The sequence below is a fragment of the Sciurus carolinensis genome, chromosome 17 (genome assembly GCF_902686445.1).
Source record: "Sciurus carolinensis chromosome 17, mSciCar1.2, whole genome shotgun sequence".
In the NCBI taxonomy this organism is placed as follows: Eukaryota; Metazoa; Chordata; class Mammalia; order Rodentia; family Sciuridae; genus Sciurus; species Sciurus carolinensis.
Genome location: NC_062229.1, coordinates 6173429 through 6245517, shown reverse-complemented (window position 1 = coordinate 6245517; position 72089 = coordinate 6173429). Strand labels below are relative to the sequence as shown.

The 72089-nt window shown below is 39.3% G+C and overlaps 5 pseudogenes; 3 read left to right on the top strand and 2 right to left on the bottom strand.

The window, feature by feature from the left end:
- Positions 1–9442: 9442 nt before the first annotated feature.
- Positions 9443–10359, bottom strand: LOC124969021 (olfactory receptor 7G2-like; annotated as a pseudogene).
- A 29511-nt stretch (positions 10360–39870) lies between these two features.
- Positions 39871–40851, top strand: LOC124969019 (olfactory receptor 7G3-like; annotated as a pseudogene).
- Positions 40852–43737: 2886 nt separating this feature from the next.
- Positions 43738–44509, bottom strand: LOC124969018 (olfactory receptor 7G3-like; annotated as a pseudogene).
- A 13847-nt stretch (positions 44510–58356) lies between these two features.
- On the top strand, positions 58357–59288 carry LOC124969015 (olfactory receptor 7G2-like; annotated as a pseudogene).
- Positions 59289–63650: 4362 nt separating this feature from the next.
- Positions 63651–64587, top strand: LOC124969014 (olfactory receptor 7G2-like; annotated as a pseudogene).
- Positions 64588–72089: the final 7502 nt, after the last annotated feature.

Genomic DNA, 72089 nt, shown 5'->3' with positions numbered 1-72089 from the left:
GGTAATCAGAGAAGCCATATTATAGCCATGGGATCGGAACTTTCATGGATTCTCATGGAAGGCTCTCTTAAGGCATTGTTAAGAGAAAATGGAACTCCGTTAAAGTCTAAAACTGTGTGGACATTCCTTAAAACTATAGAAGAAGCCTGTCCTTGGTTCTTAGAAGAAGGGCTCCTTACTGTCCCTCAGTGGGAGCGTTTGGGAAAGGACCTCCGTAAACAAAATGAAAAAATGCCTCTCCCTCTTGGTAATTTGCCTATATGGATATTAGTTCATTTCTGTCTGACTTCCAAAAAACCAAAATTTCAAGAACAGCTAAGAGAAGGGGAAGAGATATTAGAAACTGTAAAAGAAGAACAATCAAGTCGAGCTTCTGAAAGAGAAAGTAGATGTTCAGACTCAGAACAGGGATGTGACTCTGAAGAACAGGAACTATCTGAGACAGAGCTAGAAAAGAAGTTCTCTCAGTGGCATTTAGCCCCTACCGTGCTGCGCCATCCAGCGTATAATACAGGTCACTACTCTTTTCCAAGTTGTAGGGGCGCATGTACTAGCTGCACAGGGACAGCCCCCAGAGAGTGGGCTGATGTAGAATCTCGATCAGTGTTCCCAATATTCCCAGGTATTTGAAGATCAAAACAATCAGAGATATCATCAAATATTAGATATAAAATTAGTGAAACAGTTAAAAGTGGCAGTTATGTCCTATGCAGTACAAGCTGCATTTACCATTTCTTTATTACAGAATGTTGCAAGTCAAAATCTTACTCTGACTGATTGGGGTAATTTAGCAAAAGCATGTTTATCTGGGGGACAATATCTTATGTGGAAGGTGGCCAACCAGGAGTTATGTTCTGATACTGCCTGATGTAATGCAGTTGTGGGCAATCCTCAATGGAATCTAGACATGCTGACAGGCCAAGGACCATATGAAGGGCAAGGTAATCAGATTAATTTCCACCCCGGTGTGTATCAACAAATTAGTGCTGCTGCCACTAAAGCTTGGAAAATGCTTTCAGGTGCTGGCGATCTTCAAGGACAGGGTTATCCTTATATCTAAGGTAACCTTAGATCTTCAAGGATCTAAGGTTATCCAAGACAACAATGAACCCTATGCCAATTTTGTAGACACATTGATTCAAACAGCAGGACGTATATTTGGAGATGTAGACCAGGCTATGCCTTTAGTCAAACAGCTTGCATATGAGCAAGCAAATAAATGGTGTAAAGAAGCAATAAGACCTTGGAAAAACAAAGACCTTGGAGCCTATTTAAAGGCTTGTTGGTATATTAATGAGGCTTTTATTCAAGGTCAGGTGATGGCTGCAGTGCTTGCACAGGGTCTTAGAGGCAATGCCAACTCCCGCCCAGGCCAACAGTGTTATTGGTGTAAACAATATGGTCACATAAAAAAGGACTGCCCCCAGGGTCCTGTGCCAAAATTATGTCCTTGATGTAAAAAAGAGAAACACTGGGGAAGTGACTGTAAATCAACTAGAGACAAAGATGGTAACCCTTTACCTCCAAAAAACAGGAATCAGGGCCCCCGATCTTGGGGTCCCACAAATATACAGGGCTATCCAGTCCATACATTGGACCCATTACCCCTTGACTCCCCAACTAGACAAACAAGAGGAAGTGCAAGATTGGACCTCTGTGCCTCCACCAGGGCAGTATTAACTCCAGAGATGGGAGTACAACCAATACCAACTTCGGTTGTTGGCCCATTACCTAAAGGAACAGTGGGACTAGTTCTGTGGAGGAGTTCTTCTGCTTTAAAAGGATTAAATATTGTCCCTGGAGTTATAGACCCTGATTTTACAGGAGAAATAAAAATCCTTCTTTCTTTACCAAGAGGTGTAGCAATAATAGCTCAGGGTGATCGCGTAGCACAATTGCTGGTCTTACCCAGCTGCCATGATCAATATCCATCAAATAGTATTATTAGGGGAAATAAAGGATTAGGTTCTACTGTCCAAAATAGGGTCATGTTAACATTGGATTTAAAAGATAGACCTATGACAAAGTTAGTGATAGAAGGCAAAAGTTTTGAGGGCTCATTAGATACTGGGGCTGACAAAAGTATTATCAAAATTACAGAATGGCCCAAAGCCTGGCTGCTTCAACAGGCAGATTAGACTTTAAGGGGATTGGGTATAGCTTCCAATCATAACAAAAGTGCAGCCGTATTAAAATGGAAGGATGAAGAAGGTCACAGTGGTACCGTCAAACCTTATGTCCTTGAATATCTCCTGGTAAACTTGTGGGGGAGAGATATCATGGAACAGATGGATTTACATCTCACATCTGAGATCCCATAAAGTAATCTAAAAGCTAATCAAATGATGTTAGCCCAAGGACACATATGGGGAAAAAGTTTTGGGAAAAATATTCAAGGACCTACTTCACCCATTTTAGTTACTCCAAAAGAAGATAGAAAGGGAATGGATTTTCATTAGAGGCCACTGAAATAATTAAAATAACATGGAAATCTGATAAACCTGTCTGGGTCCTTCAATGGCCCCTCTCAAAAGACAAATTAGAAGTGGACCAACAATTGGTTAAGAACAACTACAGGCTGGACACATCAAAACATCCACCTCTCCTTTCAACACACCAATATTCATAATAAAAAAGAAATCAGGAAAATGGAGGCTATTACATGACCTAAGAGCAGTAAATTCTAAATGGAGCCCATGGAACCTATTCCATTAGGATTACCTTCTTTATCTACTATTCCAGTTAATTGGCCCTCCATTGAACTGACATAAAAGTTGCTTCTTTTCTATTCTGTTACATCGCTCAGACACCAAAAGGTTTGCATTTACTGTGTCCTCACTTAATAACAGTTCTCCTAATAAAAGATATGAATGGATAGTTTTCCCACAAGTCATGGCCAATAGCCCCACTGTGTGTCAAATATATGTAAACAAGGCCATTGAACCCATATGCCTAGCAAACCCTCAACTTATAATCTATCATTATATGGATGATATTTTGTTAGCTCATAAAAAAAACTGTCTTGGAAAATTGTTATAGTTCCTTAATAAAGTCACTAAAAAGGTGGGGCTTACATATTGCCATTGATAAGGTACAAGTGACAGACACCAAAAACTTCCTGGGATCTATCATAAATGCAATTATGGTTAAACCCACAAAAATTAGTATTCGCGCAGACCAACTTACGTCTTTGAATGACTTTCAAAAGCTATTAGGTGACATTAACTGGATTAGACCTTATCTTCACTTACCCACCTCAAGTTTGGGCCCCTTGTTTGACACTCTTAAAGGTGATCCCCTAAGTGAATGCTTACCCCTAAGGTTCGAACAGCTCTCAAGCTTGTTGAAACAGCTATGAAAAAGGTTCATCTTGATTGTATTAACCTAGCTAAGCTTTTATCATTCATTGTCTTGGCCAAAAATAAGTTACCCACAGGAGTGTTTTGGCAAAAGGGTCCTATTCTATGGGTTCACATGAATTATGCCCCTAACAAGGTCTTATCCTTGTTTACTGAATCTGTGGCAGAATTAATCCTTAGTTAAAAGTATCCCTTTCCACCTTTGGGTCACATCCCTCAGCAATAACTACTCCTTATACTACTGATCAGATACAATATCTTATTAATAATTCAAATTCATGGTCTATAGTCTTTACTATTACTTCTGCTGTGTTTGACAATCATTTGCCTTCTGATACTCTTCTCCAATTTTGGAGTCAACATCCTATAATTTTCCCCAAAGTCACTCGAAAAGAACCTATTATAGGAGCTACCCTTATATTTACTGATGGATCAAAAAATGGTACGGGTGGTATTACTGTACATAATGTTACAGAAACATTGCTGTTTAATACTCCATCTGCACAACAAACATAACTATTAGTAGCTATAGAAGTATTCAGAACCCACCATGAGCCCTTTAACCTATTCCCTGATAGCAAATATGTTGTTAATGCTATTCAAAATTTAGAATTAATTGGTCTGCTCTCCCTCACTTCCACCATCACTAAGTATTTACAATCTTTACAGAAACTTATTTGGGATAGAAAAAGCCCTTTTTTTATTGGGCATGTTCGGGCTCATACTGACCTTCCAGGTCCTCTATGTTTACACAATGATTTAACAGACATAGCCACCAGAGACCCACATATCTTTGATGCACATGAAAATGCAAAAATTTTTCATTCCAAATTTGATGTAAATGCTTCTACTCTACGTTTACACTATCAGATTACAAAGGCAACAGCTCAGGACATAGTCAAGTATTATGCTAAATGTGCTATCCCTAACCCCTCGTTAGGAGTAAATCCAAAAGGGCTTCAGCACATTTATATTTGGCAAATGGATGTAACTCATTATTCAGAATTTGGAAAACTACAATTCGTCCATGTGTCAATAGATACCTTTTCATGATTTATTATGGCCTCTGCTCACGCTGGAGAAAAAAAACCAAAGATGTAATAACACACTGTTTACATTCTTTCTCCATCCTAGTGGTCCCCAAACAAATTAAAACAGATAATGGTCCTGGATATATGTTCCAGGCCTTTAAACAATTTTGTTCCACCTTTGGTATTCAACATGTCACAGGAATTCCCTATAATCCTACTGGACAAAGCATTGTTGAGCCTGCCCATTTAACACTTAAAAACATGCTTTATAAACAAAAAGGGGAATAGGGACATCATACAGATCCCCAAAAGACAAATTATCTGTTGCCTTGTTCATTTTAAATTTTTTAAATCTCAATTCTGAGGGCCGATCGACTGCTGACTATCATTCAGAGCCCAATAAAAACATCTACCTCATGTGCTCTGGAAGGACATTCTATTGGGACAATGGAAATGCCTGGATCCAGGTATTAATCTGGACCTGAGGATCTGTTTGTGTTTTCCCACAGGACACACAATCGCCAATTTGGGTGCCTGAAAGATTGGTCAAGGCTTCCTCAATAGAAAACCAAGAACAACAAGAAGATGTGGAAGTTCCTTCAACTGCTGTTGTTAATGATCCTTGTTAATGCAGGAGCCATGCATTACCTATGGGGGATAGTAAAGGCGTGGACTTGCCCTTTGCCCCTTACTAACTCTTCCAATCTATATCCTCCTATTCTTACCACTAATTTCACATTAGGGTTACCTACTGTACCCTTTTCTCCTGACTTAGCACCTTCCCAAATGGCTCCTATCACTTAGCAGGTTATGTGGGAACCTCCCCCCAAGTTTGGGTATGCTAGACCGGTAGTCAGAGACAGGTAAGATTCATGAAGAGCTCATACCAACCTAAGACAGGTAATGAAGATATAAGCTTCATTTTCCAATGACGGGTAAGGATGTTGCTCTGTCATGGACAACCTAAGACAGGCACGGTCTTTTTATAAACAAACAGGGGAGATGTGGGCTGGCAGGGAGTCAAAGGGCATGGTTGGTATGCCTGGAGAAAAACAGGAAGCTATTACAATTGGCTACATGTATGTTGAGCTCGTGATTGCTTGACCTTTAACAGGATTGGGTGGACATATCTGATTGAAATTGCTTATGCATGAGACTGCTTATATATAGAGGGTATTATCCTAATAAAAAAAGCTCCTTCATGACAATCTGAGGTGTACATGTCTTTATGTCCTGCTGGACGGCAACAGCTTGCCAGAGGTGCTCTATGTAAAACCATTCCAGGGGCCATTGGGAAAAGTGGTCAACAGCTGGGTTTTCTGGTCTACCAAGAACCATGGGAGCCTGGCATGAAGAAGACACCCATACTATGAATCCAAGCACTAAAACTAAATGATTTACCTGAATTTTGTACTTTTAGTGAAAAATTGTGTACATGTATTCTCATTTTATGTTTTGTTATAGATTACTATTTTTATTCGCTAAATTTTATATATAAGATTCTTATCACCACAAGCTTGTTGTCACATGCCTAGAATCACACTGGCTCAGGAGGCTGAGGAAGAAAGATCACGAGTTCCAAGCCAATCTTAGCAACTTAACAAGGATCTAAGCAACTTAGGGAGACTGTTTCACTGTGGTTCAGTGATACAGTACTCTGGGTTCAATCCCCAGTGCAGAAAAAAAAAAGACTCCTACCTTTTTTCATTCACTACTTCTCATTATATTAAAATTGGCTATAATTTCATAATTACACTTTGTAAACTCTCTTCCAATTCTGTCACAATATTTCCAGTGACACTTTTCTTCATTTTGGGAGATTGTGGAATAGAATTAGAGTTCTACCTTTTTATTGAGGTGATAAATCATTCACAGTATCACCAAAAGTTTAAGTATTGTCACATATGTCAATTTCAGGAGGTTTGATTCGATCTAAACCCTCATTTAATAGAAGGAGAAGGAAGAAGGGGTTCCATGGTAGTAATAAATTGAAAACTTTGGTAAGTAAGGACTTCAAAAATTTGTGTTTATTCACTCATTTCACAATGTTAACTTATTTCTATTTAAACTCCTAATCTATAATTTTCAAAGTATAGTATTTTAAAGGGACTTCTAAAAATGATTATACAAAAATATCTCTCTTCCCCATCTCCTATTCATTAACCATCTAAACACTTGAATAATAGATAAGCTATAAGAAGACATCATAAGGGCTAAAAAATAAGAAGAATTCTTCCACATCCCACTCAGAAATGGGTAAATGTAAAAAGAAGATGAAATTTTACAGGTACCAAAAAATAAATCAGACAACATGTAAATGGGCATAAGCCCAGGGGCCTCCTGGAATTATCCCCATAATGAAGAAGAAATTGATTCATCTTCCCAGTAAATGAGGACACAGTTCCCAAAGAGGAGAGTAGTCCACAGGCAGAAGTGAGGCTTCTGTATTTGAGCAATATGAATGGACTCAAGATTTAACCACTGTCTAGATCATGGCTGTGGACACATGACGCTTTTCGGAAATTCTCCCAGGAGGAAATAACTGAGTTGACTCCTTACTTAGTGGATGTATTTATAAATTCTCCCTCCAGTACGACATGGAGTGCAGTTAACAGTATCCAGGAGCAGAGACCTGACTCATGATTAGGGAGGGCAAGGTTGAACCAGATGAGAATTCAGGCCCAAGCTCCATTGAACTGACCTCAGGAATTTGTAGGAGAAGAACTGAGGGTTGTGGGTGGAGATCCCTTCTGAGGAGTATTGGCATAAATGAAGAAAAGACAGAGAACTGAATGGGAGCATTGGATAATCAGAGGAAAGAGAGACAGAGAGAGAGAGAGAGAGAGAGAGAGAGAGAGAGACAGAGAGACAGAGAGAGAGACAGAGAGAGAGAGAGAGAGAGTGAGAGAGAGAGAAAGAGAAGGTAAAGAGAGATTTTTCCACAGGTACATTCAAGCCTAGAAGCGTAGACAAGGGTGACTGAGTTCTCTGTATGAGAGTTGTTCAAAGTTAAGTTTATATACACCTGAGCACATTTCTTTCTCATTAAAATAAATAAATAAAAGAAAATCCTCTTGGACTCATGAAGTATTTTAAAATCATTAATGATAGAACTAACCCATAAACAAATGCAACTAAACTGTTTTTTATATACATTCTTCAAACTACTCTTTAAGATACATTTACAAGAAGAAAGGGAAATATTCAACCAACACTGGTAAGAAATATCCCAATTTACTGTATAAGTCCACCATAACAAGGATGCCCAGATCAGCCAAGATAAGAACAAGACTAGAATAAACACAATTTCAGACTTTAACTAATACACTCACACACCTGTACCAAATAGTTATCCAATTTTTCAATAATATATAAAATCGTACAAAAACTGATGTCCCAAGAGTTGTATTGGTTAATGATGGAAAGTTATTTGGAAGTAAAAGAATCATCTCTTCCCCTCACATAACACACACATTCATATTCTCTCTCTCTCTCTCTCAAAACATACATCCTTGAACTTTAGGTGTTTATTTATCTCAAGCAGACAATTTTACGTTATTCCAAGTATTTCACTTCAGCAATGAATTTCAAATATATTCTGAAAGATGGAAAATAAGTAACATTTCATGCAGTCCTTGGATAACTTGACTTTTAAGTCTCTCATGTAAGAATTCATCTTATTCCAAGGTTTTCTTTATTTATAACAAAATAAAAGGAGGGGTTGAGTAAGGAATATGATGATACTAAATTTATTGTTATTTGCTGTTTGCCAAGAAGGGTGCCAAGCTTCTTCACATAATTATATACCCTGTCCTCAATTCTCAAGTGACAATCCTCAAACTTTCCACATTCCCATCACCCATGGTCTTGTTCCACATGCACAATCCTGAGTATACCCCACATAAATGAAGTACCATCTCTGAGGCCTGGAACAATGGAACTGTGTTCCAAAGAGCTCTCTGTACTTCTCATCCACAGACAAGTTTGTGAACCATCTAGATACTCCCTCTAATCTCCTCATGGTATCCCATTCGCCTTGCCAAGGGCATGACTATGGATTTGTCTGGACTATGACATGTGAAAGCATGTTTTCCAAATGACAATTGGCAAGGTCTTTTCTCTTTTGAAAAAACACCCAAGGAAAATGTACTCATCTTTCTATCTCTAGGTACCATGTTAGAATATGACACCTGCCATCAGTCCAGGTACCCAGTGACCATGAGGGGATCCAGCTCCAGAATGGTGTTCACTCATGGAATGCCAATGAACCCTACTATACTGGGCCTGCAGGTACATACCCTGAACACTAATTTATGCAAGATTGTCCTCTTAGTTCACTGAGAAATCTTGAGTGGCAACATTTTTTTTTCTTAATGGATCTAGAGTCATCCTCACTGCTGAAGTTCAAATATTTCATAATTATGTCACATCCTGGGGACAGAATGCACACTAATTTCATGAATGAGAAGCCAAGTGCAGTGGACACTGCTGCTGCTGTGCAGACAGAACATGTACCAACCACTGAATACACCCTTGCTGACATCAGGGATGACTGACAGGAAAGTATACTGCTGTGCTCTCTGGAGAAATAAATACCCCAGCCTAACAAAAGCCCTAGGGCCAAATCTCAGGATGTTATGGGACTACAAATCAGATCTTAATTGGGCATATTTTGGGAAGCCATAAATATGGCAGTATTCCTAGGCTGAGGCAGAGGCTATTCCTTCAGCTATAGTGAAATCTTTGCTTATCATCTTGTCCTAATGTGCTAATATTATTCGGAGAAATCCAACCCCCCACTAAAATCACCATAACAATCATTTGCTCAGAGTCCATTTCTATGAAAGCCAACAAAGATATCAATCCCAGAAAGGTGACATGAATTTTCAACCTTTCCCGTGCTGGAGAAGGCCCAAGTCAGGTTTCAAACCTAAGTTGGAACACCCTTAGCCTTTATGCTATCCAATCACAATAGCATAAGAACTGTGGCTTGCCCGATGTCCCTGCACATTGACTTTTACTAGAAGCCCAAGCACAAAGCAGATAACACAGTCACCAAAAAAGAGGTTTAATGATGAGATTCCTCAAGGCTTCTTTCATGTCCCTGTTTCTCAGGCTGTAGATAAAGGGGTTCAGCATTGGAGGGATCACAGTGTACATCAGTGAGGCTGCTGCAGTATTTGTGGAAGAGTCAGTAACTGCTGAACTAATGTACACCCCAAAACCTGTCCCATAGAACAAGGAGACCACTGAGAGGTGAGACCCACAGGTGGAAAAGGCTTTATGCCTTCCCCCAGCTGAGGACATTCTCAGAATAGAAGAGACTACTTTTAATAAAGAGTAAATAATCCCAAGAAGAGGAAAACCACTCAATATGCCAGACGCTAAATAGAATATGATGTTATTGGTGAGGGTAGCAGAGCAGGACACCTTGAGGACCTGATCAAGTTCACAGAAGAATTGGGGGATCTCCAGGTCTGTGCAGAAGGACAACCTCAGCACCATCAGACTGTGTAGCAGGGCATCTAAAATGCTGATGGACAAGGACAACAGGATGAGCAGGACACACAAGTGGGGGTTCATGATGACTGAGTACCTGAGTGGATGGCAGATGGCCACATAACGGTCATAAGACATTGCTGCAAGGAGAAAGTTTTCCACTCCAGCAAAAACCAGGACAAGCAGACCTGGGTGAGGCAGCCTGTGTAACTGATGGTCTTGCTCTGTCTCTGGATGTTTATCAGCATCTTGGGGACTGTGGTAGAGATGAAACTGATGTCAGTGAAGGACAGATTGCAGAGGAAGAAGTACATAGGGGTGTGGAGGTGAGGATCAGAGCTGACAGCCAGGATGATGAGCAGGTTCCCAAGCAAAGTCACCAGGTATATGGGTAGGAACAGTCCAAAGAGGACAGGCTGCAGTTCTGGATCCTCCGAGAGACCTAGGAGGAGGAATTCTTTTGTGCCCATTTAGTTTTCTGATTCCATGCTGTTGAGGAGTCTTCTGGAAAAAAAAAATCAGGAGATTCCACAGATCACAGATCCCTTATGTAGAAAGCTTTCAGAGCTGTACTGTTTCCGCAGGGTGGCTCATCTTCCCTCTCCTTCTGCCTCTCTCTCCCTTCCCATTCAGATCTTCCTGCTGTCCCCTCTCCTGCACTTTCCAATTATCCATATTTTACTTGCTGAAAACATCATCTTTTTTTACATTGCACCAGAAAATAAAGAATAAAATAGAAAATGGTACATGGCTTTTTCTATGAGAATTCTCCAAATCCAAAATAAGCAGAGGAGGAAATGGTGTTAAATCTAAATCAATGATAACAGCTTCAATCAAGTCTTCACCTCAGGCTTCAGCTCCAGGGCTTACTTTGTAAGCAAGAAAGGGTTTGGAACTGTAGGGGGAGCCTCAGTCTCCTCAATCCTACGATTGGGAAACCATTGTAAATGCCTCTGGGAACCATGCAGGGATGAGGAACAGGAACACAAAATATTTTTGAATAGGGCTTGATATATGAGGCACTTTATATTTCTATTATGATTTGTTTCTGCCATGGCCACAACCAGTCTACCCCACAGAGGACAGTATTTTAGGGACGGGATGGTGTGGCCAACATGTATGGCGATGAAAGAACAAAATACCCTCTTAAAAAAAATTAGCTCTGTTTATAATTGCCAATTTAGCTGGGCACAGTGGCACATGCCTGTAATCCCAACTGCTTGGGGGGTTGAGGCAGGAGGATCATGAGTTCAATGGCAGACTCAGCAACGTAGTAAGGCCCTAAGCAACTTAGTAAGACCCTGCTCAAAATTTTAACAATGTGGCCACGGATGTGGCTCAGTAATTGTGTAACCCTGAGTTCAATCCCCAGGACTAAAAAAAAAAAAAAAAGTAAATTTAAGGGTAGGCTCAATATACTGAAATTTCCATTGAGAATTCTCCACATGTAATAAAGCAAGAAGACTAATAACTCAATGAAAATTAATTATCACAAGATTTGTTTCTCATGAGTATGTAATAAAATATCTAGCAATATAAATAAATAAATCAGATCTAGATGTAGCAACAAAATAGGACAAGCCATCAAGAAAAATAATTTTCTTAACAAGATATCTAAAATTTAAATAATTTTCCAAATCCCATAAAACTTTTAAATTCTTACAGAATATTTCAAATATTCAAAAATCACTTATAAATAAAGACCTGAGTATCAACCTCTCACCATTAAAGTATACTGTGATTGCTTGCATTTTTATTGTTACAGAAATACAATATGACATATTGATTGTTGGGATCTTTAGTCATACTGAGATCACATGTTTTCTCTCCCCCAAGGGATCCACTCTACAGAAATTCATATTGACTACTCCCCTGCAGCTTCAATGTATTGAGTGATTCTATCTGAAAGTCATGTTCTTGTTTTATGTTCTTTTTCTACTTTTTTCTTCTTAAAATCCAAATTATTGGTACATAATAATGGGGTTGAGGAGATATTGACATGCAGGTATACAGCAATCACTGATCAAATTGAACCACCCTTTTCCATCCTCTCTCTCCACAACTTCCAAACTTCTGGAAATCACTGCTATACCCTCAGGCCAACAATTTTAACTCCACAAGGAGACAGACCACGTACACATTTAACATTTTTACTGTACATGGAATTTTATCATCAGTTCTCTAAAAATAATGTTTTATCAATTTTTAATCTTAATCTTCGTATGTTTTTCTCTAGTTCAAAAATTTTAATGTCCTCACCTGATTCCAATGTCTTATTACATCACAAATGTATATAGGCACATATTACAGATAAATATATATTGCAATCTATACAAACATATGTATATGTACATTACATACATAAGCACATACATATGTACAGGTGATATAAAAATCAAACCCGCTTACATGCATAAAAACACTCAAATGTAAATATGTGCAATGTGTAAAAGTATCAAATAACATTTGAAGAAAAATTCAGTAAACATTGTGTTTGCCTCTGCATATTAGAGAGTGAAGTTGAACATAAAGGCTACATTATATTGATATGTAGTATTTTGTTATTTTAAGAAAATAACTTTGATGGCAAAATATTATCACTGGCTAATACTGAAAGTATATGTATGTGTTATTTGTTCTAGATTTGTTCTGTTCTGCCTTTTAAATTTTTCAGTATTTCATAGATTAATGAGGAGAAATGGGTACACAGGTTTAGAGTACTGGGGCCTGCCTGTACAATATATACATTTATGCATGTATGTTTTATATGTATGTATATTTTCACATACATGTACCCTGCTCCCTCTTAGAATATTTGTCAACAGGAGACCAGGTTGGACAAAGATTTGCTCTGCAAAAGTAGTGCTATGTGCTAAGAAGAGAAAAGTAAGGAACAGTGATCCATAGACCTTTGTTCCTTTGCCAAATTAGTTAAAGACAATGTTAGAGAATTCTAGATCATTCTCAAAACTGAGCAAAAGTAGGTTGCTGTTGAGTATGCAAAACATACCTGGACTTAAGAATCAAAGTAAGGTATTAGCAGATGAGAGTTGCTAGGTGTTGGTGAATTAGAAAAAGATAAATTGGAAATGACAGATGATCGGGCAGACACGTGACAGTTGACCTAGTTCTTCCCATCTTCTTCATGTCCTCACCTCACAGCTGCCCAAAATGGACTGGCAGACAAAGACCTGTCTCTAATGGCAAAACATAAGTTGGGATACTTCAGATTACCTGGTGCCAGCACTGAGGAATGACATTCATTTCATTTCTGGATGTGAAAGAGAAAGGTAAATGGAAGAACTATTTTTAGAAAATGCAGAAATCAATGTGGCACTTGCATCTTATAGAGAAATGATATTCATGAGACCAGGGCCAGGTGAGCTGCGTACTCCCCTGGGCAAGGTGTAGAGTGGGTGTGTGATTGCAGGCAGACTGCCATCTCTGTGGCCCTTGGAGCTTCATTATCCAAAGCTCCTCATTAGCCAAACTCTTAGTCCCACGTGATTTCCGAACAGCACAATTCCTTAAGGATTCAGGCTCAGGGGCGGAGAATTTTGCATAGGCTGAGTGTCTCTCCCAGAGAGGGCAAGTGGATGTCTTCTTACCTCCCTGTTTATGCTCACATCTGCTTCAAGTACCATGTACACCCAACCCATCTTGCTACTGTTATAGGATTTTAGTTTTCTTTTTGTATTCAGGGGCAAATCTATTCTAACAACAATATCACGAAGACTCATGCCACATTTCAGACTGTAATATACTTTGTTTATATGGCTGGATATAAATATTACCTGCATAGGATACTACAATAAATGTATGCTAAAACACACACACCCTGAGGTTAATTCTATGGATGCCTCATGGAACACTGATTCCACTCATGCATTTTATATTCAACAGTTAAATATATATTCGGGATCATCAAGTGGAAAAGGTTCAGGAACATGCCTACAACCCAGCTACTCAGCAAGCTGACTCAAGAGGATTGTGAGTTCAAGATAGTCTCTGCATCTTAGGGAGATGGCAAAAGAAAACAAAATAAACACTGCTTTGCAATTAGAAGTACAAATTTCTTCTATAGAAAAAAAAGGAATAAAAGGACAAATCTAGCTGTCTAAAAGGTCAGTTCACTGATCTCATTTTACTTACAGTTTTTAACACTCTTAAATGAATGAGATTGATTTGACTTGAGTCACTTTTAACCAAAACAACATAACAAAAGTAATACAGTGTGAAAATGCAGTATAAAAATACAGAAACAGACATACTAGTTACAGTAAGGAATTTAATTATGATATTCATTTTTAAAATTTCATTGTATTTTATTTGTTCTGATTACTTGCACAGACAGTAAAATGCACTTATACATTTTGCTGTATCATATATAAATAGAGTGTAATCTCTCATTTTTCTGATTATACAGGTTGATGTTCATTTCTTAATGATCCACAACTATGTTTAGGAAATCACATAAACATAGATTGCTGAATTGAATGAAATGCATAAGTATGCAGCAAAATTTTTAGTTACTAAAATTTTCCAAATAATGCACAATATTAAAGTTTGTTCCACCTCTGTATCATATTCCTGGGTTCTTCAACACTGTTACATGAGGAAAAACAAAAGCAAAACAAATGAAAAACTGAAATAAGAATCACTAATGTTATCAAAAAAGGAAACATAAATTAAAATCTAGCAGCCATCTGCAAGAGGACAGCAATGATACCGATATAAGAATAAACAGAGAAATAAAGATGTACCTGCAGCTCCATCACAGTTAGGGTTCATTGGCCTTCCATGGGTCAGTGCCACTCTGCTGCTGGATCCCCTGGTGGTCACTGGGTGCCTGGACTGATGGCAGGTGTCATATTCCAACATGGTACCTAGAGATAGAAAGATAAGTACATTTTCCTTGGGTGTTGTTTCAAAAGAGAATATACCTTTACAAATGGTCTTTCAGAAAGCATCCTTTCACATATCATAGTCCAGAAAAATCCTTAGTTGTGCCCTGGGTAGGATGAATGGGTTACCATGAGGAGATAAGAGGGAGCATCCAGATGGTTTACAAAGTTGACTGTGCATAAGAAGCTCAGAGAGCTCATGGAAACACAGGTCACTTGTTCCAGTCCTCAGAGATGGTGCTTCATCCATTTGGGGTGTACACAGGAATGTGCATGTGGAACCATGGGTTATGGGAATGTGGATAGTTTGAGGATTGCCTCTTGAGAAGTGGGGACAAGATATAGAATTATGGGAAGAAGCTTGGCACACTTCCTGGCAAACAGCAAATATCAATAAAATTTAGTGTCATTGTATTCCATACATAGCCCCTCCTTTTATTTTATTATAAATAATGAAAACCTTGGAATAAGATGAATTCTTACATGAGAGGCTTAAAAGTCTAGTTATCCAACATGACTGCTTGAAAAATTACTTATTTTTCATCTTTCAGAAAATACATGAAACTTATTTCTGGAGGAAAATACTTGAAATAACTATAAAATTTGATACATGAGATAAATGAACCCTAAATCTCAAGCCACTGTAATTTGAGAGTAAAAGAGAGAGAGAGAGAGCAAGTGAGTTAGATTTAGGAGGAGATGAATCTTTTCCAAAAATTGGAAAACTTTTGGAACAGGTATGTGAGTGTATTAATTAAAGACTGAAATTGTGTTTATTTTTGTCTTGTACTCATCTTGTCTGATCTGGGCATCCTTGTTATGGTGGCCTTATTCAATAAATTAGGATATTCCTTACCAGTCTTTGCTGAATTTTTCCCTTTCTTCTTGAAAATGACTCTTAAAGTATGATCGGAGGAATTTCGGTAGGAAACTGTTTAGATGCATTTGTTTATGGGATAATTCTATCATCAATGAGTCCTTTTTTTATTTATTTTTATGACAATGAAATGTGCTTAGTTGTATATAAACAGCTTGGAACAACTCTCATGAAGAGAACTCAGCCACCCTTCTCTAGGTTTGAATGTAACTGGAAAATCTCTCTCTCCCTTCTCTCTCTCTCTCTCTCTCTCTCTCTCTCTCTCTCTCTCTCTCTCTCTCTCTCTCTCTCTCTCTGATTATTCAATGCTCCCATTTGGTTCTCTATTTTCTCTTCATTTTTGCCAATTATCCTCAGAAGGGATCTCCATCCACAACCCTCAGTTCTTCTCCCACAATTTCCTGAGGTCAGTCCAATGGGGCTTGGGCCTGAATTCCCATCTGTCTGGTTCACCTTTGACCTCGCCAATAACCAGTCAGGTCTCTGTTCCTGGATTCTGTTAACTGCACTCCACGTCTTATTGGAGGGAATATTTATAAACCCATCCACTAAGCAAGGTTTTAACTCAGTTATATCATCCTGGGAGTATTCCCAAACCTTCATGAGTTGTATGTCCACAGCCATGGTCTAGACAGTGCTCAGATCTTGAGTCCATACACATTGCTTAAATACAGAAGCCTCACTTCTGCTTGTGGACTACTCTCCTCTTTGGGCACTGACTCATTACCTGGGAAGAAGAATCAATTTCTTGATTGAGGCCCCTTGCCTTTTGCCCATTCCACAAGTTGTCTGATGTATTTTGTTCTGAGTGGAATTTGGAAGAGTTGGTCTCATTTTCTAACCCTTCTGATGTCTTCTTTTAACTTATCTATTATTCAGGTGTTTAGAAGATTAATGGGTAGGAGATGGGGAAGAGAGAAATGACAATTCATAATTTTTGGAAGTTCCTTTAAAATAATATATTTTGAATATTATAGATTAAGAGTTTAATAGAAAGAGTTAACAAATGGTAAAAAGAGTTAATAAAACAAATTATTCAAGTCCTTAATTATCAAAGTTTTGAGTTGATTACTACCATGGAACATCTTCTCCAACTATTAAATGACATCAAGATCTAATCAAACATGCTCAAAATGACATATCTGATACTACTTAAACTTTTGTTGATACTGTGCGTGAATTAACATCTCAATTAAAAATGGAGAACTATAATTCTATTCCACAGTCTCCTGAAATGAAGTAAAAAGCACACTGGAAATATTGTGACAGAATTGGAAGAGAGTTTACAAAGTGTGATTATGAAATTGTAGTCAATTTTAATATAATGAGAAGGGGTCAATGAAAAAAGATGGGAATCTTTCTTATTTCTGCACTAGGGATTGAACCCAGAGGTGCTTTACCACTGGGCCAAACCCTCAGCCCTTGTTATTTTCTATTATGAGACAGCATCTCCCTAAGTTGCTTAGGTCCTTGCTAAGTTCCTGAGGTTATCTTTGCAATTGTGACCCTCCTGCCTCAGCTTCCTGAGCCACTGGAATTACTGGCATGTGCCAACAAGCTTAGCAATAATAATATATATAAAAGATAGAGAATAAAAATAATAATCTACAAAAATATAAAATAAGAATATATACACATAGTTTCTCACCAAAAGTACAAAGTTCGGGCAAATCACATATTTTAGTGCTTGCATCCATGGCATGGGTATCTTCTCCATGCCAGGGTCCCTTGGTCTGTGGTAGACAAGAACATCCAGCAGTTGGCTGCTTTACCCAGAAGACCTTTGAATGGATTTACACAGAGCATCTCTGACAAGACATCTGTCTGAGCAGATTTTCATATTCTATTTCTATGCTCTGCAGAATTGTACATCTTTCTCATTAGTTTTCATCCCTTTGTAATACATAATAATTCGTTATTTTAAATGCTTCTTGATCAAATATCAATGTGGTTTGTCTCCCAAATGAACTCTAAATTTTTACAGTTGTTGAAATATTATGTGATGAAAACATTCACTGAACATATATATATATATATATATATATATATATATATAAATTCTTGTTTTATTCCATATATATATATATGGAAATGATAATCACCAAATCGAAGAGTATGGAAAACAAACATAAAGCATATGATTCAACAAACATAAATATACTTATATAGAGAGATCTTTAAATCATTGCAAGTTTATTCTATCTTAGCTCTATTGATGCTTGGGTTATAAATACCTACATGTATGCAAGTTTTATTTTCACACCTGAATTTCATTTAGGCTTCCTGTCTGATGAAATGGATGGAGACAGGTGAATTGGAAGATGAGTATTTACTAGGGAAGTTCAATGTGATTTTGGGCAAGATTCATGAAATTGAGTTGAGTAGAAGTATTGGAGAGAACTGGGTGATGTACACGTAGACTTATGGGTCAGGAGATCACCACCCAGATTTCCTCTCTTATACAGATTTGGTCTTTAAGGACATGCACTTCTGGAATCAGAATGACAGTAACAGTTCTGGTATAATGAGTAGCTGTGGATACTGAGTCCTGAGGGACACAGAGGCTGCAGGTGTCAGTTAGTGAGAGCATCAATCAGAAGCAGCAGCTGTGCCTTCTCCAAGAGATGGTCCTTCCAGAGTCCACTGAATCTGAGGTTCCTGAGAAAACGTTTCTGGTCCTGAGAATGCATTTCTCTATTCAACTTCCAGGTGACAAGCTACATCATTTCAGTGAAGCCAGTCAGACCACCCAAAGCCCCTTAGTTCATGATTTGGGCAGGACGGCATGTGTTTTGCTCTGGTTTCTTCCTAGGGAAATGGTGAGGCACCTGGGGCACTGGATGAAGAGAAGCAGATTCATGAGACTGCTCCTGACTTCCCCTTCTTGACACATTCTCTTCACACATTCCCCAACATCCAAGCAGCTCCAATTCTGCTGGGTACCTGCTCTGTCTGGACAGCTGAAGGTCCATTTCCTCCTAAAGAGAAGTATGATGGCTCCTTAGAGCTATTCTGCTAATTATGTACTGCTAACTCTTTTGGTGCTGAAGGAGTTTTGGTGACTGTCTTAGTTCTCTAGAACTTCTCAAGAAAGTGGGTCAGACTAGGAAGGTTGATAACAGAAATTCCTTCCCCCTGGTTCTGGAGGCTGGAGGTGGAGTGATGTGTGCATCCAGTGTGTTTAATCCACTTGAGGCTTCTCTCTTCACCTGGCAGATGACCCTTATCTCCCAGGGTGTTTTTGTGGTCCTTCCTCTGTGTGCATTTATGCCCTAATTGACTCTTCTCCTGGGACACCAGTCATGTTGGAATAGGTCACACTCTCATGACCACCTACTAAACAAATTAAAGAAACCATCTCCATACACAGTCATGTACTGTGGTTTTGGAATCCAATATTTTTCTGAATGAATTCTGAGGCTCCAGGGCATCCGATGGCATCCATTCCTCTCTCATTCCCCTGGCCACTTCCTGATTCATCATTCTACACTGAGACTTGTCCTGTCCAAGCATCAGGAGCTCTGAGGTCTCTGGGGAAGAAGGTGGAGGTTCCAGCAGCCTCATCATGTTTTTCTTTCTTAACTGCTAACTAGTTCAAAAAGGAGCTGCAGAGATTGTGTAGATAAGGACAGCCAAACATGACCACCTACTCCTTTCTCCAGGAGCATGGAATATTGACACCTTCTGGTCTCTGGTCTTTTTAAATGAAGCAGTAGATGGAGAAGCACATAGAGCGCATCCCCTTGGCTTCCCCTCCATTCCTGTCCTTTCCTCCCCAGTGTCTGCACCTTGATGGTTACAGCTCCACCCTGGTCTCTCTTATGTGTGGTCATATGTGAAAGGCAGTAAACTTCCTATGAATTAGTTATGTAATGTAGAACTAGATGTTTACCACTGGGAAATGAGAGTGAATTAGACTGAACCAATGATGTTCTATGTGTGTACATATGTGTCCGAATGACTCCCAGTGTTGTGTATACTTACAGTGAACCAGTAAAACTAAACAAAGATAAAACAAATGTATTAAAGAATAGTAAATCCCTCAGAAATATAATCCATGTGAGTTTAAGTGGTGAATGAAACCTGAACTGGACAATTTCAGCCATTGTATGGATCTCACCTTGAGCTCACTGTAAGTGACACAGAGAAGCTCAGATGTTTTCTCATTGTTACATCAGCTGTGATTACACACTATTTGTCTGTTCTCTCACATTTTCATGTTTCTAGGATTGCGCTGCTATAAACATTCATGTGGCTGCATTACTGTACTATGCGAACTTTAAGTCCTTTGGGTATAATCCAAGTAGTAGGATAACTGGGTCAAAAGGTGGGTTCATTCCAAGTACAAATGACCTCATTGTCATTTCTCAAAGAACATATGAAAATGAACAACTGTATGAAAAAAAATGTTCCATTTCACTGATCATCAGGGAAACACAAATCAAAACCACAGTGGTTTATGATGCCACCTTTAGAATGGCTAATATAAAAACACAAAAAGTAACAAGTGCTGGTGAAAATGCAGAGAAAAAGAAATTATTATTCATTGTTGATTGACTGTAATTTACTACATCCATTATAGAATGCAGTGTGAGACTTCCTTTAAAATCTGTAAATAGAAGGACTTCCATAGTCCAGTAATCCCACGACTTGGTACAAATCAACAGGTAATTTTATCAGTACACACAAGAGACATCATGCATCCTGTGTATTGCAGCACTCTTCACAGTAGCCAAGACAGGAAGTCAAACGAGGTGCCAGTCAATGAGTGAATGGATAAAGTAAGTCATGTACAGAATGGAGTATTATTCAGATATTGAAGAGTGGAATTCTGTAATTTGCAGCAGCATGAATGGAACCAGAAGATATTTGTTGAAAAGGAGTCAGGCACAAAAGGACAAATACCACACATTTTCACATACATGTGGGCACTAATGCTGATCTCATAGGAGAAGAGAGCAGAGTGTGGTTGCCAGAGCTTCTGAAGATGTCAGAGAGAGGGGAGAGTTAACAGATACACAGGTACAGTGGAATGGGAGAAATGACCTCTCATGTTCTATAGCAAAGTCAAAAAACCAAGGTTGACAACAACTGATAGTTATTTCAAAATGAGAACATTCTGTATGTTCCAACAAAAAGAAATGGTGAATATCTGAAAACAAAATATTTGAGGTGGTTGATATTCCAGCTAACCTGATCTCATTATGCCTTGTGTATATGGATTAAAATATCTCACTGAAGCCCATAAAAAGGTGTAATTGCTATTTGTCAAGAAAAATGATATTTGAGTAAATATTTATATCTATTTAAGTCATCAAAGCTGGAACACCTAGTTCAGCCTCTAAATCTAAGACCAAAAATGAAATGGAGTGTAAAGCATTGAAACCATTTAACAAGCATCACAGATCTGGAAGGAAAACCAAAGTAAGGCAACAAATGCAAGGTATTTAGCTCTTATTTCATCTGGTCATTTAAGGGAAACTTGATGACTGAATAGCCAGGCATTCTGTGTCACCAGGATTACAGTCACTTTGCCTCACTCTAAAACCCAAATCCAGAGAAAATGGCACATGATAGCATAGAACCTTTCCTACTGCAGAGATTCTTCAAGGCCTCCCTCATGTCCCTGTTCCTCAGGGTGTAAAGGGGTTTAGCATCTGAGGGACCAACAACTACATCACAGAATTCACTGCCATCTTCCTGTGGAGTCAGTCACTGCAGAACTAACATACACCCTGAAAGCTGTCCCATAAAACAAGGAGATAACAGAGGGGTAGAACCTACAAGTAGAAAAGTCCTTATGACTTCCTCTGGTTGATGGAATTTTAAAAACAGAGGAGACAATTTGAGTATAAGTGCAAACTATTCCAGAGCGTGGACTCCAGCAAACAGGACAAATGCAACATATCTCAGGATGTTATCGATGAGGGTGTCAGAACAGGTCAGCTTGATGACCAGAGTGAGTTCACAGAAGTGAGGGATCTCCAGTCCTGCGCAGAAAAACAGGTGCAGCATCTTCAGACTGTGCAGCGTAGCACTCACAGTACTAATGACCAGGGAAAATAAAATCATTTGACCACAGAGTCAGTCATTCATGATGACTGTGTAGATCAGAGGGTGACAGATGACCACATAGCAGTCATAGGCCATTGTTGCAGGAAGACATTTTTCAAAACCAGCAAAATCCAAAACAAAGCAGGCCTTAGGGAGACATCCTGAGTAAGTGTTTCTCTGATCTGTAATGGGGTTGCAGCTCAGTGGTACAGTGCTTACCTAGCATGCATAAGATTGGGATTCAATCCCTACCATCCTGTGCAAAAAAAAAAATGCAGCATGCAGAATTATTATATCCATGTAGAAACATGTCACTGTGAACCCCCCCATTGCAGTTTATTACTACAATTCACTAATAAAAATAATCTTAAAACAAGCAAATGAGTTCTACATAAATGATAGGGATGTTGCCCAATCAACTACTGGCAATTTCATAAGAGTCAGAGTAATTGAACATTGTTTTAGTTTTCTCTTTTTGACATTTATTGGTGCATTTTAATTATACATAATGTTAGGATTCATTGTGACATATTTTCACAGGTACATAATATATTTTGGTCAGTTTCATTCCCTCATACCTCCCCTTTTTCTCCTTCCATCACTTTCCCTTACACTATCTTCTATTCTGCTCTCCCAAAGAATATATTTTAATGATGAAAACAGAATTCAGCAAAACTATTAATGTGAGAGAACAGAAAGAAAGATATGAGTGAAGAAAATTTTGAAAATAATCTATGCTGCATTTTTGATCAATTTATTTTCATGTATATTTTCATTATATCACCACAATTTTTATACTACACAAAGGTAACGAGCATAATGTTTTAACAACAAATTGGTAATAAGACGTTTTATGTTGCATAACACCAATACATTGCTTTCTGTTCATGGAATAATAATGTCTTTTTTTCTCAGACTTCAAACAATAACAGAATCTACCACAAAATTACATATAAAGCATGTCCTTGCAACATAGGCCCCCAAAATTCAAACTTAGTAGTGTTGGAAGGACACCAATGAGCATGAAGCATGCGATGTAGTCCTCAGGAGACTCACCTCCACAGATGCTCTGTGGACAGAAAAGCTCCAATCTGAATGGAACCCTGGAATCTGGGTATGGAGTTGCTCACAGATGGTGGTGCTGAACACTTTTCTTTGTGCCCAACAACAAACCCCTGCCCCAATGACGGGCTCATACTTTCTCCTATGAGAATTCCATTGTTCACTGTCTATATGTGGTAAGATCATTCGAACTTAGGGACAGCATTAGGCCTTTTTGGAAAGTGGTAACCCTTAATCTTCCTGTTTCAATTTTCTCTAGCCCTGTTTGTGTGTTTTTTACCATCTAATAGTTCCCAAACAAAAAAGAAAACTTTCCCTATTTGAAAATGGATTAACACATAAGAAAACATTTAAAAGTTTTATATCAGAGTATGCAAAGTAATCTAGACACATTCTAGAAACCTGGTTTAATTGTGATGAACGTAACTTTCAAAGTTTTATTCTTCCAAATATTTTCCACAGGGCTTCCTTCATATATTTGTTCATCAGGCTGTAGATAAAGGGGTTCACATTTGAGGAACCACAGTGTACATCATTGAAACCACTGCAGTCTTCCAGGATGACACAGTAATGGCAGAACTAATATACACACCAAAAGCTGTCCCATAGAACAAGAAAACAACTAAGAGATGAGATCCACAGGTGGAAAAGACTTTATATTTTCTTCCATCTGACGGCAATCTCAAAAGAGAACAGACAATGAGAGAATAAGAAAAAATAATCACAAACAGAGCACTACCACCCAATATCACAGAGGAAAAGTAAATCAAAATATTATTGATGAAGGTATCAGAACAGGCAGATTTAATGACTTGAGAAAGTTCACAGAAGAAGTCAGGTATCTCCAGGTCTGTACAGAAGGACAGCTTCAGGACCATCAGAGCGTGGAGCAGGCTATTTACACCATTAATGAACAAAGAAATCAGAACTAGCAAGACACAGAAGGAAGGATTCATGATGATGGGGTACATCAGTGGGTGACAAATGACCACATAGCAGTCATAGGCCATTGCTGTGAGGAGACAATTTTCCAGAACAAGAAAAGCCATGAGAAAAAAGACCTGGGAGAGGCAACCTGTGTAGGAGATGCTCCGATTCTGTGCTTGGATGTTCACCAGCATCTTTGGGATTGTGCTTGTGCTCATACAGATGTCTGTGACAGGCAGGTTGGAGAGGAAGAAGTACATGGGAGTGTGGAGATTGGGGTCAGACCTGATGGCCAGGATGATGAGCAGGTTCCCAAGCACTGTGACCAGGTACATGGACAGGAAGAGGCTGAAGAGAAGCAGCTGCACTGCTGGATTCTCTGTCAGTTCCAGGAGCAGGAATTCAGACACAGTTGTTTGGTTTCTGGGTTTCATGCTACTGATGAATCTAATGTAAAAGAAGGGTGACATCACAATAAAAGCTAAGTCTCCTAGGTTCTGAAAAATACCCACATCCCCTGGGAATTTGTTAGAAATGCTGATACCTAGACCCTACTCCATACCTACTGACAACAAGCTCCAGGGACACAGTCCAGCAATCAGTCTTTTAACAAGCTCCCCCACATATGAACACGTATGAGAAGTTGTGCTCAAGAAAAACTCTCTTGTGTATTTTGAACCTAAGTGAATATTGAAATCCTTCCCTCTGCTTATCTCCCCTTCCTTCCAATCTCTCCCACCTTCATTCTTGGACACACTCATTCAGCCCAATTAATTCTTAGACCCACACTCTGAATGAAATCTGACTCCAGCACATGCTTCATAAATAGCCATTTCATAGCTCCAAGGTCATCAATGCTATCACAGGACCTGTCCTAAAACTTCACAGACGTGTTGCAATGATGGGAAATGGACAGACCAACATCAGCCAGCACTTCTTCAACACCTGGGTTCCTCACTGTGACATTTCTTTGAGGCATATTTTGTGTGCCTCGACACATGCATCTGTCATGTTTCCTGCCTCAGAGGGAACTTGTCAGTGGGACAAAGGAGAAAAGAGGACACAGAGACAGAACATCCCTACAATTTTAACTGCAAATTTCAAGGGCAGCATATTTCCTGTGTTCCCTTCCTCGTGGAAGACTTAGTCATGCACAGAGGAAAGGAAATCAATATTCTTGTAATTAATATTCATTTGGCATGGACTTAACACAACTGAAATTATTTAAATGATGAAAACAAATTAGATGTATGAATCAATATATGCATTGAAACGTTACAAAAGAGTAAAGATTGTATGACACACTGGGTCCTTCATGAAAAAATGTTTAAACATTTATCAAACCTCTGCAGAGATGGTTTTGTCAATTGTACTTTAGCATAACAGAAGTACAGAAAATAACAATGAATATCTAACTAACTACCAGTCAACATTATTCAGTTTACACCCTTCTCCATTTTAACTTTAGGTCTTACCATTGAAACAGATAAAACCTGTGTATGTGAAGTCATGTGATCATACAATCATATTTATTTTTTTCCCAGGATAAACGGTTATAAGTTATTTGTTACATATATGTGATTCACTCATGGTTTTATTGTATTTCCTACTATTCTTCCACAAGTAAGTGTATGGTTTTTATTTTCCAAAGGTCTATATGACAAGCATCATTTGTTCATGTCATTTTACAATTGACTTTCTTGTGTAATTTTAAAAATTAATGTTGATAATTTCAATAATTTTAACTACCAGCCTTTTCTGCTATATTATTATATCTCTATTTGTTTCTCCACTTTCTGCCTAATTGATGATATGCAGTTTTCCTTTTACCCTACCTATACACATGGATACATATAAAATATGAAACACTGCACAAGAGAAATTACTGCACTGCTCAAGCTTCTGAGAAGAAACAATGAATGCAGTAAAATATGTAATGATGCCATCAGTACATATTATTTTTAATTAAAAATATGAATCTGATAATAGTGGAATATCAACATTTGCAATTTCTGAGAAAGTGTGAAGGGCAGTATACTTCATTTTAACACTCTCTCTTTTGCTGTCACAATTAAAAATACTCTATGGTTCTACAATGTGGAACAGGTAGACAGGCAATTAGCTTCCTGAGTCTATCTATGTCTGTGCATCCTTCCCCAGAGTCATCCAGTAAATATACATGACACTCACATTTTTGTGAAAAAAAAATGTAGGAACAGGAGATAAAAAGATAAGGTGAATCTGACCAATACATCTCCCTTCTACCACCCAATAGCATAAGGAAATGCCAAAGAATGTTGTCACATTCATCCCTTTTGAAAATAGGAAGGTTTGTGCTCAAGAGGAAAATGGTTATTGTCATTTCATACACAGAAGATACCACCAGATATAGAGCTATGTTAAGCGATTTGGGTACCAAGAACTTGTCTCAAAGTTGGCAGAAAGCTAAGCACAGAGTTCCTGGGAGATCTGGTCATGACCACCCTCAGGTACTTCCCTCACATCTCCATCACCAGGATGAAAATGTACTAATCTCCTGCATCCTTCTCATAGTCTGCAGGACTTCAAATTACCTGGCTGGCACCATAGTGGAGTGATGCTGGTTATCTCCCCTGTATGTTGGATGGACAAGGTCTGTCCTCAGGAAAGCAGAAAGGCAGAGTGAGACACTGAGCTTCTGCCAGAGACATATATTCTGAGGCGATTGCCAGGTCTTGTCCCCTGACTGGTCACAGGGTACTTGCAGTTTCTGTGTCCCTGGGAACTCAATATCCAAAGCTCCTTATTAGACAAATGCATTATTTTTAATTGGATCCTATGGCACTGCAAATCCTTAAAGGCCAAGTCTCTTAAAAGACAGAATTCAGTAGGACTGAGTCCTTTGCTCTGCAAAGTCAAGTTGCTCATTCATTTCTCAACTCCTGTTTCTCTCAGACACATTTCAGAGACCACACACACATACACATACTACCCTTCACTCACTTTATCCCAGACATTATTTTACTTAATAGAAGCAACTGACTTTCTGAACCTGATTCTGGCTTTATGTATGGAATCATAGATTTTATATGTGGGTATACACAACACATCACATTTGTAAATGTAGCTAAGATAATATAAAAAATACAAACACTCAAACTTTCTCTATGAATCACTGAGTGTTTCTTGAGTCTTAATCTTCATTTTGGGTATTTAGCTCATCAGATTCTAATCTACAGTCTACCAACCATTTTTTTAGTTTATTTTTATTGGTTTTTTAAAATTTATTTTTATTTTAAATGAATGGGACATATCTTGCTTTTCTGTACATGAAGTAGAGGCATACCATTAGTGTAATCATACACTTTGGTACAGTAATAGTTTTTGATTCATTCTGTTATTTTTTCCTTCCTCCCACGCCTCCCACCCCTCTTTTCCTTCTATACAGTCCCTCCTTCCTCCATTCATGCTCCCTTCCCAGATGCCATTATCTGTCATCATCCGCTTATCAGCGAGATCATTCATCTTTTGGTTTTTTGAGTTTGACTTATCTCACTTAGCATGATATTCCCCAATTTTATCCATTTGCCTGCAAATGCCATAATTTTATTATTCTTTATAGCTGAGTAATATTCCATTGTGTGTGTGTGTGTATGTGTGTGTGTATATATTTATATATATATATACCATTAGTGTATATATATCAGAGTTTCTTTATCCATTCATCAATTGAAGGCCATCTAGGTTGGTTCCACAATCTGGCTATTGTGAATTGAGCAGCTAGGAACATTGATGTGGCATCTCTGTAGTATGCTGGTTTTAAGTCCTTTGGGTATAGGCCAAGGAGTGGGATACCTGGGTCAAATGGTGGTTCCATTCCAAGTTTTCTACGGAATCTCTGCTCTGCTTTCCAGAGTGGCTGCACTAATTTGCAGACCCACCAGCAATGTGTGAGTGTACCTTTTTCCCCACATCCTCACTAACACCTATTGTTGCTAGTATTCTTGATAATTGGCATTCTATTTGGGGTGAGATGGAATCTTAGGGTAGTTTTGACTTGCATTTCTCTTATTACTAGAGGTGTTGAACATTTTTTCATATATCTGTTGATCACTTGTAGATCATCTTCTGTGAAGTGTCTGTTCATTTCCTTAGCCTGTTTGTTGATTTAATTATTTGTATTCTTGGTGTAGAGTTTTTTGAGTTCTTCCTCCTTCTGATTCTTCATTTGAGCAGAGTAAGAAGCCAACCAAGTGCTAAGAAGAGCATTGAGGATCAGGTGTGCCAGAAAATCTGACTCACTCTTGGTTCAATTCTCAGAGCAAGTATTTATGGATGGGCTTTTAAGACAAATATCTTCCTATTGATTTTGTTAATCATACTGTTACTTTTGGAGTAATATAACACTTAAATAATACAGTGTGATCTTGAAGTTCTTTACCTCCTTGTAATTCATTTAAAAGGCTATTAAATTACTACTAATTCATATTTTCATAACTTTCTGATGCATTGGATATTTAATCTTTATGCAATTAGCGTTGTTATCTCTGGACATGTCCTTCCATGGGGACACAGTGCAGGTACACAAGCTCTTCCTGGGAGCTCCAGGTGATGGGAAGCCTAGATGAACTCCATACTTGAAAATGGTTTGCTTCCTATTCTCTCTTGTTTCAAAGATCCATTGCTTTGTGGTCCCAGGCCAACCAGAGAACTCCTTGACTCTCACCCTTTGCTCTAGAGCCTGCAGACACCTAAACTTCACACAAGACCCATCCTGGTGCTCAGTTCACCACTCAGGAGCAAGATCCTCTCCTTTTCTCTACACTGGGGTTTCTTTATATATATTTGTGAAAACATAGTTTCATCTGGGCTTGGTGGTATATGCCTGTGATCTCAGCAGTTGGGAGGTAGACAGGAGGATCACAAATGCAAAACCGGCCTCAGCTACTTAGGAAGACCCTAAGCAGCTTAGTGAGAATCTGTCTCAAAAAATAAAATAAGAGATCCAAGATGGTGGACTAGAGGGAGACTGAATTCCTTGTTGCTCCATAACTCCAATTTCAAGCAGAGGATATCTGTTTCATGGTGAGGCAGTTTTTGCTGCTAATCAATCCCCTGGTGTTTACCCCATTTGTCTACTGTGATCACCTGCAGTCTGCCAGCATATCAACGCCTGTTTTGAATGCAGATTGCTCACTGTCAAGCACCTATCATCCGCCATTTGCCTGCCTCTTGCCTGTCCATCGCCTGCCTTACATCTATTCATCACCCACTCCATCAGGTTCACCTGCCGATCATCTGAAGACAGTCAGCAAACTGATCACCAACTGCCAGTGGAGCGCCAGCTGCTTGCTCTTGCCTGAATGTTCACTGTGACAGTACCTGCAGGTTTGATTTCATGTGGCTGCCGCCTTTTTGAGACAACAGCCAGGCCCCATAGGACCCTTGGCCCAACTGAATGAACCCTGTCTCAAGGATTCCTCAGCTGAGATAATCAATCATTGCCTCCAGGGCCCTCACATCTACTGACTGCTCCATGCTGCCAGGACCCCCAGACCAACTGACTGCACCTTATCACTGGGACCACAGACCAAATGATTGCATCTGGCCTTCATGATCCCACAACCACACCAAACATACTCCAACACCAGGATCCCTGCCTGACCAACAACACCCCGCCTCCAGGACCTCCAGTCAACCACGTCCACACACCGAGCTGAAGCTGCCCATTTGCCAAAACACTTGGAAGCCAGAGCAGCCATCTTGGATAATCCTGGAAGCTGTAGATCCAATCTTTAGGTGGGGCAAATCCCATCCTGAGATGCCTGCTGGAGACCTGAAGCTCATTGTCAAGTACGTCTCATGCATCAGGCAACTGAAAACTGGGAGGTTTGAATACTATATGACTGTTATAGAATAGAATTTCTTTTTTCTCCTTATTGAACAATTTTAAGTTTTTATTTCTTTACTTTTAATGCTCTCTTTTCCTTTTGTATACATGTTCCCTCAGAGTCTCTTTCTCCCTTTTTGCATGCTTACATCCAATTTATTTTGATTATACTCTCACACTTTCTATTATCTAGAACTACTGTATATTCTATATTATTTTCTTACCTCATTAACAACTACATCCTACATCCCTCTGCATGCTCTTTGTCCTCCATTAGAAACTGCAGACCTTATTGCAAATCTTTTTGTTATACTGAACAAGATATTTGAACACATTCTCTTTATTATGACAATATTGTTAATGTCCTCATAGGGGCTATTTGGTCTAGGATTGCATAGTGTCTGAATTGGGAACTGATAATATTGAGCTCCCTTAAAGAAAATGTTTTGGAAACCTAGAGGGCCACTATAAGCCTATAGGGGGAAATTTGCAATAGCCCAGATCTGCACTGCTAGAGGGGAAGATACATGAACAACATGAAAAAAAAAAAAAGGAAAGAAAATGATCCAAACAAATCTAGATTCTATATTAATAGAATCCAAAGACAGTAGGGAAAAGAAGTGTGAGTAAAGGACTTCAGATTATACATGATTAAGATGATTTGTGAGGCAAAGCATGAGAAAGAGGGCAAATACAGGCAATGAATGATAATACCAATATGCAGTTGAAAGGGAAAATGCAGGAAGCAAAAGTTCATTTAAGCAAAGAGTTAGAGATTCTCATTAAAAAAATGGAAGTCCTTGAAATGAAGGAAACAATAAACCAAATAAAAAACTCAATGGAAAGAATCACCAAAAGACTAGACCACTTGGAAGACAGAATCTCAGACAATGAAGACAAAATATTTAATCTTGAAAGTGAAGTTCCCCGAACAGAGAAGATGGTAAGAAATCATTAACACAATCTCCAAGAACTATGGGACATCATGAAAAGACCAAATTTAAGAACTATTGGGATTGAGGAAGGCACAGAGATACAAACCAAAGGAATGAACAACCTGTTCAAGGAAATAATATCAGAAAATTTCCCAAACCTGAAGAACGAAATGGAAAATCAAATACAAGAGGCTTACAGAACACCAAATGCACAAAATCACAACAGTTCCACACCAAGGCACATTATAATGAAAATGCCTACCATTCAAAATAAAGATAGGATTTTGAAGGCTGTGAGAGAAAAGCATCAGATTACATATAGGGGGAGACCAATGCAGATAGCAGCCAACTACTCAACCCAGACTCTAAATGCTAGAAGGGCCTGGAACAACATATGTCAAGCTCTGAAAAATCATGGTTGCCAATCAAGAATCTTTTACCCAGCAAAAATAACATCAAATTTGAAAATGAAATAAAATCATCCCATGATAAACAAAAGCTAAAAGAATTTACAAACAGAAAGCCTGCACTACAGAATGTTCTCAAGAAAATATTCCATGCAGATGAAATGAAAAACAACAATGGAGGTCAGCAAAGGGAGGAACTGCCTTAGAGAAAAACCACTCCAAGGAGAAACCAAGCCAACTTTAAAACCAAAATAAGCCCAAATTACTTGGAATACAAATCATACCTCAATAGTAATCCTGAACATTAATGTTCTAAACTCATCAATCAAAAGACATAGACTTGCAGAAAGGATTATAAAGAAAGACCCAACAATGTGCTGCCTGCAAGAGACTCATCTCATAGAAAAAGACATCCACAGACTAAAGGTGAAAGGATGGGGAAAACCTACCATGCACATGGACTCATTGAAAACGCTGGAGTTTCCATCCTTATATCAGATAAAGTGGACTTCAAGCCAAAGTTAGTCAGAAGGGAAAAAGAAGGACATTTCATATTGCTTAAGGAAAACATAAATCAGGAAGACATGATGATAGTAAATACTTATGTCCCAAACAATGGTGCATCCCTGTACATCAAACAAATCCTTCTCAATTTCAGGAATCACATAGATCACAGCACAATTATTCTGGGTTACTTTAACACATTACTCTCACCTCTAGATAGATCTTCCAATAAAAAAACAAAGAAAGAAATAATAGAACTTAATAACACAATCAATACCCTAGACTTAATAGACATATATAGAATATTCCATTCATCAACATCAGATTCACTTTCTTCTCAGCAGCACATGGAACCTTCTTGAAAATAGACCATATGTTATGCCTCAAAGCAGTCCTTAGGAAATGCAAAAAAATAGAGATACTGCCTTGTGTTCATTCAGATCATAATGGACTGAGAGTAGAAATCAATGACAAAATAAAAAACAGAACTTACTCCAACACCTGGAGACTGAATAAAATGCTATTGAATGAAACATGGATAACAGAAAACATCAGGCAGGTGATAAAAAATTTCTTAGAGGTCAATGTGAACAATGATACAACATATCAAAATCTCTGGGACACTAAAAAAGCACGAGTAAGAGGAAAATTCATTGCATGGAGCACATTCAAGGGAAGAATGAAAAGTCAACAACTAAATGACCAAACATTAAAGCACAAATTCAAAGAAAAGAAGAACAGAATAACAGCAGAAGTAGTAGAAGACAGGAAATAATTAAAATCAGAGCTGAAATCAGTGAAACTGAAACAAAAGGAAAAATTCAAAAAATTGACAAAACAAAAAGTTGGTTTGAAAAAGTAAACAAAATAGACAAAACCATAGCCACACTAACAAAGAAGAGAGCGAAAACTCAAATTACTAAAATTGGTGATGAAAAATAAATATCACTACAGACACCACTGAGGTACAGAACATAATGAGAAGCTCCTTTGAAAATCAGTATTCCAACAAAATAGAAACTCACGAGAACATTGACAAATTTCTAGAGACATATGCTCCTCCCAAGCCAAATGAGGAGGACATACACAATTTAAACAGATCAATATGAAGCACTGAAATAGAAGAAGCCATTAAAAACCTACCATCCAAGTAAAGCCCAGGACCAGATGGATTCTCAGTCGAGTTCTACAAGACCTTCAAAGAAGAACTCATTCCAATACTTCTCAAAGTATTCCAAGAAATAGAAAATGAGAGAATCCCACCAAATTCATTCTATGAAGCTAATATCACCCGCATACCCAAAACAGGCAAAGACACATCATGGAAATAAATATTAGATCAATATCTTTGATGAATATAGTTGCAAAGATCCTTAACAAAATATTGGCAAACTGTATCCAAAAACATATTAAGAAAATTGTGCACCAGATCAAGTGGGGTTTATTCCTGGAATGCAAGGATGGTTTGTCATCCCTAAGCCAATAAACGTAATCTATCATGTCTTAAGGATAAGAATCGTATCATTATTTCAATTGATGCAGAAAAAGCGTTCAACAAATTACAACACCCTTTCGTGCTCAAAACACTAGAAAAATTAGGGATAGTAGGAACACATGTGAATATTGTAAAGGCTATTTATGCTAAGCCCATGACCAACCTCATTCATAATGGAGAAAAACTGAAAGCATTCCCTTTAAAAATGGGAACAACACAGGAATGTCCTCTTTCACCACTTCTATTCAATATTGTCCTCAAAAATCTAGCCAGAGCCATTAGACAGACCAAAGAAATTAAAGGGATACGAATAAGAAAAGAGGAACTTAAGCTGTCACTATTTATTGAGGACATGATTCTATACTTAGAGGATCCAAAAAACTCGTCCAGAAAATGTCTAGATCTCATGAATGAATTCAGCAAAACATCAGGCTATAATATCAACATGAATAAATCTAAAGTATTTTTATACACAAGCAATGAAACATCGGAAAGGGAAATGAGGAAAACAACTCCATTTGCAATAGCCTCAGAAAAATAAAATACTTGGGAATCAATCTAACCAAAGAGGTAAAAGATCTCTAGAATGAAAACTACAAAACATTGAAGAAAGAAATTGAGGAAGACCTTAGAAGATGGAAAGATCTCCCATGTTCTTGGACAGGCAGAATTAATATTGTCAAAATGGCCATACTACCAAAGGTGCTATACAAATTGAATGCAATTCCAATTAAAATTCCAATGATGTACCTTACAGAAATAGAGCAAGCAATCATGAAATTCATCTGGATGAATAAGAAACCCAGAATAGCTAAAGCAATCCTTAGTAGGAAGAATTGAACAGGGGTTATCGCAATACCAGAACTTCAACTATACTACAAAGCAATAGTAACAAAAACGGCATGGTATTGGTACCAAAATAGACAGGTAGATTAATGGTACAGAATAGAGGACATGGATACAAACCCAAATGAATACAATTTTCTCATACTAGACAAAGGTGCCAAAAATATGCAATGGAGGAAAGATAGCCTCTTCAACAAATGGTGCTGGGAACACTGGAAATCCATATGCACCTAAATGAAAGTAAACCCCTATCTCTCACCCTGCAAAAAATTCAACTCAAAATGGATCAAGGACCTCAGAATCAGACCAGAGATCCTTCATAATAAAGAAGAAAAAGTAGGTCTAAATCTTCAACATGTCAGCTTAGGATCACACTTCCTTAACAGAACTCCCATAGCACAAGAAACAAAAGCAAGAATTAATAACTGGGATAGATTCAAATTAGAATGCTTTCTCTCAACAACAACAAAAAAACTATCAGCAATGCAAAGAGAGAACTTACAGAGTGGGAGAAATTCTTTGCCACTCATATTTCAGATAAAGCACTAATTTCCAGAATACATAAAGAACTCAAAAAAATCTACCTGTAGAATACAAATAATACAATCAACAAACAGGCTAAGGAAATGAACAGACACTTCACAGAAGATGATCTACAAGCAATCAACAGATATATGAAAAAATATTCAACACCTCTAGTAATAAGAGAAATGCAAGTCAAAACTACCCTAAGATTCCACCTCACCCCAATTAGAATGGTGATTATCAAGAACACAAGCAGCAATATGTCTTAGTGAGAATGTGGGGAAAAAAGTACACTCATACATTGCTGGTGGGTCTGCAAATTAGTGCAGCCACTCTGGAAAGTAGTGTGTGGAAATTCCTTAGAAAACTTGAAACGGAATCACCATTTGATATTGCTGTCCCACTCCTTGGCCTATACCCAAACGACTTAAAATCAGCATATTACAGAGATACAGCCACATCAATGTTCCTAGGTGCTCAATTCCAATAGCCAAATTGCAGGACCAACCTAGATGTTCCTCAATTGATGAATGGATAAAGAAACTGTGCCATATACAATGGAATATTACTCAGTTATAATGAATGATAAAATTATGGCATTTGCAGGAAAATGGATGAAATTGGAGAATATCATGCTAAGTGAGATAAGGCAATCTCAAAAACCAAAGGACGAACGATCTTGCTGATAAGCGGATGATGACACATAATGTGGGGTGGGAGTTGGGAAAGAATGGAGGAAGGAGGGATGGTATAGAGGGAAAAAAGGAGTGGGAGGGGTGGGGGGGAAGGAAAAAATAACAGAATGAATAATCACCATTACCCTGTGTAGATTTATGATTACAAAAATTGTATGCCTTTACTTCATGTACAAACAGAAACAACATGTATCCCATTTGTTTACAATAAAAATAAATTTAAAAAAATAAAATAAAATAAAATAAAAGACTGAAAAAGGACTGGGGATTTGTCTCAGTGTTTAAATTCCCTTAGGTTCATTCCTTGGTACTACAAATGTAAAAATGTAGTTTCAATTTTTAGTTGGTTTATTTCTAGTGCTCATATTACAGATGAAGGAACAGAGGCATATACAGGTTGAATAATGTCCCCTAGGTTACTCAGCTGATATGGGTTTATAACTGTCCAAAATCCACATTGCACCCAAGCCGTATTGAATGTGTAAGCCAGCATGGTGACACAGCAGAGAACACTACTTTTGGCATTGCATGCTCATGGACTCTGATTGCAAACAGCCTGCACCTTTTCTCAGAGCCCTTTAAGTAGAGTTGGGAAGGTTTCCAGGGTTGGGGGGGGGCGTGCTTCTCCTCCACTGAATTTTTAACACTGGACCAAACCACAGCGGCTACAGTACTTTTAACCTTGTTTACTCTTGCTATGTCCATGGATGATCACCAAGAACAGCCAGTAGACTTTCAGACCGATCAGCTGACCCTTGGCTTCCACCCATCCTAATTTGTGGAGAACAACTTGAACGGTGGCAATTTTCACATTTTAAACTCTGTCCTTCTCCCCTTAATTCACAACACACTACAGTTGCTCCTGGCCCCTGCATCACATGATATTGCAATTCTTTACAAGTCCTAGAACAAATGCCCTTGACTCTGGCCTGATTGTTGGTTTTTCTGCAAATTTTCTAACACCAGGAACTTCTGGGCAATGATATCAGAACAACTGCCATGTATTGGGTCCTTGTCAATTTCAGTGCATTACACTGGGGGTTCTCAATGTGGAGTTCCTGTGCCAGCAGAAACAGCACCTGGAAACTTGTTAGAACAGAATTCCTAAAACCGCATGCCAAGCCTAGTGAAATCTTAGACTCTGGGGAAGAACCAGAGGTGTGTATTCTAACAGGGTCTTTCAGTCATTGACCTCTGCTGTGAAGTCAAGGACCACAGTGGAAGAGCAATCTCTGTCTTTCTGGAGAATTGCCAACTCAGTGCCCTCCCTCTGTTTGTTCCCTGGAGAGGAGAGCTGGAGGCTGGGTGCTGAGAGCTCTGTGAGTCTCACTGTTGTGTATCTCTGATGACTTGGGACTTATTATGTAGGGTTCCGGTCCATTTATTTATAAGAACCACTCAATGAATCACCCAGTCCTCTGTGCCTTCTGTAGCAAGCCTGGGAGGATGCTGAAGTAGAGGGACACAGCTGGTGAGTACTAAAGCCTTGGCCCTTCCTTGCCTCCATCAGAATTCAGCTTTCCCCTGTTTATTCTGAGCTTGATTTGGAGGTGTTTCTACCAAGAACAGTAGAAGCTAGGATCTGCATCTCCATGAGTGGTTTTAAATATTCCCGAATCTGCAGAATTTCCTGGGTGAGGGAGAGAGATGGGATGTGGGTGAGGGTGACCCTTCACTAAGAATTTCCTTCCCTTTCATGAGCAGTGAGAAATGAGGGGTGGGTGGTTTATCAAATCTCCACCTAAGAGAGGAGCATAAATAAAGCCAACATGAAAGCATTCCTTTGACATTTTTATTAAAATTCTTAAATTGAGGTAAAATGCACATAACACAGGTTGCCTTTGGACCATTTCTAAGTACAGTTCAGTGGCATTAGGTGCATTCACAATGGTTCTGCAGCCATCACCACCATCATCTTCAGGGCATTTTTCATCTTGCAAAATGAAGGCTCTGTAACTATAAGTACCAGCTCTTCATCTTCATCCCCCCCCCCTTCTCCTTTGTGTCTTTATGAATTTTGACAGTGTTCCTCATGGAAGTGCAATCACATATATGCCTTTTGGTGACTGACTTATTTCCCTGAGGACAAAGTCCTCATGGTCTGTGCTGGAGTTTTGTGAAGGTTTCCTTCCTTTAAAGACTAATACTTATTTCACTGTGTGCATTTACCTCAGCTTGTATACCCATCCATCTGTGTCTGGGCACTGGGTTTTCCCTCCTTCTGGCTCTGGTGAATAATGCTGCTTTCAGTGAGTGTGTGCAAACTTCTCTTTGACACCCTCCTTCAATTATTTCAAGTATATATTCAGAAAATGAAGTAGCATTGTTGGTTCATATGGTGATTATCTTTTCTATTTTCTCAGGAAACTTTTGATATTTCAACATAATTATGAAGACTGTTTTCTTATATTTTGAAATTTTCCAATTTTATAATCTCCATTCAAGTTTCCAGGGTACCTTGTGAAGGTTAATGATCCAGATAACAGCCTGCATTTCAGGCAATCCAGGGGGAGTGGGAATATCCTACACCAGGCTGCACATTTCCCCTCCCAGGATGTACTAGGAAAGTTTTCTGTTGTACTGGAATCTCCTTTGTTGTACTGACAACTGTGCTTCTACTAATAAAAATAGCAACAGTAGAAATAATTACAACTACCATCTCTACAGAGTCACTATGTTCCTAGTGCTTAGATCTTTTCTTGTTCAATGCCCACAGATCAGTGGTAATTTCAAGGACCCAGGAGAACTTTGTCCCACTTGTTTTCTGTGTCCTGTGTAGAATAATGTTCTTCCTCCCCTGCTTCACAACATCCTATGGCCTTGATGCTGTCCAGTGGCCTGAATCAGCAAGGGCTCATCCAGCATTTCCCTCCCTAACCTTGGCAGGTGTAGAGCAGAGGAAAAAGTGCTTGACCGCCTCCTCCACTCTCTCTCCACACATGCCATCCTTCCTCCATGTCAGGAGGGAGTATGTCCTTCCAAAATTCACAGACTGAGTTCAATTGACTCACTTTTTATTTTATGAAATTTTATTTAATAGACAATCCTTGTGCATGTTCATGAAGTGCATTTTGATAATATGGATCCAATGTTTAATAATCAGATTAAGGTAATCGGTATTCCCATCTCCTTAGTCACACCTCACTTCTATGGGTTGAGAACTTTTGAATTTCTCTCCTATAGTTCATTATATAATGCATGATAAATTGATGCAATCTCTGGTCGCCCTACCATTCTATAGAACACTGGAACTTACACATCCATGAAACTCTGTTCTGTACCTGCTATCTGACCTCCCTGACTCACCTGCACCTCACCTCCCCAGGCTCTGTGACCTTCTTCTACTTTTGTGCAATGAAATTATTTTTTAGTTTTCACATATGAGTGAGAGCATGCAGTGTTTGTTTTCCTGCCTGGGTTATCCCCACTCCTATCATTTGCAGGAACATATATGAGCTAGAGTTATTTAGATTAGTCAGATTGAAAACAACAGAACAGAGTACTTTCATTAATCATGGGCTTATGAACCAGCTCTCAGAATTGTTCTCTCCTGCTGAATTCTTGGCTTAACCACGATGTGGATATTACTTTCAAAGTGAGAATGTCCGAGGGTCCATCACCCCATATTTGACTATTCCAGAGGCCAGATGTTGGGGGGACATTGAAATTCCTAATGAGGATTTAGTTTACTGAGTGGGGTGGCTTGGACACAGTCCACAGCAGGTGTTGGAATTTCATGAACCTCTCTGGTTTCTCTGTAGAATGCACAGTTTTGAATGCACTCAGGAGTGTTCAGAGGGTGGGGGATAATTTCAAAACCATTGCCATAGGAACATCTCCAGAGAGCAGCAATCAAGAAAAAAACTGACACAAGGTTATGTCCCATAAATACACACCATGTGTGTGTTTCCAGATATGGTCCTCCTATCCAGCTCCAAACTTCCAGCAGCAAAAGCAACATGTCATTATAGAAGAATTAAAAGAGCTCTTCAAACCCAACACCGCTTATCCTTCTCTTTATAATTTTCATTTGTTATAATTGGTTGTGCATGAAAGTAGAATGCATTAATACATTTTGATAGATCATACATAAATAGAGTGTAATCTCTCATTTTTCTGATTATACATATTGTAGGATTACATTGGTCATGCAGTCACACATGTACATGAGGTACTAATTATCTTGTTCTAAGGACCAGACAGAAATTGTATCATGGGTGTGACATATTTACAAAGGACAGAATGTAGGGAGTCATTCAAGCTTTTTAATGATGTCCCTAACTATAGGAACAAATGACAAATTGTAGTGCCCAATAAGCAATTCTCAGGCCTAAAGCAATTCCTTCCAATCCCACAGATTCCAATAAAGTGCCTCTGTACAATTGTAAAATACTCTATGTAAAAAAGGTAAAGGAAAAATGAATCATGTCACCTCTCATACTAATGCAGTAGGGGAAGTGAAAGGACAATTATCAAGAATAACTAAATTTGTGATGATGTACAGATTCAGAGAAATAGTGAGAACTGTACCATTAAGTTTCTCTGATAAAACAGTGTTGCCTAACAAGGTGTGTTAAGAAATTATTAGAATTTAAGTCTAGATTCAAAAAGAGCATTCAGGATTCATAGTTACTAAAAATAAATTAGCACGTATATTCATTTTGTTTTCTAGCATTAGAAAATAGCAGATGTTATATTTTGTGTATTAAAATACATAAAATTCTACCAGAACTAGTGGGTAAGGAATGAAATGGGTAGGAGAATTTAAAGGGAATGGTTGTCTAAGTATTCCAGAATTGAAGTCCTGGACCAAAGTCTTGTATCTATTGGTCCATATTCCATTCTCTCCATTTCCCTATCTTTTAGGAGATTCCTCAAAACATGAAATCTGAAAATAAAACAACACCTGTAGCAGAATTCCATCTCCTGGGACTCTTGGAAGACCCTGAGCTGCAACCTATTATCTTTGGCCTGTTCCTGTCCATGTACCTGGTCACAGTGCTTGGGAACCTGCTCATCATACTGGCTGTCAGCTCTGACTCCCACCTCCACACCCCCATGTACTTCTTTCTCTCCAACCTGTCCTTAACTGACATCTGTAGCACCTCCACTATTGTCCCTAAGATGCTGCTCAACATCCAGACAGAAAGCAAAGCCATCATTTATGCAGGCTGCCTTGCTCAGGTTTGTTTTTTCTTGGATTTTCTATGTATGGACAATTTACTGCTGACCATGATGACCTATGATCGCTATGTGGCCATCTGCCACCCCTGCATTACACGGTCATCATGAACCCCCATCTCTGTGTCCTGCTGGTTCTGATCTGTGTGATCATCAGCATTGTGGATGCCCTGCTGCACACTCTGATGCTGCTGCGTCTGTCTTCTGCAAACACCTGGAGATCCCTCACTTCTTCTGTGACCTTGCTCAGATCCTCAAGATGGCCTGTTCTGATACCTTCATCAATAATATCATGGTTTTTTAACAACCTTTCTGTTAGGTATTGGTCCTGTGTCTGGCATAATTTTCTCTTACACTCAAATTGTCTCCTCCATCCTGAGAATCCCATCAACTGGTGGAAAGTACAAAGCTTTTTCTACCTGTGGGTCTCACCTGTCAGTGGTTTCCTTGTTCTATGAGACAGCTATTGGGGTTTATCTTAGTTCTGCAGTTACTGATTCTCCAAGGAAGGCTATAGTGGCCTCAGTGATGTATGCACTTGTCACCCCCATGCTGAACCCCTTCATCTACAGCCTGAAGAACAAGGACATGAAGGGGACCTTGAGAAAACTCACCATGGGGACATGTTTTTTTTTTTTTCATGTGTTTGTCAACTGCCTTGCCTGTGAGCTCCTAGGCTGAGTCAAAGTGAGTCAGGTGTCCCAGAAATAGTAGCATCCCTTGAGATTGAAGTACTATAATCTTAGTTGTTGATGAGATTCTCAGGGTCTCTCCCCAACCACAGAGGGCAAATGTCCTCCACGCAGCGCATGTTAGTTCTGAATGTTGAGCTGATCAGAGTTCATGGTGGGTGCCCTTCCCTGCCCTGTCACACCCTCTCACTCAGTCCCACTCACCTCCAATGCCAGGGCCATCACTAAGTCAGGGCGCCTTCCCAGGGACTCCACAAGGACAAACCACAGGAGGGATATACAATCGAGGAGTCACTGAAGCAGCAAGCTCCAGGCCCCCTGGGGAGACTGGCCTGGTAGCTGCTCTCCTTCCCTCCATGCCTGGTTCTCTTACAGCTGCTGCAGGTCATCGTCACCCCAGGGAAAGGAGTTCCTTCAGGGTGTGGCAGGGGCATGGGGGAGGTGACTCAGGCACCAGGATGGCAGACTCTGCCCTCCCTCTAGTGGAAGTGCTCCCTGAGGAGGACAGCCCTGCTGGCAGGCAGCTGAGGCCACTGTGTTCCTATATCCACACCCTTGTAATATTTAAACGATTCTTCCTGTCAGGCCTCCTACTCATTGTTTTCTTCACCCACTAATTCTTGTTTTAGTAATTTTTCTTGTTGCATTATAACTATACGTAATGGTCGTGTTCATTCCACACAAGCATGGAATTTTTGTCCTTCAGTCCCCATGACTTCTAACTTCCCTCCCTTCCTCTCCCCTGTTTCCTTTCCTCTATTCTACTGACTTTTCTTCTGGGTACTTATAGCTTTTTATTGAGTGCATTATTTATGTCAATCTAGGTGAAATTCACTTTGCTGTTGCACATGTGTTCACAGGAGAATTTCCTCAGTTCCCTTCCACCATTCCTTTCTTTTCCCAGCCCTTCTCCCTCCTTCTCAATCCCTTTCTTCTGTTCTACTGATCTCTCTTCTGTATTCCTGCCACCCACTAGTTCTTGAGGGAATGTATACCTTACGATTCATAAAATAAAATGTATGCATCTTTCTACAACTAGAACACAAAAAATGAAATTATGTGATATGTCATGGCTTAGGTAGCTTGTCAATAGCCTTAATGCTTTTGCTACATCTACCATTAAATTTTATGGTATCCACAGTATCCAACCTGGTTTGATGACTTCACTTCACTCAGTAATTAACAGGATATTCCCTGCAAAAGTTTATCATTGCAGGTCTCAGATTTGCTGAAAATTACTGTCTCACCTCTTCTATGTCTTCCTTGTGAGAAACAACATGTCATTGAATCCTTTAAAGATATAATATTTTATAATTCCATCAAGTCAGTCCCTTGTGAACCTTTTAATTTGAGGAAATTTCTTTAACCAATAGAATTGGTCTTTTTTCAGACTGTAGTTTGAAGGATGTTATCAAAAAAACAGAATGTGTCTCTATCACGTCTATCATAGATATGTCACACCCATTTGAAAATTCCTATGTGATCTTTAAAAAACAGGTTAGCTAACAGAAAAACAGGTTATTTAATTGTTGTTAATTAAAAATTTGAAATCTTTACGACTGAAATTAATCATCTAGAATGGGACTTAGGAAGGACTCATGCTCTTAAGGAACGTTGAGAGAGGGGTTCTTGGGAGAGCAAAGGAGAGGAGCCAGCAGTTTCCCCTCTGCATTCACACTGGCTGGGGAGGAAAGGGCATTGCTGGATCAGCCAATGCTAACATTCAGGTCACTTCAGGATCACAGAGCACATGATGTTTTATGAGGCAAAGGAAGCAGGATATCAATCTACCAAACAGAGAAAGCAAACCTGAGGCAAGTTCACTTGTGCTTCATATGAATAATGCAGTATGCATATTAAGAAAATGCCTAAGTACAAGACACATAGTGAATACTCTAGAGATATCAGCTATGATTACTGTTGCTGTTGATAAAACAATAGGAAGCATGTGCTAAAAGGGAAATTTGTCCTGTTGTCCTGGAACACACACATGCGCGCGCGCGCACACACACACACACACACACACACACACACAAATGTTACAGTAATAATCAATAATGAATGTGGGACAGTCCCAGTGGGCATGCCTGTAATCCCAGCTACTTGGGAGGCTGAGGGAGGAGGATCATAAGTTAGAGGCCACCCTGGGCAATTTAGTGAGAACTTGTTTAAAAATAAAAAGGGTTGAGGATGTACATCAGAGGTAGGTTAACCATGAGTTTAGTCCCCAGCACCACACACACACACAGACACAGGCACATACACACAAATATGGAAGCAAGGAGGTATCCACCATAAGTTCACTAACAAAGGGCTGGAGCCCAATAATTTTTTTGTGTAATTTTACCAGTGCTTAACACAAACAACTTTCTGTGTTCATGCTGTGGATTGAATTGTCCCATATATCTCAATAAGAGAAACATACTCCAATAAATATTAAATGTGTTATATTACTCATATTGTAGTTGTGGAAGCTGAACTCAGAGAGTTAGGTTAATTAGGATATGACATGGAAAAAAATTTAGGAAAGTAGAATTAAATACAGATCTAATATTGTTTTTTTATTTTATTTTATTATATTTTTTAGTCTGGTGATTGAATTCAAAACCATTTTATTACCATGAGCCAAACATTTTTTTTTAAGACAGTGTCTTACTAAGTCGCCCAGGCTAGCCTCAAACTTGGGATTCTCCTGACTCAGATTCCCAAATATCTGGGATTATAAGCATGTACCACTCTTCTTGGCTCCATTATTAGTATTGAAATTCTGTGATTAACTACTTTTCTGGAAGAATTGAATTAAGGAAGAGTCAAGATTTCTGAAACACTCGGTATTTCATAGTCTTTGACTCCTCATCCAGGACATTTGGCAAAATCATGAAAAGGACAATGTCCCCAAGGTGAGTTTTCTCAAAGCCCCCTTCATGTCCTTGTTCCTCAGGCTGTAGATGAAGGGGTTCAACATGGGGGTGTCCACAGTGTACATCACTGAGGCCACTGCAATCTTCCTGGGAGAATCAGTAATTGCGGTACTAAGATAAACCCCAATGCAAGTCCCATAGAACAAGGAAACCACAGACAGGTGAGACCCACAGGTAGAAAAAGCTTTGTACTTTCCTCGAGTTGATGGGATTCTCAGAATGGAGGAGACAATTCGCATGTAAGAGAAAATTATTCCAGAAAATGGCCCAATGCCCACCATGATGATTATTAAATATAACACAATGTTATTAACAAGTGTGTCAGAACAAGCCAATTGGAGGATATGAGTCAGCTCACAGAAAAAGTGGGGTATTTTAACTTGTGTTGCAGAAAGACAGATGCAGCACCATCAGACTGTGCAGCATGGCATCCACAGTGCTGATGAGCAGACAGATCAGATGCAGCTGGACACAGAGGCGGGGGTTCATGATGACCGTGTAATGCAGGGGGTGGCAGATGGCCACATAGCGATCACAGGCCATCACCGTCAGCAGTAAATTGTCCATACATATGAAAACCAAGAAGAAATATGCCTGAGCCAGGCAGCCTGCATAAGTGATGTCTTTGCTTTCTGTCTGGATGTTCAGCAGCATCTTAGGGATCACAGTGGAGGTGCAACAGATTTCGACTATGGACAGTTTGGAGAGGAAAAAGTACATGGGAGTGTGGAGGTGGGAGTCAGAGCTGACAGCCAGGATGATGAGCAAGTTCCCAAGAACTGTGACCAGGTACATGGTCAGCAACAGACCAAAGAGGACAGGCTGGAGCTCTGGATCCTCAGAGAGTCCCAGGAGGAGGAATTCTGCTACACGTGTTTGGTTTCTGGTTCCATGTTGTTGAAGAGTCTGCTGGAAGATAGAGATGTGGCCATAATGGACACACACAGAGATCACTTGGAAAGACGTCTTTGGTTCATGACTTACTCATTTGCCCAATTTCTCCCTAAAGTTTCTCCTACTTATTCCTTTCTTCATGCACTATTTTTTAAGTGAATCTTATTCATTTTGATACATAAAATATGTATATTTTAAATATTAAAACACAAAAATCAAAATGTTATCTTTTTAAAGAATTATGAACTCAGAAAGCTTTTTTTCCTTGAATTTTTTTAGATATTGATAGACCTTTATTTTATTCATCTATTTATATGTGTTGCTGAGAATCAAACCCACTGCCTCACACATGGTAGTCAAGTGCTCCACCACTGAGCCACAACCCCAGCTCCTCTGAAAGCTTTTGAAGTCATTTTAAATTGTAGTAGCTTTTTGTGTTGTTTGGTTTTTATTGGTTTTTCTTGGTACTAGGAATTGCATCCAGGGGCACTCTCTCTCTGAGCTACATCCCTCACACGTTCTATTTTATTTAGGGACTAGGTCTCTCTAAGTTATCCAGGTTGACCTGGAATTCACAATCCTCCTTTCCCAGGTTCCCAAGTATTTGGGAGGATGAGTATCTCAGGCATGTGCCACCACTCCTGGCTAGTAGTTTCTTTATACAGCAATGAAAGTCATTGTTGGACATCATCTCAAGGAATCTTTACTCTGTAGTTAAGTGACTCTCTCTGGATCTGCTCATCATTGCAAAACTCAGATACTGATGAAAATGATAATCTTACATCTTCTACTGAATCTTTAGGAGAATGACCTCTTTCATCCAATTCATTAAGTATTTTATATTTTACCATTACATCAAGTCAAACTATAGAGATCTATTTAATTGGAAATCACATGACAACAGAAAGTTTTCGTGGTACACCATGGGAGAGAGAATGTTCAGCTAGGTCTAGGAAGTTCCCTTTACCCTGGATTTCCTGAAACACACTCTCATATCTGACTCATCATGACTGAGTACTTTGGAAGCATGAATGGAAGTCATACTTTGGAAAGATTTTAAATGCAAGAAGAGAGACTTTACAATTTTCTGTGTTTAAAATATCAAACAGAGGTTCAGAAAATAATGAGAATTCTCATAGATCCAGCGAATTCTGCCACCAAAGGGGGTCCAAGGAGGTCTTAAGAGAGGGGGACCTCAACTGGGAACCTTAGCTTCTTAGGATTCCTTGTAGAAGACTTTTGGGGTGAATTACTACGCAAACGACAGTAAAGATTTAATTAAGAATAGCAAAGGATTTGCACTCAGAAGGAGTATAGGCCACCCTTGCCTCGAAGACAAGAGAAATGAGTGATATTCCTGGATCGAGATCTCTGATTACATATTGTGTTAGATTTTGGTGATGCAGAAAATTACACATTTCCTAGTAGATCAAGTCTCTTGGCAACCAAGACCCTGGTTGTCATGGTGGCCACCCTATATATGAAGGTCAGAATTTTCCTCTTTGGTTAAGCAGTCTAGTCATTAATCCCTTGTGGGAACATTATGCAGGTTCCTCAATTGGCTTACATTTTAATTAAGAATAGAAATAAACTCTTATAAACATACAATGAACATTCTGTTTAATGGAAGGAGCAAGATAGAGAGACATAACTTATCATGTCTACAAAGTCTCTCTCCATAGTCCCATTTTAGTTTACCCTTGTTCACTTCTGCTTCTGTGTCTGGGAATTGACTCAAAAAAAAAAAAAGAAAGCAGAGTGTCAAAGAGATAATCGTATGCACATGTTCAAAGCAGTATTATTCACAAGAACCAGAAGATGGAAGAAAGCTCAGGGTCCAAGCACAGACGAATGGATGCACAAAAAGTGACATATGCATGGGATGAAATAATGCTCTGCTTTACAAGAGCATAATTGTTGCACATGTTACAACATGAATGAACCTTAAGGCCATGATGCTCTGAAATCAGCCAGTCACAAATAGGCGTATATGTGATTCCAGTTACATGATGTACCTAGAGTGTGGAAATTCATGAAGGCAGAAGGAGAATGCTGGCAGCTGCAGGCTGCGGGAGAAGAGAAGGAAGAGAGAGTGTTGAATGGGGACAGATTTTTCATTTTGCAAGAAGAAATATGTCCTGGAGCTGGATGGTGGTGGTGATGGTTACAATGTAACACGAACGTACTTAACAGTACACTCCCAAGTGGTTAAAATGCTAAACTTTCTTATGTATAGTTTATAATGCTTTCAAAACGTTTATAATGTTTTTTAAAATGTTATGTATAGTTTTATAATGCTTTTATTAGTTTAATTAATAAACATGTCAAAGGCAGGCACTCTTCCATGGCACTTGGAGAAATCACCCTCCCCTCATTTCCATACTCCCTGGATGGGAGCAGCTCACCCTTACTCCTACCCATCCCTCTTCCTCAGTCATTCTGGGACTGAACCCAGGGCCTCCTGCATGCTAGGCAAGCACTCTACTACTGAACAAACCCCAACCTGGTTACAGAATACTTAATCCCATTCAGGAAAATGCAGACTCTACCTTCTCCTGTTCTTGGTAGGATTATTCCAATTCCAGCTCAGATGTAGGGACATTTTATATCCTGGAAGGAGCTAAATATGGGCAAGACTTAGATCCTCAGGAACAGTGTCCCCTCTCCACTTCTGTATCCTGGGCAACTGATATTTGAGTGCTACACAGAAGTTAGAAGTCAGAAAGGACTGACTGGTTCTGGACGTGTTTGCCAATTGTTCTTTCAGATAAAGGGACTGTCACCCTCCATAATGAGCCCCAAGGGGTCAGAGATGAAAATACAGTGAGAATCACAAAGCTCTCAACACCCAGCCTCCAAATTCTCTCACCAGAGGACAAAACAGAGAAAGAGCATGAGGAGTTAGTTATTCTCTAGAAAGATGAAAATGACTATGTGATTGTGACTCTCAAACTTTAGTGTGCATCAGAGTGACCCAAGGGACTTGTTAAAACACAGATCTCTAGGGACGGGGGCCAGCGGGGTGCAGCTTCTAATGTAGAGTCTTTACCCAGCAAGTGCAATGCCTAGGTTAGATCTCCAGCACCAGAAAGGATGGAAGGGAAGGGAAGGGAAGGGGAAGGAGGAAGGGAAGGGAAGGGAAGGGAAGGGAAGGGAAGGGAACAGCTCTTGAGCCCTGCACAGGAGTTTCCAATTCACTGGGTAGGGGTGCAAAAATCTAGTATTCCCAACAAGTACCCAGGTGTTGCTGGTACTGCCAATGACGGAAACACACTTTGAGAGGCACTGCAGCAGAGATTTCTAAAGCACAGTGTGAAATCTATCACATCTCAATTCAAATCCTGTGTGAGGTCAAGAAGGGTGATCCTTGGACCTGCTTCAGATTTTTGTTTCTCATCTGTGCAATGGAAATACAGTGTCCTAGATTCCAGAAGAGGAAAACATAGGGTATATAGCACAGGATGATCACTCGTTGGTCATGCTACTTATATTACTATTATTACTGGCCTGAATCAGGGAAGGGGTGTCCAAAAAATCAGGACCTGTCACTCACCTGGAATGACAAATAGAAAAAGTCATGGGGAAAGAGCAGGAAACTCTAACCAGGGTAGACACACAGGGAGACCAGGGGACACCTTTGCTTAGCCCTGCCTTTAAGGAGCTGACAGTGACTTTCAGGTTTCATTGTGTGAAAGGGAATGAGGGCAGGCGTTGGGGGTTTGCATAGCTAGAGGCTTTGCACAGCTGCCAAAGCAGACCATCTTGACCAGGCTTGGGCTTGTACATCCTCATCTCAGGATTGGGCAGGCAGGACATTTGTGGTGATAAGAAAGTTGCTGTTGCCCCGCAAGATGCTTATTGATCAGACCTGTTCCTCCTGGAATCTAAAGAGACTCAGCACAAAGGGGACAGATGCAAAATGGAGGCAGAGATTCAGGTGAAAGTAAAGAGGCTATGTCCTTGTTACCCTATTACTGGATTTGAGAAGAGATCCTCAATCCTGACATGAACTTCCACAAAGAGCATGAGCTTGGGACTGGGAGTTAGCTCAGTGCGTGCCTCGCAAGTGTGAGGCCCTGGGTTTCTTCCCCAACACTTTGAAAATGTGTGTTGAAGGGGTGGGGGAGACAGGGAAGGAAGAGAGAGGTGAGAGGAGGAGAGAGAACATCGACAGGAGTGGTAAGAAAGGGAGTCTCATTTGAAGTCCACTGGGACACTCCATCAAACCAAGGGCCAAGCTGACTAGGAAAACTGACCTCCTTTCCTTGAATCTCAGCGTCTCCCCTACAGGGCTGGATCTATAACTCAGCCATGTGAGTCGGTAGCCAGGCAGGTCTTCTCCTGCCCTACCTGGTGTGCAAATGGTAAGCAAGCTCCTGCGTAAGACCCTGCATTTCATCCCTGGCAACACACACACACACACACACACACACACACACATACACATACACACACACACACACACCATAATAAAAGAGAAACATTCAAAGAGACTTCCATTTTGTATTTGTGTGTGTGTGTGTGTGTGTGTGTGTGTGTGTGTGTGTGTTTTCACATGCTGTGGATTGAACTCAGGGCATCATACAGGCTGGGAGAGCACTCTATCACTAAGCTACTCCCCATTCTGAAAAAGTTCTTCAGTCAGATCCAGGTATCCCAGTTCTGGGTATCTATCCACAGGAAATGAAGTTAGCATACCAAAGGGATACCAGCGTGCCATTGTTCACTGTGGTACTATTCACAATAGCCCAGGTTTGGAATCTGTAGAGGTTCCCTGTCCCTCAACACAAAAGTGGATGAGGAAAATTTGGCATGCATACACAATGGAGTGTTATTCAACCATAAAGAAGAATGAAATTTTGTTAAGTAGCAGGCAAAATCAGGGAAACTCAACTGACTGCATTTGCTTGCCCTCCCACATAAGAAATAAGCAACAGTGTAAAAATGAAAAGTGTATTTAGTAATAGTTGTGGCCGAACCTGGAGAGACAGGTAGCGCACCTCCACCAGTCCTATAGAGGTGTTACAGTTTACAGTAGTAAAGGTCACAAACACATATACATAGATGTAGTGAGGTTCCACTGACCAGAGAACACATCACATTCCTGTTTCCTTGGCACCCACCTAGGCAACGGAAGAGCTTTGCAGTTTCCACTGACAGCATGAAGAAGTTCATCAAAAGAAACAAAAACAAACAAACAAAAAAGAAACCTTTTTCTAGGAAATGGAAGACCAAGAGTCAATATGGAGTCTTTAATTTTAAAGGGTCTTTGTTACAATACTGTCATTTACAGCAAAATGGATGGAAATAAACGACGTTGTGTTAAGTGAAATAAGCCAGACACAGGAATAGAAGTACCACATGTTCTCTTTCCTATGTGGAAGCTGAAAAATAAAAAATTAACTTTAAAGTAGAACAGTGGTAACTAAAGAATGGGAAGGGATTTTGGTTGGGGGAACGTGGTAAAGGGAGGATTGGATTTGATTGGTTCCTGCCACATGCACCTATGGAATTTCATATATCAAGAAGTTCAAGCCAGGAGAGGTGGCTCATGCCTGTATCCCAGCTGCCTCCAGAGGACTGAGGCAGGAGCATTACAAGTTGGAGGCCAGTCTGGGTGAATTAGTGAGACCCTGTCTCAAAATAAAATAATAAAGGTGCAGTGACACAGCTTGGTGGTAGAAAACTTGCTTAGCATGGATAAATGTGTGTGTGTGTGTGTGTGTGTGTGTGTGTGTGTGTGTATTCTGTGTCCAAATAAAACATAAAACATAAAGAGTGCTGTGGATTTGGCAGATCATCCCCTGGGTCCAGCATGGCAAATTAAAAAGTTTAAAAAAGAAAAGAAAGATAAGTGTGGTAGACACTACATTCTGCTATTGGAACTCTGGTAATAATGGGGAGAATTTTTGCCCAGTAGATATTTGTTGGCTTATTCATTAATTCCAGGACAGCTGAAAGCTCTGTGCTGCCATGCTCAGCACATGCCAGCATGTTCCAGATGCTGCAAATGCAACAGTACGGGAACTGATGGGAAGTCTTGTCCTCCGGGAAATTTTGACCCATGAGGGAAGCCATAGCACTAGTAAGAAATGTGTGTCGCAGGGACTGTGATGTGCTATGAGATGTGTCACCACACCTCTCAGAGTGCTGCTGGCAGGCAGCTCTGTATTTCCAGCCCTTTTCTGGGTCTTCCCCAGGAGAAAATTATTGCTGTGCTGAATAAATTTCCTGCTCTCTTCCCGAGATTGCAACCAAAGACTGATTAATGCCCGACTGAAAACCTGGTCCATTCACCACCATGTGGGTCAATTCTCCAGCTACATCTCATCTCCATATCTCTTTGCCAGCTCAGTGGCACACCATGTTAGTCATCTTGTTATCACTGTAAACAAATCTTGACAAGAGAAATGTAGAGGAGGAAGAGTTTATTTGGACACACAGTTTCAGAGGTTCAGTTCACAGTCAGCCAACTCCATTGCTCTGGGCCTGAGATGAGGAAGAACATCATGGCAGAAGGGTATGCTCCATTCCCAGTGGCTAGAAAGTGTGGGGAGAGGGGCCACAGGGAAGAAGGAACCCTCCCAGGGCTCACCCCAGTGACCCACCTGCCTACAGTGGCCACATAGTCAGTCCATTCAAAGTAGGATGAATTGATTAGGTTACAGTTCTCAAATCCAATCATGAAACCCCTGAATATTCCTGCATTAACACGGAAGCTCTTGGGGGTTACTCATATTTAAATCATGGCAAACACTGACATTGGAAAGTATCACAGTTCACCTTCAGACTTTCCTAATCTTGTTTCCATCTCATTTCTACATAAGCACTGATGCCATGTGCACACCCTGATAAATCCGTACATGCCAATTTTTGCTTCTGAGTCTCCCCTGGTTACCCAACCTGACACTGTAAGAGAAGTATCAACTATTAGATGCTCAGGAGAGTAAACATGGGGAATTGTGTGAGAAAATGTTAAAAGTTTTAGAGTCCTACAGAAAACAATGGGGCAAATTTTCACTGAAAAGTCAGTGAAGATTTGAGCAGAAACCTGACATGGTTTCAGGAGTGAATAATGTGGTTCTATAGAGAATGATCCAACCTTGCATTCCTGGAGTAAAACCCAATTTGGCAGAATATATTCTTTCTTTGTATTCCTTCCTAGTTTTTATTTTCTATAAAAAAATTGTTTTTTCTGGTACCAGAGATTGAATCCAGGGGCATTCAATCATGGAGCCACATCCCCAACTCCTACTTTGATTTTATTTAGAGACCGGGTCTCAATGAGTTGTATAGTGCCTCACTTTTGATGAGACTGGCTTTGAACTTGTGATCTTCCTGCCTCTTCCTCCTGAGATGCTGGGATTACAGGCATGTACCACTGTGCCCGGCTATTTTCTGAACTTATTTTAGTAATTTTTCAGCCTTCAGGAATACCTTCGGTTTTATCTTTCTTGAATACTAGAAAATTGGATATCCTTGTGTAGACATTAGATCTCTCTCTCTCACCCTGCACAAAAACAACTCAAAGTGGATCAAAGACCTGAAACTTAGACTATAAACTCTGCAACTGCTATAAGAAAACAGGATCAACAATCCTACATATCAGTGCAGACATTGACTTCCTTAATATAACTCTTAGAACTCAAGAAATAAAACCAAGAATCAATAAGTGGGATGTTTTCAAATCAAAAAGCTCTGCGCAGCAAAGAAAATAATCACAAGCATGAGAAAGTCTACAAAATGGGAGAAAATATATGTTAACTACTTTTTTGTTGCACTAGGGATTGAACTCAGGGGTACTTAACACTGAGCTATCTTCTAAATCCTTATCCCAAGTCCTATTAATTTTATTTTTGAAAATTGAGACAGGATCTTGCTAAGTTGTCAGGGGTCTAGTTAAATTGCTGAGACTGCTTGAATTTGTGATTCTCCTGTCTCAGCCTCCTGAGTTGCTGGGATTATAGATGTGTGACACTGTTCCCAGTTTCTGCTAGCTACTTTTCTGACAGAGTGTGTATAATATAAATTCAATACCAAACAACCCAATTAAAAAATGTGAAAATGAACTAAATATTCTCACAAAAGAAATACAGATGGCTAATAAAGATATGAAAACATATATTGAACACAGATGCCTACAAATATATGAAACATCCTCAGCATACAGTCAATGTAAGCAGAAAACTACACTGGGTTTCATGTCACCCCAGGTTAGAATGGAAATTGTCAAAATAGAAATAATAATAAATGCTAGTGAGGATGCTACAAAAAGGAACACTTGTACCTTGTTGGTGGAACTCCCAATTAGTACAACCATTATGGAAATCAGAATGTGGACTGCTCAAAAGATTAGGAATGGAACCACCCTATGATTCAGCTGTTCTACTCCTTATGTTTATCTAAAATCAGAATACTGTAGGACTACCTGCATGTCAATGTTCATAACAGGGAAATTGACATAGTCAAGTTGTGCAGCCAGTTGAGGGTCTGTCAACAAGTGAGCGGATAAAGAAAACGTAGCATGTAGACACAATGGAGTTTTACTCAGCCACAGAGAAGAAAGAAATTTACTGGAAAAGGATGAGACTGAAGAACATCATGCTAAGTAAAAAAGAGTCAGGCTTAGAAAGTCAAGGGTCAAATGTTTTCTCTCATATGTGGAAAATAGTAAGAAAAAAAAGGAATGATAAAGGGGATCTCACTAAAATACAAGGAAAACCCTTAAAAGATAAAGTAGAGAAAATTGTTTCCAGCCAGGGAGGAGGGAAGGGAAAGGGTGATACTGGGAATGAAATTGCCCAAGTGATGCTATGTGCATATAAGAATATATCACAGTTGAGTCTATTTTCATGTATAATTGTAACAAACCAATTAAAAACAATAGAAGGTATACAGGTACAGTAGAAGAAGGGAATCAGGGGTAGGATGGAGGGAAGGGAAGGAAGATACTGAGAAATTAAATTGATCAAATTGTATTATACACATGTTCAAATACGTCCCAATGAAATTCCACTATCATGTATAATTATAATGCATCAAGAAAAGCAAAGTATTGTGATAGAATTGGAAAAGGTATTAGAAAACTCTAAGCAGGGAGTAACTGTCCCACTTATCATTTTGACCTTCAGTGGTCATCAAAGTGTAAAATACATAGAATTAATGATACAGTTCAGCAATACTCCATGAATTTTAAGAAAAGGCACCTTAGTTAGTCATAGTGGCACACGCCTATAGTCCCACATACTGGGAGGATGAGGTATGAAGATCACAAGTTGGAGGCCAGCCTGGGTCACTTAGTGAGACTGCCTCAAGATTGAAATAAGCTCAGTGGGTGGAGCCCTCTTGCAAGAGTCTGGGTTCAAAATCTAATACTACATAAATAAAATAAAAAGCAAGGAAGAAAGAAGAAGCACCTTGAATCTTTGCTAATATTTGTATTTATGTGATTTTTTTTTTTTGCATATCCAGGGATGGAACCCTGGGACTCTACCACTGAACTACATGCCCAGCCCTTTTTATTCTTTACTTTTTTTTTTTTTTTTTTTTTTGACAGGGTGTTGCTAGGTTGCCCGGGGCTGGTCTTGAACATGCAACCCTCCTAAATTGCTGTGATTACAATTGTGAACCACGATGCCTGGCTTATATTTTTATTTTTATACTTAAACATAAAGGACATATTTTCACACCTAAAATAGTGATCTGTCTTCCCCACATCATTAATCAGTGAGAGATGCTATTGTAACTGGAAATGAATGCTGGAGTTTATTAGAAATGTGGCGTGTGTTCTGTGTGCAACAACCAGGAGCAGAAACAAAGGGGAGAAGTGAGTGGTGAGCTCCTGGCCTCTGGGGGCAGGAAAAGAGCAGGTCCCGAACTCCTCACCTCCCACGCCTTAGTCTTTAAGGATACTCACTCGTGGGATCTGAATGATCGTGAAATACCTGTTCTAACGAGGAGCTTTGCATACTGAGCCCCAGAGATACAGAGGCTGCAGGAGTCAGCCTGTGACCATCCTACTGAGCAGCCCAGCTCCAGCCAGAAAGTAGCAGCTGAGCCTCCTCCCAGAGATGAGCCTTCCTGCCCAGGATTCAGTCCACGTGTCCACTTATCCTGAGAACAGAGCTGCCTTAAACATTCAGGTGAGATGCTGAGCATCACGGTTGGAGGAGACAGCTGGGTATCTGATGGCCACTTAGTTTAGGCATTGGAGATGAGGACAGATGCTTGACAAGAATCTTGTCCTCTGGAAGCAGTGAGGAGAGGACAGGTATGAGAGGATGAGAAGCAGTGCCTGCTGGCCCATTCTGCCCCTATCTGTCACTTCTCACACAGTCTCATGAAGTTTTTCAGTGATACACAGATAATTCTGCTGGTCACACATCCTCCCCAAGACAGAGCCCATTTCCTCTGGCATAGAAATCGGCTCCTCCTTGAACAGGGTGACTATTCCAAAATGCTCTCATGTTTACTTGAATTCTTAGGGGTAGTGTTAGGGAGGGCTTCTGGTTAGTGTATTGGTTTGTTAGGTTTTCCATAAGAAACTACAGTAAACCCAGTGGTTTTCACATTAGAAGTTGATTCTCTCATGTGTCTGAAGTTCACTCGGCAGGAGTGGTTCCTTCCAAGGCATTTCTCCATGGCTCATAGATGGCCATCTCCCCAGGGAGGTTTGACATAGTCCTTCCTCCTGGTGTGTATTAATCCCCTTAGGTTATAAGGATGAGTGCTTACCCTAACAACCACATTTTCACTTAATTACCTTTTCAGTGACCCATCTTCAAATACATTCACATTCTAAAGTATGATGGTAAAGATTTCAAAGTGACTTTGGGGTGGATAGAAATCATTCCCCAGCTAGTTCTGCTCAATCTTCTCACTAGCTCTTGATACGTGATTCTACAGAGGGTGTTGGACGGTCCTAAGAAGGCAGCTGTGAGCACTCTGAGGAGGGAAGTAGAGAGGTAGACAGCCTTGCCTGCAGCTTCCTCCGCCCTGTGCTGCCTTTTCTGAAAATATATTAAACAGGAGCTGCAGGGACAGTATCACTAACAACAGCAATGGTGACATATGACCACACCTCACTTCATTCCACCACTAAGTTATGTTGACATTTTGCTGGTCTATAAAGTGCAGTAATAAAATAACAAGCACACAGAGTTCACTGCTATTGGCCTCTATTTCTGTTTTGATTCTCCTCAAAGGCATGCCTCCTTAAATGTGGGAGACCCCCACATGGTTCTATATTGGATATGTAGATAAAAATCAATAGCCATACACCAATCAGAGAAGGCAAAAATAAATTTATTGTGATGGTACAGTGGACTACTTTCAATTAATTAGAAAAAATTAAATTGATCAACATTACTTAAAATATAGTCTCAGAATCTCTATGGTAAATGCCTATACGGAAGATTTCCAATTATCTAAAATGTTTAAGATGCAAAAGAAAATTTGTGGATTTAACAGTTGGGAGAATATTACCAAACTATGAGAGAATAATGTATATCATGGTAGAGTTGTAACTTCCCTAGGGAAGAAAAACATAATGAAGTGGCTAGCCTCAAATATTGCCTATTATTTGTTGCAATAAAAAACAACTAAAGTAAAATGGTGAAGTTTGTGAATCTTTTGCTGGTGGTTGTTGGGTAGTCCACATGTCCTTATCCTCTGTATTTTAACTAGCTTGTCTGCATGTCTCCTACTGAAAATAGGCATAACTGTGCAGTTTCAAAAATACTTAAATTTTTCTCATGGTGTAGGACTTTTCATACACATTTTTTCTACTTCAGGTGTTCAGGTTTTGTGATTCATACATGTAATTAGTTTATTATTTAATTCACTTTCCTGCTATGTATGTTATCACATACCTAGGACAAATGATCAGTGGTACCACTGATGTTGCTTACTTTTCTGCATCATAAGAATTCCCAGAAGTAGTTTTAGGACAAAAACTCTTCCCTGAAATTTGCATTCATCAAGTTATAAATGTTTTCCTCTTGATTTGACTATGCCGACCTATTACTTCTTTCTTCAGAAATGAGGGTGTCAGTACAATTGCACATGGAAATCTCTCTCTCTCTTTCTTCCTCTCTCTCTCTCTCTCTCTCACTCTCTCACCACCTAAAACCAGATGAAAGGCAGTATCAGCACAAGTATCCCCACCTTTCCAACATTGGCTTCTTTTCCTCTATTTCTCATTATTAAACTATCCCCTTGAGTTTTTCCCCAAATTTGCCAAAGTATAATTGCACAAATAAAAATTGTATATATTTAAGACATGCATGTGATCTTTATAGAAGTATACATTGAGAAATCCTTAACGCAGCACAGTTAATTAAAACACTGTTGGCAGTTCCTGTTAGCCAAATGAGGACACCAAAGTTTCTCACCCAGTTGACGCGTGTTCCCACCCATGACCCTCTTGCTGGGTCCTGGAATTAAATTCAAGGTGTGTGAGTCAAATGTCATACCAATGGTCCTTCCTGTCATAGCTGCTTTTTCTCCCTCAGGAGAGGAAGAACATTTCTCTCAGGGACATTCCTGTTATGAACCCTGATGATTTAAGTCTGTAACATTGTAAATCCCTATTTTATGAACAGCAAAAATTTGTGTTTCTCTCTTTTTATAGTAGCTTCTGAATTTCACTCTTTCTCTTACTTAGCTATTTGTTTGTTATTTATTCATCTCATTATTGGAAGAAGTTTCATTAAGACAAAACAGATAATCTTTTCAACATGGTTACCCAGTTTATCTTAGACTTAATTCCTAAAGTAATTTGCCTGCATTTCCAAGGCAAACTGCTTTAGCAATTATGTCAAAATAAGCTTCCAGTTGATAGGCAACATTTTCTAATACTTGAACTCATCCAGTTGCGTGGATGCTCTCTAGCTGCTACAATTAACTTAATGGGCAAAATTGGTTCAGAACTAAAAATCGAGAATTTTGGGCTATGTTCAAAAACTATTGAGATAATAAAGAGATTATATGATGTAATATGATAAATTCATGAACATTAGGCAATGCTAGTTCTGTACTGCCCAGAGATTGAGCAAGAGAGTCACCTTGGTAGTCAGATGATCTGAGCTCTGATCTGGTTTTTGCCCAACACTGATGATGTGCCTCATGGTCTTGTTCCTCAGGGGTCCATGAGAAGAAAGCAGGGCCTACTTCATTTGGATTTGATGAGCCCTTCAGATGATTCCAAGTCTTGGCAAATGAATACCAGTACTCAAGAAAACAGATTCCATAAGTTCATTCTGACCTTTCTTTTTCTTTGAAGACTTGGGATATTCTGAAGGAAAGCCCATGTCATATTCTTAATCTTGGTCTACCACTTGGCACAATTTGAAAAAAATAATCCATGAAGGCACTGGAGTTTAGAGAAGGTGCGAACAAGTGGAATGGTGGGAGAATGTAAGCAAAGCTATTTATATTCTTGTGCTTCACAATAGAAGGGAGAGAAAATTAAGAACATGGACTAACAAACTTTAGAGATGGTGAGATTACTGGAAGTGTTTATCCAAAGATACATGGGTGCTCCATATTCCCATAGTGTATCAAAATAAAGTCCAAAGTATTATCAAGAATTTTTGTATTACCATGATCATGGTGGACTCTGCTCTTGTTTGTACATAAAACATTTAATTTCTGTCTTTTCCATTGTGTTCACCAGCAACATGGAACTCATAAATCAAACAGCTGTTTCAGAATTCCTTCTCCTGGGGCTGACAGATGACCCAGCCTGCAGCCCCTCATCTTCATCCTGTTCCTGTCCATGTACCTGGTCACCATCCTGGGGAACCTGCTCATCATCCTGGCTGTCAGCTCTGACCCCCACCTCCACACTCCCATGTACTTCTTCCTCTCCAACCTGTCCTTCACTGACATCTGTATAAGCACAACAACTATCCCCAAGATGCTGGTGAACATCCAAGCACACTCTCAGAGCATCAGTTATACAAGCTGCATCTCCCAGGGTTTGTTTTGATTTTTGGTGGTTTAGAAAGTTGTCTGCTTGCAGTGATGGCCTATGACCGCTATGTGGCCATTTGCCACCCCCTAAGATACACAACCATCATGAATTCCTGCCTCTGTGTTCTGCTGGTTCTACTCTGCCTACTGGTCACCACTGTGAATGCCCTCCTGCACAGTCTGATGGTGCTGCGGCTGTCCTTCTGCACAGCCCTGGAGATCCCCCACTTCTTCTGTGAACTTGTTCAGCTCATCAAGCTGGCCTGTTCTGACACCCACATCAATACCCTCTTGATTTATTCAGTGACTAGCCTATTTGCTGGGTATCCCTCTCTCTGGGATTATTTTCTCTTATACTCAAATTGTGTCCTCTGTTTTGAGAATGCCATCCATGGATGGAAGTTATAAAGCCTTTTCCACCTGTGGGTCTCACTTGTTAGTTGTGTCCTTATTCTATGGCACAGCTTTTGGTGTGTACATGAGTTCTGCAGTAAGTGACTCTTCCATTAAGAATGTAGTGGCTTCGATGATGTACATTGTGGTCCCTCAAATGCTGAACCCCTTCATCTATAGCTTGAGGAACAAGGAAATGAAAGGAGCACTGAGACATCTCATCACTGGGATGCCTTCACTCTGATCGTGTCATAGGTTTGGGTTTCCAGATTCATTTAAAGTAAGAGAAATAATGGTGACCCAGAGTATCTTACTTATTCATCATCAAGTTCTTCCAGATGTGATTAGATGGCAAGACATCTAATTATATTTCAACTTGGGCTTCAATCTGCCTGGCTTTTTGTCCCCTGTGTGATATTTGAGACATGATTTCAAACTCTCAGCTCCATGTTGTTGCTCTGACTCCATCCGAAGAGCTGAGCTGGGGGTTCATTTTAGTGATATTTATAGATCATTCTCAGATAAGAACTGTTGTATGAGGGGAATAGGGAAGTCACAGTTTTAAGCAAGGTTGTGGTAATATCTAAAGATCAGATTCAGCCTAGACTCATGGTTACAGCCACATGGGTTACAGCCACAGGTAGATTTACTATGAGGTAAAAGAACTCAACTTTCATACGTGGGAAACAATTACTGAGACATTCCCTGGAAAGCTGTATCCTTATAAGGTCATGTTAGCTTCCACCTTCTTCAGTTTCATTATTTATAAACTTCACATTATTTATAAACTTCACAGGGGTTTGAGATGGTTTTATGTTACCAGGACTCCATTAGTAAAGAAGTTCTCAAAGAAAAGAAAAAATATAACTCTACATGTAATATACTGGGACAATAAATAGAATTATTTTTCACTACAAAAACTTCAGAAGTTGGTAACATACAGTTTCAGAGACTAGGGCTTCACTGAGTCCTGCATGAGGTGACCTCTTCCACAGACATGTGCTCCTCAGAGTCCCCAGGTGGTTGCAGCAGATTCAGGTGTTGTGCCTGGACCTAATGCCAGAGGCAGAAAACAGTGCCCTGCCCTGGGTCCACTTGTGAACATGACCTTTCATAGTCTTAGGATGAGAGGTCCTTATGTCCAAAGGGGATCTTTGCAGAGAACTTTATCCCACATCATCTTACTGGGCCTTATGTGTAATGTCTATTTTATAGAGAGAGAAATTGGATTAACATGGCAGGTTTTTCATGGTCAGTATTGCACACATCTATCCAAAAAATGAACCTGCTGGATCTCTAATGTACTGTTCTCGCCCCTCTGCCTGTGGCTCCAGGATGCATTAGAGCCATGTGCTTCTGTCTGACTCAGAGATGGTTTAAAGATTGTGAGTGAGCTCTGCATCTTGGCAGTCCTGCCTTCATTGCTTTTCTAGAGTCCATCATGCTTTTAAGTCTATTGCCCATTTGTTGATTTTCAGTTCACTCTATTTTCACGTGATGAGCAGTGACCACAAAAAAATGTGAAATGGCTATCAATGGAATTTGGGTACCTGTTTTTCTGTAATTGTGAAATAGGATGACAATATTCTCTTTAGTGTTTCCTAGTCAAAATCAATGGTCATTCTATATTTGGCAGGTAATTATTGGTTAGAAGAGTGTAGCTTATTTTTTTTAGTGCTGGGGATTGAACCCAGGGTTGCTCTATCACTGAGCTACATCCCCAGCCTCCTACTCTTTCATTTTATTTTGGGACAGGGCCATGTTAAGATACCCAGGCTGACTTGGAACTTGTGGTTTTCCTACCTCTGTCTCTAGAGTAGCCAGTACCACAGATGTGCACCCCAGTGCCTGGCAAGAGTTGAATGTTCTTCAACTAATTTTCAGAAAATAATAATTTGAAAAAATCCATGCCCATTTCCTCAACCACGTATCTTGATAACTCTACATGACAAGCATGACCTTCCCACCAAGCCTGAGTTCCCTGTTAAGCTGTTCATAAAGATCACATGTTAAAATGCTGTCAAATCTCACAGCTGTCAGCATGTGTATGTGTATACCACCATGGAATAACATTCAGTCATGAAATAATGAAATCCTGTTGTTTACAGAAATGTACATGGACCTGGAGGACATTGTGTTAAGCAAGATGGGTCAAGCATAGAATGACAAACAGCACAATCTCGTTCATGTAGGAATCTAACCAAATTGATAAGAAGTGGAGAGCAGAATAGTGGTCAACAGATAGAAGGAGCACAGTAGGGAGGGAAGAGAGAAGGAGGTCAATCACTAGGTACAGTGCTCAGGTTTGATAGGAGGAATAAGTTGTGCTTTATGGTACAACTGAATGAATGTAATGAATACAATGTGTTGCATATCTCTAAATAGTTAGAAGACAGAAACATGAATGTACTCACCAAAGAAAAATGATAGCATTTTAGGAAATGGGTATGCTAATTAGCCTGAATTATCTCTAATCAAAATTATCTCTACAAAAGAATCAAAATGTCACGTACCTCAAAAATGCATACAATAGTATGAGTAAATGAAAACCAAATTAATAATTTGAATTAAAAAGTAAACTTTACATTTGTTCTTGGCAATTAATCTCCTCCTAGGATAGTTATTCTTCATTACCTTGACTTCTGAACTATTTTCTTGCTTATGGAGATAAATCCAAGAGCCCTTGGGTTTCATCTCCCTCACCATATCATGTTTGCATTTTTTTAAAAAACTGGGATAATTTTTTATTAGGTGTTACTGTCCTTTTGGTGGTTCATGGAAAATTGACCTTGTCTTATAGTTCTATGAACAATTTTAATATTTTATCTAATATTTCTCTTTTGGGAAGAGACTAGGGTTAAGATGGTGAAGGAAAACATCACAGTGCCATCTTGCTCTAAATTCTAAATAATGCGTCTTAAAAATTATCATCAATTCACATAGAACGAGTTAACATGGAGTTGGGGGTGAAGCTCAGTGGTAAAGTGCTTGACTAGCATGCACAAGGTCCTGGGTTCAGTCCCTGGCACCACACACAAAATAGGACTGAGATAGCATGGTGTAAAATGTGTTGACAGACGAATATCCTAAAGTTCTTAAATGTGCAAGGTTTAAAAGTGAATACAGATATGGAACAGAATGCTTTTTAAATAGAGGTCAAAATCTGACCAAATGTGCTAACTATAAGGACACATCTGCACACTACTGCCTTTTGGCGATTGTGTAATTGAAGTAACACCTCAATTAAAAATAAGAACCATACTTTCAACTCAGTCTCCATTTGTGAATAAAATTATTGAAACTCTTTTGACAATAATGAAACATTTTTAATAAAATTATAACCAGGGAGTTGTGGTCCTGCTGGTATAGTTGGCATTCAGCCTTAATCAAATAAGTAGATGAGAATATTTTGTGCAAAATATAAAGAACAAAAATTAATGTTCTGTAAAAATCAGTGATACATAAGAGAAAACACCCCCAAAAGCTTATATTTTTAAAAATATCTTAGTTAATATTTATAATTACATAATTAATACCCACACATATAAAATACATATTCACACCTAAAATAGGACTCATTGTCCCTGATGCAGTAATTTCATAGAGATTCCTTTGTGTATCCCATAATAAAAATACTAGAATTATTAGACAAGCGGTGTGTGTTTTGCATGCAAGTTCCATGAAATGGGGATGAGCCATGGAGACGGAGAGAACTGGATGGTGTACACCCAGCCTCACAGACTGGGAAATCTGCTTGTCCTGAACTCCTCACTTCTGTAGGTTGGTCTTTAAGGACATGCACTCCTGGGATCAGAGTGAACTTGAAATATCTCTTCTAATGAGGAGCTTTAGATACTGAGCCACAAACATAAAGAGAGATAGGAGTCTGCCTGTGAGCACCTCACTCAACAGCCTTGATGCAGTAAGGAAATCACACCTGAACCTCTTCCCACAGGACATCCTTCTTGACCAGGAGCTGCTGACTCATTTATCTGTCTGCATTCCCAAGGACAGAGGTTGCACCTTCAATTTCCAGGTGAGATGCTGGACAATATTTCTCTTGAAGTCAACCAGGTAAGACAAAGACCCTTAGCAAATGCTTTGGAAAGGGGTAAGTAGAATCAGATCCTGGGAAGTAGTGAGGGGAATAAGGATCAGAAGAGAGAAGCATGGTGAAAAACAACCCCACTCCTCTCCTGCCCACTGTCTGTCCCCCATGACCCATTCTCCTACACATTTCTCCCAGTACTGACCCAGCTCTTTTGTTGGCTGGTCTCATCCTCTACCAGAGCCTTTTTACCTTCAGTGCAGGAATCTGCCACTTCTGCAATGTGATGACTGTTAAAAATTTTTCTGAAATTTACTTCTCTTCTTATAAATATGCTGGTGAGGGGGTTTTGTGGGTCTATAAGTTGCCAGGGCTGCCATAACCAAGAACCACAGACTGGGTGGCATAACAGCAGAAATTTATTTCTCATAGTTCTGGAACCTAGAAGTCTAAAATCATTATGTTGGCAGCTGTGGTTTTCAAACATGAGTCTAGGTGTTGCTGCACCTACATTTAGTACTTTTTCATCCTATCTTTTCCATCAGATTCCTCAACAACATGGATGCTAGAAATCAAACAGCTGTTTCAGAATTCCTTCTCCTGGGGCTGACAGAGGACCAAGCACTGCAGCCCCTTATCTTCAGCCTGTTCCTGTCCATGTACCTGGTCACCATCCTGGGAAACCTGCTCATCATCCTGGCCATCAGCTCTGACACCCACCTCCACGCCCCCATGTACTTCTTCCTCTCCAACCTGTCCTTCACTGACATCTGTATAAGCAACATTGCAGTCCCGAAATTCTGATAAACATCCAAACACAGACTCAGAGAATCACTTACACAGATGTCTTTCCCAAGTATGTTTTTTCTTGGTTTTTACTGGCTTAGAAAATTGTCTGCTTGCAGTGATGGCCTATGACTGCTATGTGGCCATTTGTCACCCCCTGAGATACACAGTCATCATGAACCCCATCCTCTGCATCCTCCTGGTTCTACTCTCCCTGCTCATTAGTGTTGCACATGCCCTTCTCCACACCCTGATGGTGCTGCACCTGTCCTTCTGCACAGCCCTGGAGGTCCCCCAATTCTTCTGTGAACTTGCTCAAGTCATCAAACTCTCCTGTTCTGATGCCCTCATCAATAACCTGCTGGTATATTTGGTGGCTGGTCTATTTGCTGGTGTTCCTCTGACTGGAATCTTTTTCACTTACATTCACATTGTGTCCTCTGTCTTGAGAATGCCCTCATCAGGAGGGAAGCATAAAGCCTTTTCCACCTGTGAGTCTCACCTGTCTGTTGTCTCCTTGTTCTATGGGACGGGATTTGGAGTGTACATTAGCTCTGCAGTGACTGACTCATCCAGGAAGACTGTTGTAGCTTCAGTGATGTACACTGTGGTCACCCAGATGCTGAACCCCTTTATCTACAGCCTGAGGAACAGGGACATAAAGGGAGCCCTGAGGAAACTCATTGGCAGTATGGCTTCTCCTCTCTAATGTGCCAGTTGCGTTGAACTTCGGTTGATCTAGTAAGCCACAGGGATAGGATTCCTTTTTTTTTTTATATATATACATATATTTATTTTTTTAGGAATGAAAAGTCTTTTTAAAATAACAATAAGCTTAATTCCCAAGTGACCTTAAAGTTACATTATTTTTCACTAATTTATATTCATTGATCAACCTAACAGTTTGACACCTTATTTATGGACTACCTTGATGGATCACATCTGTTCTCACAGTAAAGGAAACAAATTCTCAGTTAGACAATTAGAGTGACAGCCCAGGTTTGAATATATATATATATATATATATATATCTAATATATATATATATATACCTGCAGGAATACATCAGTTATTTATTTTTTTCTTGCTCTAATTAATTTTAATAAAGCCTTGAAATTTTTTTATTATTGTATACAAATGGGATACATGTTGTTTCTCTATTTGTACATAGAGTCAAGGCATACTATTTGTGTAATCATACGTTTACATAGGGCAATGATGTTTGATTATTATTTTCCTTCCCCCCCACCCCTCCCACCCCTCTTACCCCTCTATACAGTCCTTCTTTCCTTCATTCTTACTGCTCTCTTTATCCCTAACCCTAAACCTAACCCTAAACCTAATGCTAACCCCTCCCACCCCCCATTATATGTCCTCATCGGCTTATCAGCGAGAACATTCGTCCTTTAGTTTTTTGAGATTGGCTTATCTCACTTAGCAAGATATTCTCCAATTTCATCCATTTGCCTGTAAATGCCATAATTTTATCATTCTTCATTGTGGAGTAATATTCCATTGTATATATATGCCACAGTTTCTTTATCCATTCAACAACTGAAGGGCATCTAGGTTGGTTCCACAATCTTCCTATGGTGAATTGAGCAGCAATGAACATTGATGAGGCTGTATCTCTGTAGTATGCTGATTTTAAGTCCTTTGGGTATAGGCCAAGGAGTGGGATGGCTGGGTCAAATGGTAGTTCCATTCCAAGCTTTCTGAGGAATCTCCACACTGCTTTCCAGAGTGGCTGCACTAATTTGCAACCCCACCAGCAATGTATGAGTGTTCCTTTTTCACCACATCCTCGCCAACACCTATTGTTCCTTGTATTCTTGATAATTGCCATTTAATTGGGGTGAGATGAAATCTTAGGGTAGTTTTGATTTGCATTTCCCTTATTACTAGGGATGTTGAACATTTTTTCATATATCTGTTGATTGCTTGTACTACTTCTTCTGTGAAGTGTCTGTTCATTTCCTTAGCCCATTTGTTGATTGGATTATTTGTATTCTTCATGTAGAGTTTTTGTGTTCTTTATAGATTCTGGAAATTAGCGCTCTATCTGAAGTATGGTTGGCAAAGATATTCTCCCACTCTGTAGGCTCTCTCTTCACATTGCTGATAGTTTCCTTTGCTGAGAGAAAGCTATTTAGTTTGAATCTATCCCAGTTGTTGATTCTTGCTTTTATTTCTTGTGCTATGGGAGTCCTGTTAAGGAAGTCTGATCCTAAGCCAACAAGTTGAAGATTTGGACCTACTTTTTCTTCTATAAGATGCAGGGTCTCTGGTCTGATTTCGAGGTCCTTGATCCATTTTGAGTTGAGTTTTGTGTAGGGTGAGAGATAGGGGTTTAATTTCATTCTATTGCATATGGTTTTGCAGTTTTCCCAGCACCATTTGTTGAAGAGGCTATCTTTTCTCCATTGCATATTTTTGGAACCTTTGTCTAGTATGAGAAAATCGTATTTATTTGGGTTTGTGTCCATGTCCTCTATTCTGTACCATTGATCTACCTGTCTATTTTGGTACCAATACCGTGCCGTTTTGTTACTATTGCTTTGTAGTAGAGTTGTAGATCTGGTATTGCAATACCCCCTGCTTCGCTCTTGCTACTGAGGATTGCTTTAGCTATTCTAGGTTTTTTATTCTTCCAGATGAATTTCATAATTGCTTGCTCTATTTCTGCAAGGTACATCATTGGGATTTTAATTGGAATTGCATTGAATCTGTATAGCACTTTAGGTAGTATAGCCATTTTGACAATATTAATTCTGCCTATCCAGGAACATGGGAGATCTTTCCATCTTCTAAGGTTTTCTTGAATTTCTTTCTTTAGTGTTCTGTAGTTCTCATTGTAGAGGTCTTTCACCTCTTTTGTGAGATTGATTCCCAAGTATTTTATTTTTTTCGATGCTATTGTGAATGGGGTACTTTTCCTAATTTCTCTTTCTGAAGATTCATCACTTATGTATAAAAATGCATTGGATTTATGAGCATTGATCTTGTAACCTGCTACTTTACTGAATTCACTTATGAGTTCTAAAAGTTTTCTGGTGGAATTTCCTGGTTCCTCTAAATATATAATCATGTCATCAGCGAACAGGGATAGTTTGAGTTCTTCTTTTCCTATTCGTATCCCTTTAATTTCTTTGGTTTGTCTGATTGCTCTGGCTAGAGTCTCAAGGACGATGTTGAATAGAAGTGGTGAAAGAGGGCATCCCTGCCTTGTTCCAGTTTTTAGGGGGAACGCTTTCAGTTTTTCACCATTTAGAATGATATTAGCCATGGGCTTAGTGTAGATGGCCTTTATAATGTTAAAGAATGTTCCCACTACCCCAATTTTTTCTAGTGTTTTGAGCATGAAGCTGTGCTATATTTTATCAAATGCTTTTTCTGCATCTATTGAAATAATCATGTGTTCTTCACTTTAAGTCTGTTGATATGGTGAATGACATTTATTGATTTCCGAATGTTGAACCAACCTTGCATCCCTGGGATAAAACCCACTTGATCATGGTGCACTACCTTTTTAATATATATTTGTATGCGATTTGCTAAAATTTTGTTGAGAATTTTTGCATCAATGTTCATTAAGGATATTGGTCTGAAATTTTCTTTCCTCGATGTGTCTCTGTCTGGTTTAGGTATCAGGGTGATATTGGCTTCATAGAACGAGTTTGGGAGGGTTCCCTCCTCTTCTATTTCATGGAATAGTTTGAGGAGTATTGGAATGAGCTCTTCTTTAAAGGTTTTGTAGAACTTGGCTGAGAACCCATCTGGTCCTGACTTCTCTTTGTTGGTAGGCTTTTGATGACCTCTTCTATTTCATTGCTTGAAATTGGTTTATTTAAGTTGTGTATGTCCTCCTCGTTCAGTTTAGGTAATTCATAAGACTCTAGAAATTTGTTGATGTCTTCAAGGTTTTCTGTTTTGTTGGAGTATAGATTTTCGAAATAGCTTCTAATTATATTTTGTATTTCACTCGTGTCTGTTGTGATGTTTCCTTGTTCATTCCGAATTTTAGTAATTTGAGTTTTCTTCCTCTTTCTCTTTGTTAGTGTGGCTAAGGGTTTATTAATTTTATTTATTTTTCCAAAGAACCAACTATTCATTTTGTTAATTTTTCCAATTGTTTCTTTTGTTTCAATTTCGTTGATTTCGGCTCTGATTTAACTATTTCCTGTCTTCTACTACTTTGGTATTGGTCTGCTCTTCTTTTTCTAGTGCTTGGAGCTGTAGTGTTAAGTCGTTTATTTGTTGATTTCTACTTCTTTTTTTGAATGCGCCCCATGAAATAAATCTTCCTCTAAGTACTGTTTCATAGTGTCCCAGAGATTTTGATATGATGTTTCTTTGTTCTCGTTTACTTCTAAGAATTTTTTTTATTTCCCTCATGATGTCTTCTGTTATCCATTCATCATGTAATAGTGTATTATTTAATCTCCAGGTATTGGAGAAGTTTCTGTTTTTTATTCTGTCATTTATTTCTAATTTCAATCCATTATGATCTGATAGAGTACAAGGTAGTATCTCTATCTTCTTGTATTTGCTAACAGTAGCTTTGTGGCATAAAATATCGTCTATTTTAGAGAAGGATCCATGTGCTGCTGAGAAGAAAGTGTATTCGTTCTTTGTTGGATGATATATTCTATATATGTCCGTTAAGTCTAAGTTGTTGATTGTGTTGTTGAGATCTATAGTTACTTTATTCAATTTTTGTTTGGACAATCTATCCAGTGGTGAGAGAGTTGTGTTACAATCGCCTAGTATTATTGTGTTGTGGTCTATTTGATTTCTGGAATTGAGAAGGAGTTGTTTGACGTACGTGGATGAGCCAATGTTGGGGGCATAGATATTTATGATTGTTATGTCTTGCTGATTTATGCTTCCCTTAAGCAGCATGCAATGTCCTTCTTTATCCCTTCTGACTAGTTTTGGTTTGAAGTCCACATTATCTGAAATGAGGATGGATACTCCAGCTTTTTTGCTGTGTTCGTGTGCATGGTATGTTTTTCCCCATCCTTTCTCCTTTAGTCTATGGGTGTCTCTTTCTATGAGATGAGTCTCTTGCAGGCAGCATATTGTTGGATTTTTCTTTTTAATCCAATCTGCCAGTCTATGTCTTTTGATTGATGAGTTCAGGTCATTAACATTCAGGGTTATAATCGTGATATGATTTGTATTCCCAGTCAATTGACTCATATTTGTTTTGACATGATTTGGTTTCTCCTTTATTTGGCTATTCCTTTAGGCTAGCGCTTCCTGTTGCTGATTTGCATCGTTGTTTTTCATCTCTTCCTCATGGAATATTTTGCTGAGAATGTTCTGTAATGCTGGCTTTCTTTTTGTAAATTCCTTTAGCTTTTGTTTATCATGGAAGGATCTTATTTCATCATTAAATTTGAAGGTAAGTTTTGCTGGTTATAAGATTCTTGGTTGGCATCCGTTTTCTTTCAGGGCTTGGTATACGTTGTTCCAGGCTCTTCTAGCTTTTAGGGTCTTGATTGAAAAATCTGCTGATATTCTTATTGGTTTCCCTCTGAATATAATTTGATTCTTTTCTCTTGCGGCCTTTCAAATTCTGTCTTTATGTTGTATATTAGGTATTTTCATAATAATGTGCCTTGGTGTGGGTCTGTTGTAATTTTGTATGTTTGGAGTTCTATAAGCCTCTTGAACTTGGTTTTCCATTTCATTCTTCAGATTTGGGAAATTTTCTGATATTATTTCATTGAATAGATTGTTCATTCCTTTGGTTTGTTTCTCTAAGCTTTCATCATTCCCAATAATTCTCAAATTTGGCCTTTTCATGATATCACATAATTCTTGTAGATTCTGTTCATGATTTCTTACCATCTTCTCTGTTTGGCCAACTTTGTTTTCAAGATTAAATAATTTGTCTTCAGTGTCTGAGGTTCTGTCTTCCATGTGTTCTATCCTATTGGTTATGCTTTCTATGGAGTTTTTCACTTGGTTTATTGTTTCCTTCATTTCAAGTATTTCTGTTTGTTTTTTTTTTTTTCAGTATCTCTAACTCTTTATTGAAATGATCTCTTGCTTCCCTTATTTGGTCTTTTAACTGTTGATTGGTGCAATCATTTAATGCCTGCATTTGCTCTTTCATCTCCTCCTTCAAAGTCTGCATTGCTCTTTCATCTCCTCATTTACTTCTCTGATCGTTTTAATTACGTACATTCTGAACTCCCTTTTTGACATTTCTTCTGCTGTGCTGTCATTGGGTTTTATTGATGTACTATTTGTTTTCTCATATTGGTCAGCTGTCAGTGGAACCCTGAGATATTGCAGATTTCTGCTATTGGCTTATAGTGTCCCGGTAGATTTCCAGTGTATCACCACCCAGCCTTCAGTAGCCTTATGTCTTGGAGGAATTTGATAATGCAGTGCATCCAAGGAAAGCTGCCCCTAGCCCCCTACTGGTTCCAGGGTTTGGAGCTGGCTCTGTGCGGAAAGGCTCTCACTGGGGGCCTGCACCTTGCAGCTGGCCGTGTGGAAGGAGCCCACCGCCGGAGTGTGGAAGGCTACCTGGGAAGACTCTGACTGCCCTGCCCTGCTCTGATAAGCCACCCCTATCTGTGCTTGCCACCTGGGCCGAGCTTTACCCAGTGGGCAGACTCACCTGTGGCTCTATTTCAGTCCGAGTCTCTCAATGCCTCCCCTTCTTAACTCCTGGGTTCTGGAGCACTGGGGGTGCAGTCACTCTCTAGGCCGCCATCTTGGATCGCCCTGTGAAAAGAGCCTGCGGCTGGAGTGGGCAGAGCCACCTGAAGACGTCTCTGGCTGCCCTGCCCTGATCCCAGAGGCTGCTTGCAGATCGAAGCTCTCCGTTGGTTCCGGGATAGGATTCCTGAGACAGAATACCTAACCCTTCTCTCACTCCATTCTTCTGAAATGTTGGGAAAACTTAATGCCTTTAAATTTCCCTTGATACTTCTCAATGACTTCATGGCAAATTCTGTGTGTTTTTGAAATATGATTTCAATTTTCTAAGCACAATTTCTTTTGCTAAGTTTATAGAGGCAAAGATGGACACTGAGGTTCTTTTCTCAGCACAGATTTTTATGGTGCAGTCTCAGACTAGGGCAAATTGAGGAGGTGGACAAGGAAAGCAGACGAAGGTGGGAAAGGAAGAGTTCAACCCATTGGTGCGATGTTATTGTTTGACATGATGAACCAGTTCTGATGCTTTGTAGCAAAACAGGGTCAATATAATAACAGTAATATTTACCTCAAATAGTTAGAATATTTGAATTAATCTCATCACAGATACATGATTAAGTTTAAGATGATCACCACCCAGTGTACAAGAGAATCAAAGAATCCTATTGTACCTCATAAATATGTACAAATATTTAGACAATAAATTAGAACAAATAATGTGAAAACTTAAAAATATAAATCACATACAGCAATCTAAGGAAAAAATAAATTTAAAATGACAGAAAAAAAATAAAAACTTCTGTCTCTGTCCTTTGCAACTAACTCCCATCTAAGACATGGAATCTTATCACCTAGAAAAAGTAAGTTTATTGTTTATGGAGATAAATCCAGACACTCCTTTGGCTTCAGTCCCACTCATCACGCCAGCTTTGCTTTTTATTTTTATTTTTTGTTTGCAAACATAATTCCATCTAATTTTTCTATTTTATGATCCCAGTGATGACTGTCTATTGCTCTTTTTTTAAAAATGGCAGAGTTCAGATGGTGCTGAAGGACATCATGGAGCCATTTAACCCTAAAAATTAGATAACCTGTTTTGGAAATTATGTATTCATATAGAATATGTGATTATGGAGTAAAATATGGCAGTTACATGTAGAATGTAGATGTTCTTAAATCTCAGATATTACAGTGAAATTAAGGCAGAACACCACACTTGTTGATTGATAGAGTCTGTCCAAGTGTGCCAAGTGCATAGACATGTGTGCATACCACCATCTTCAGAAGGCTTTATAATTGAATTAACTTAATTGAAGATGAAGAACCACAGGTGTATCTCATAATGTGCTAAAAATAAGGAACACTGCACACTGAAAGTTCTGACAGAATTACAAAAGGCCGCATGACCTATGTGATCCTACAATATGAATAATCATAAAAATGATAGATTACACTCCATTTATGTATGATCTTTCAAAATTTAGATATGCATTCTACTGTCATATACAACTAATTAGAACAAAGTAAAATAAT